Source organism: Pongo pygmaeus, chromosome 14 (genome assembly GCF_028885625.2).
Source record: "Pongo pygmaeus isolate AG05252 chromosome 14, NHGRI_mPonPyg2-v2.0_pri, whole genome shotgun sequence".
NCBI lineage: Eukaryota > Metazoa > Chordata > Mammalia > Primates > Hominidae > Pongo > Pongo pygmaeus.
In genome coordinates this window covers 21465348-21537436 of record NC_072387.2, presented here as the reverse complement: position 1 = coordinate 21537436, position 72089 = coordinate 21465348, and positions in this window count along the sequence as shown.

The window sequence follows — 72089 nt, the reverse complement described above, 5'->3', positions numbered from 1 at the left end:
GAAATGCAAGGGAAGGTAATTGAATGAAATGGAATGGAATCGAATGGAATGGAATGGAATGGAGTGGAGTGGAATAGAATGTCATGGAATGGAGTGGAATTGACTGGAGTGGAGTAGAGTGGAGTGGAATGGAACGGAATGGAGTGCAGTGGAATGGAATGAAATGTTGTGGAGTGGAAAGCAATGTCATGGAATGGAGAAGAGTGGAGTGTATTGGAGTGGAGTGGAAAGGAGTGTGGTGTACTGGAAAGTACAGGAATGGAAAGGAATGGAGTCAAATGAAATGTGTTTGAATTCAGTGGAGTGAAGTGGAACGGAGTAGAGTGGAGTGGAAAGGAATGGAGAGAAGTGGACTGGAATGGAAGGAAATCTAGTGGAGTGGAATGGAATGGAATGGAATGGAATGGAGTGGAGAGGAGTGGAATGGAGTAGAGTGTTTTGCAATGGAATAGAATGGAGTGGAGTGGAGTGCAATGGAGTGGAGTTGAGTGGAATGGAGTAGAATGGAAGGAATGGAACGGGGTGGAGTGGAATGGAGTGAAGTGGAATGTTGTAGAATGGAATGGAATGGAATGGAGTGGAATGGAATAAAATGGAATGGAATGGAGTGGTGTCGATTGGTATAGAGAGGAATGGAGTACATTGGAGTCGATTGGAGTGGATTGGAGTAGAATGGAATGGAATGGAATGGAATGGAGTGGAGTGGAATGGAGTGGATTGCAATAGACTGTAGTAGAGCGGAGTGGAATGGAAGGGAACGGAAGGGAATGGAATGGAGTGGAGAGGAGTGGAATGGAGTAGAGTGTTTTGCAATAGAATAGAATGGAGTGGAAGGGAGTGCAATGGAGTGGAGTTGACTGGAATGGAGTAGAATGGAAGGAATTGAATGGGGTGGAGTGAAATGAAGTGAAGTGGAATAGGGTAGAATGGAATGGAATGGAATGGAATGGGGTGGAAAGGAATGGAATGGAATGGAATGGAGTGGTGTCGATTGGAATAGAGTGGAGCGGAGTACAAGGGATTCGATTGGAGTGGATTGGTGAGGAATGGAAGGGAATGGAATGGAGTGGAGTGGAGTGGAATCGGGTGGAGGGCAATGGACTGTGTTAGAGCAGAGTGGAATGGAATGGAATGGAATGGGGTGGAGTGGTATGGAGTGGAGGGCAGTAGAATAGAGTGCAGTGGAGTGGGGTAGAGTGCAGTGGAATGGAATGGAATGGAGTGGAGTGGAATTTAGAGGTTTGGAATGAAATGGAAGGGAATGCAGTGGAGTGGAACGGAATGGAGTGGAGTGGACTGGAGTGTAGTGGAAAGGAGTGGAAGGGAACAGAATTTAAAGAAATTGAATGGAATGGAAGAGAACGTAATTGATTGAAATGGAATGGAATGGAAAGGAGTGTAAAGGAGTGGAATGGAATGGAATGGAGTGGAGACTGTGCAATGGAGTGGAATAGAATGGAAAGGAATCGAGTGGATTGGAATGGAATGGAATGCAGTCAAATTGACTGGAGTGGAGTGGAATGGAGTGGAGTAGAGTGGAATGGAATGGAATGGAATAGAAAGGAATGTTGCGGAATGAATTGTACTGTCATGGAATGGAGTAGAGTTGAGTGGAGTGGAGTAGAGTCGAATGGAGTGTAGTGGACTGGATTGGAATGGTATGTGATGGAATCGAGTGAAATGTAATGGATTGGAATTCAGTGGAGTGGAGTGGAATGGAGTCGAGTGAATTGGAATGGAGTGGATTGGAGCGGAGTGGAATGGAATAGAATGGACTGGAGTGGAGTGAAGAAGAATGGAATCAAATGGAGTGGAGTGGAGTGGAAAGGAATGGATTGGAGTGCAGAGGAACGGAGTGGACTGGAATGGAGTGGAATGGAGTGGAGTGGAATGGAGTGGATTGGAATGGAGTGGAATGGAATGGAATGGAATGTAGTAGAGTAGAATGGAATGGAGTGGAGTGGAATGGAATGGAATGGAATAGAGTGTAGTTAAGTGAAACGGATTGGAATGCAATAGAATGGAATGCAGTGGAGTAGAGTGGAGTGAAGTGGAGTGGAATGGATTGGAAAGGAATGGATTAGAATGGAGTGCAATGTAATAGGATGGAATGAAGCAGAGTGTAGTGCAGTGGAAAGGAATGGAATGATGCGGAGTGGAATGGAATGGAATGGAATGGAGTTGAGTGGAGTGGAGTGGAATATAATGGAGTAGAGTGGAATGGAGTGGATTGGAGTGGAATGGAGTAGAGTGGAGTGGAGTGTAATGGATTGGAATAGAATGGATTAGAGTGCAGTTCAATGTAATGGCATGTAATAAAGTAGAGTGGAGTGCAGGGGAATGGAATGGAATGGTGGGGAGTGGAATGGAATGGAATGAAATGGAGTTGAGTGGAATGAAATGGAGTATAGTGGAGTGGATTGGAATGGAGTGGAGTGGAGTAGAATGGAATGTAGGGGAGTGTAGTGGACAAAAGAGAGGAACGGAACGGAATGGAATGGAATGCAACGGAGTGGAGTGGAGGGGAATGGAGTGGAATTGATTGGAATGGAATGGAGTGGAGTGGAATGGAATTGATTGCAGTGAAATTGATTGGAATGGAATGGAGTGGAGGGCAGGGGAATGGAATGGAATGGAGTGCAGCGGACTGCAGTGGACTGGAATGTAGTGGAAAGAAGTGGAAGGTAGTGGAATGGAATAGAGTGGAATGCAATGTAATAGAATGAAATGGAATGGAGCAGAGTGAAATGGAACGGAGTGGAGTGGAGTGGAGTGGAAAGGGGTGGATTGAATTGGAGCTGTGTGGAGTGGAATGAAATGGAGTGGAGTGGAGTGGAGTGGTAGGCAATGGGGTGGAATGGAATGCAATGGAATGGAGTGGAATTTAAAGGAGTGGGGTGCAACAGAGTGAAATGGAGTGGAGAGGAATGAACTGCAGTAGAATGGAATAGAATGGATTGGAATGGGGTAGAGTGGAATGGAATGGACTGTGGTGGGGTGGAGTGGAGTGGAGTGGAGTGGTGTGGAAAATAGCGTACAGGATTGGAATGGAATGAAATGGAGTGGAGTGGAATGGAGTGCAATGAAATGGCGTGGAGTGGAGCAGAGAGGAATGCAATGGAAGGGTTTGCAGTGGAATGGAGAAGAATGTAATGGATAGGAATTGAGTGGAGTGGAATGGAGTGGAGTAGAGTGCAGTCGAATGGAAAGTAATGAAGAGTGGAATGGAATGGAGTGGAATGGAATGCAGTGGTATGGAGTGGATTGGAAAGGAATGGAATCGAATGGAGTAGAGTGGAGTGGAATGGAGTTGAATGGATTGGAATGTAGTGCAATGGAGTGGAATGGATGCAATGGAATGGAGCACAGTGGAGTGGAGGGAGTGGAGAGCTGTGGAATAAAATGGAATATACTGGAGTGGAGTGGAATGGAATGGAGGGGAATGGAGTGGAGTGGATGGAGTTGGTTGCAGTGGAATGGAACGGAATGAAATGGAGTGCAGTGGAACGGAATGGAATGAAGTGTAATGGAATGTAGTGGAGAGGAGTTAAGTGGACTGGAATAGAGTGGAGTGGAATGGAATGGAGAGAAATGGAATGGAATGGAGTGGACTGGAGTGGAATGGAGTGCAGTGGAGTAGAGTTGAATAAAGTGCAGTGGAATGGAATGGAGTGGAGTGGAATGGAATGGAGTGAAATGGAATGGAATGGGATGGAATGGAATGGAGTGAAGTGGAGTGGAATTGAGTAGAGTGAAGTTCACTGGAGTGGAGTGCAATGGAATGCAATGGAATGGAGTGGAATGGAGAGGACTGGAATGGAGCAGAATGGATTTAAATGGAGTGGAATGCAGTGGAGTGGAATGCAGTGGAAAGTAATGTAATGGTATTTAGTAGAGAGGAACGGAATAGAATGGGGTGAACTGGAGTTCAGTTGAGTGGAGTGGAATGGAATGAAGTGGAGTAGAATGGAGATTAATGGAATGCTGTGGAGTGAAGTGGAATGCAATGGAATGGAGTGGAAATGAATGGAAAGGAAGGGAGTGGAATGTAATGGAGAGGAGTGGAATGGAGTGGAATGGAACGGAATTTGTTTGAGGGGAGTGGAATGGAATAGAGTGGAGTGTAGTGGAGTGCAGTGGAATGGAATCGAGTGGAATGGAGTGGAATGGAGTGAAGTGGAATGTAGGGGAATGAAATGGAGAGGAACGGATTGGAATGGAGTGGAGTGGAATGGAATGGAGAGGAGTGGAATGGAGTGGAGTGAAGTGGAATGGAAAGGAATGGAGTTGAGTGGAATGGAGTAGACTTTAATGTATTGGTATGGAGTGGAATGGAGTGCAGTGCAGTGCAGTATATTGGAGTGGAATGGAATGGAGTGGAGTGGAGTGCAGAGGAGTGGAATGCGGTGGAATGGAATGGAGTGAAGTGGAGTGTCGTGAAGTGGAGAAGAATGGAATGGACGAAAGTGGATTGGAGTGGAATGGAATGGAGTGGAGTGGAGTGTAGTGTCATAGTATGGAGGAGAGTGAATTGGAATGGATTGGAATGGAATGGAGTGGATTGGAGGGAAATGGTGTTGAATGAAGTGGAGTGGAGTGGAATGGAGTGCAACTGCCTGGAATACAATGGAATGGAACGGAATGGAGTGGAGTGGAGTGGAATGGACTGCAATGGAAGAGAATGGAGTGGAATGCACTGGAATGAAATGGAATGGATTGGAATCGTATTGAAGGTCATAGAACGGAGTAGAATTGAGTAGAATGGAGTGAAATGAAGTGGAAAGGAGAGGAATGGAATGGAATGGAATGGAATGGAATGGAGTTTACTGGAATTGAATGGAGTGCAGTAGAATGGATTGGAATGGAATGGAGTGGAGGGCAGTGAAATGGAATGAAATGGAGAGCAGTGGAGTGGAGTGGATGGTAATGCAGTGGAAAAGAGTGGAAGGGAGCGGAATGGAGTAGAGTGGAATGCAATGGAATAGAATGAAATGGAATGGTGTAGAGTGAATTGGAACCGAGGGAAATGGAGTGGATTGGAGTGGAGTGGAATGGGGTTGAGTGAAACGGAGCTGTGTTGAGTGGAATGAAATGGAGTTTAGTGGAGTGGAGTGGAAAGCAATGGGATGGAATGGAATGCAACAGAATGGAGTGGAATTAAAAGGAGTGGAGTGGAACAGAGTGAAATGCAATGGAGAGGAAGAGACTGCAGTAGAATGGAATAGAATGGATTGGAATGGAGTAGAGTGGAATGGAATGGAGTGTGGTGGGGTGGAGTGGAGTGGAGTGGAGTGGTGTGGAAAATAGCGGAGTGGAATGGAATGGAATGGAGTAGAGTTGTATGGAATGGAGTGCGGTGGAGTGGAGTGGAGTGGAGTGGTGTGGGAAATAGCAGAGTGGATTGGAATGGAATGCAGTGAAGTGGATTGGAGTGCAATGGAATAGAGTGGAGCGGAGTGGAGAAGAATGCAATGGAAGGGAGTGCAGTGGAATGGAGAAGAATGCAATGGATAGGAATGGAGTGGACTGGAGTGAAGTAGAGTGCAGTGGAATGGAAAGTAATGAAGTAGAGTGGAGTGGAGTAGATAAGAGTACAGTCGAATGGAAAGTAATGAAGTGGAGTGGAATGGAATGGAGTGGAGTGGAATGGAATGGAATGGAGTAAAGAGGAATGGAGTGGAGAGGAATGGAGTGGAGAGGAATGGAGTAGAGTGGAATGGAATGCAATGGAATCGAATGTAGTGGAGAGAAGTGGAGTGGAGTTGAATGGATTGGAAGGTAGAGGAGTGGAGTGGAATTGAATGCAATGGAATGGAGCACAATGGAGTGGAAGGAGTGGAGGGCTGTGGAATAGAATGGAATGCAATGGAGTGGAGTGGAATGGAATGGAGAGGAATGGAGTGGAGTGGAGTGGATGGAGTGAGTTGCGGTGGAATGGAATGGAATGAAATGGAATGGAGTTGAATGGAATGGAGTGAAGTGGAGTGGAATATAGTGGAGAGGAGTGAAGTGGAATGGAATAGAGTGGAGTGGAATGGAATGGAGAGGAATGGAATGGAATTGAATGGAATGGAATAGAATGGAATGGAATGGAAAGGAGTGGAGTGGAGTGGAATGGAGGGCAGTAGAGTAGAGTGGAATTAGGTGTAGTGGAAGGGAATGGAGTGGAGTGGAATGGAATGGAGTGAAATGGAATGGAATGGAGTGGAGTGGATTGGAATTGAGGGGAGTGAAGTGGACTGGAGTGGAGTGCAATGGAATGCAATGGAATGGAGTGGAGTGGAATGGACTGGAATGGATCGGAATGGATTGAAATGCAGTGGAATGCAGTGGAATGGAATGTAGTGGAAAGTAATGGAATAGTATTTAATAGAGAGGAATGGGATGGAGTGGAGTGGAGTGGAATTGAGTGGAGTGGAATGGAATGAAGTGGAGTGGAGTTTAATGGAATGCAGTGGAGTGAAGTGGAATGGAATGGAATGGAGTGGAAAGGAATTGAAAGGAATGGAGTGGAATGGAATGGAGTGGACTGGGATGGAGTGTAATGGAATAGAATTTAGAGTAAGGGAGTGGAATAGAATGGAGTGGAGTGTAGTGGAGTGTGGTGGAGTGGAATGGAGTGGAGTGGAGTGGAGTGGACTGGAGTGGAATGAAATGAAGTGGGACGGATTGGAATGGAGTGGAATGGAGAGGAGTGGAATGGCATGGAGTGAAGTGGAATGGAATGGAACGGAGTTGAGTGGAATGGAGTGGATTTTAATGGACTGAAATGGAGTGGAGTGGAGTGGAGTGCAGTGCAGTGCAGTATAATTAAATGGAAAAAATGGAGTGGAGTGGAGAGGAGTGGAATGCGGTGGAATGGAATGGAGTGCATTGGAGTGTAGTGCAGTGGAGAGGAATGGAATGGACGAAAGTGGATTGGAGTGGAAAGGAATGGAATGGAGTGGAGTGGAGTGGAGTGTCATAGTATGGAAAGGAGTGAAGTGGAATGGATTGGAGTTGAATGGAGTGGAATGGAGGGAAATGGTGTTGAATGAAGTGGAGTGGAGTGGAATGGAGTGCAATTGACTGGAATAGAAAGGAAGGGGACGGAATGGAGTGGCGTGCAGTGGAATGGACTGGAATGGAAGGGAATGGAATGGAATGGACTGGAATGAAATGGAATGGATTGGAATGGTATGGAAGGGCATAGAATGGAGTAGAATGGAGTGGAATGGATCGAAATGGATTGGAAAGGAGTGGAATGGAACAGAATGAAATGGAATGGAATGGAGTGGAGTGGAATGGCTTGGAATTGAATGGAGTGGAGTGTAAAGGAATGGATTGCGGTAGAATGGATAGGAATGGAATGGAGTGGAGGGCAGTGGAATTGAATGGAATGGAGTGCAGTGGAGTGGAGTGGACTGGAATGCAGTGGAAAGGAGTGGAATAGAATGGAATGGAGTGGATTGGAATAGAGTGGAATGCAATGGAATAGAAAGAAATAGAACGGAGTAGATTGGAATGGAATGCAGTGGAGTGGAATGGAGTGGTGTGGGAAATAGCGGAGTGAATTGGAATGGAATGGAGTGTAGTGGAATGGAGTGCAATGGAATAGAGTGAAGTGCAGAGGAGAGGAATGCGATGGAAGGGAGTGCAGTGGAATGGAGAAGAATGCAATGGATAGGAATGGAGTGGAGTGGAGTGGAGTAGAGTGCAGTCCAATGGAAAGTAATGAGGTAGAGTGGAGTGGAGTGGAGTAGAGTGCAGTCGAATGGACAGTAATGAAGTGGAGTGGAATGGAATGGAGTGGAGTGGAATGGAATGGAATGGATTAAGGAGGAATGGAGTGGAGAGGAATGGAGTAAAGTGGAATGGAATGGTACAGAGTGGAATGGAATGGAATGGAATCCAATGTAGTGGAGAGAAGTGGAATGGAGTTGAATGGATTGGAATGTAGTGGAGTGGAGTGGAATTGAATGCAATGGAATGCAGCACAATGGAGTGGAGGGAGTGGAGGACTGTGGAATAGAATGGAATGTAATGGAGTAGAGTGGAATGGAATGGAGAGGAGTGGAGTGGAATGGAATGGAGAGGAATGGGGTGGAGTGGAGTGGATAGAGTGAGTTGCAGTGGAATGGAATGGAATGAAATGGAATGAAGTCGAATGTAATGGAGTGAAGTGGAATGGAACGTAGTGGAGAGGAGTGAAGTGGAATGGAACGTAGTGGAGAGGAGTGAAGTGGAATGGAATAGAGTGGAGTGGAGTGGAAAGGAGGGGAATGGAATGGAATGGAATGGAATGGAATAGAATGGAATGGAACAGAAAGGAGTGGAGTGGAGTGGAATGCAGGGCAGCGGAGTAGAGTGGAATTAGGTGTAGTGGAAGGGAATGGAGTGGAGTGGAAAGGAATGGAGTGAAATGGAATGGAATGGAATGGAATGGAGTGAAGTAGACTGGAATTCAGTGGAGTGAAGTGGATGGAGTGGAGTGCAATGGAATGCAATGGAATGGAGTGGAGCGGAGAGGACAGGAATGGAGCGGAATGGATTGAAATGCAGTGGAATGCAGTGGAGTAGAATGGAGTGGAAAGTAATGGAACGGTATTTAATAGAGAGGAATGGGATGGAGTGGAGTAGAGTGGAGTGGAATTGAGTGGAGTGGAATGGAATGAAGTGGAGTGGAGTTTAATGGAATGCAGTCGAGTGAAGTGGAATGGAATGGAATGGAGTGGAAAGGAATTGAAAGGAATGGAGTGGAATGGAATGGAGTGGACTGAATGGAGTGGAATGGAATGGAATTTAGAGAAAGGGAGTGGAATAGAATGGAGTGGAGTGTAGCAGACTGTAGTGGAATTGAATGGAGTGGAATGGAGTGGAGTGGAGTGGACTGGAGTGGAATGAAATGAAGTGGGACGGATTGGAATGGAGTGGAATGGAGTGGAGTGGAATGGAGTGGAGTTAAGTGGAATGGAATGGAATGGAGTTGAGTGGAATGGAGTGTATTTTAATGGACTGAAATGGAGTGGAGTGGAGTGGAAAGCAGTGCAGTGCAGTATAATGAAATGGAAAGAATGGAGTGGAGTGGAGAGGAGTGGAATGCGGTGGAATGGAATGGAGTGCAGTGGAGTGGAGTGCAGTGGAGAGGAATAGAATGGACGAAAGTGGATTGGAGTGGAATAGAATGGAATGGAGTGGAGTGGAGTGGAGTGTCATAGTATGGAAAGGAGTGAAGTGGAATTGATTGGAGTTGAATGGAGTGGAATGGAGGGAAATGGTGTTGCATGAAGTGGAGTGGAGTGGAGTGCAGTTGACTGGAAAATAATGGAATAGAACGGAATGGAGTGGAGTGGAGTGGAATGGACTGGAATGGAAGGGAATGGAATGGAATGGAATGGACTGGAATGAAATGAAATGGATTGGAATGGTATGGAAGGGTATAGAACGGAGTAGAATGGAGTGAAATTGATTGGAAAGGAGTGGAATGGAATGGAATGGAATGGAGTGGAGTGGAGTGGAATGGCTTGGAATTGAATGGAGTGGAGTGGAATGGAATGGAATGCAGTAGAATGGATAGGAATGGAATGGAGTGCAGGGCAGTGGAATGGAATGGAATGGAGTGGAGGGCAGTGGAATGGAATGGAATGGAGTGCAGCGGAGTGGAGTGGACTGGAATGCAGTGGAAAGGAGTGGAATGGAATGGAAGGGAGTGGATTGGAATAGAGTGGAATGCAATGGAATAGAATGAAATGGAATGGAGTAGAGTGGAATGGAATGGAGTGGAGTGGAATACAGTGGAGTGAAATGGAGCTGTGTGGAGTGGAATGAAATGGAGTGGAGTGGAGTTGAAAGCAATGGGTTGGAAAGGAATGCAATGGAATGGAGTGGAATTTAAAGGACTGGAGTGGAAAGGAGAGCAATGGAATGGAGAGGAATGGACTGCAACGGAATGGAATAGAATGGAATGGAATGGAGTAGAGTGGAATGGAATGCAGGGGGGTGAAGTGCAGTGGAGTGGAGTGTTGTGGTGTGGACTATAGCGGAGTGGAGTGGAATGGAATGGAGTGGAGTGGAATGGAATGTGATACAATGGAATGGAGTGGAGTGGAGTGGAGAGGAATAGAATGGAAGGGAGTGGAGTGGAATGGAGAAGAATGCAATGGTGTAGAATGGAGTGGAGTGGGTGTAGTGGAGTGGAGTGCAGTCGAATGGAAAGTAATGAAGTGGAGTGGAATGGAAGGGAATGGAGTGGAGTGGAATGGAATGGAATGGAGTAAAGTGGAATGGAATGGAGAGGAATGGAGTAGAGTGGAATAGAATGGTATGGAATGGAATGGAATTGAATGGAATCGAATGGAGTGGAGTGGAGTGCAATGAGTTGAATGGATTGGAATGTGGTTCAGTGGAGTGGAAAGGAATGCAATGGAATGGAGCACAATGGAGTGGGGGGAGTGGAGGGCTGTGGAATTGAATGGAATGTAGTGGAGTGGAGTGCAATGGAATGGAGTGAAGTGTAATGGAATGTAGTGGAGAGGAGTGAAGTGGACTGGAATTGAGTGGAGGGGAAAGGAATAAAGAGGAATGGAATGGAATGGAGTGGAGTGGAATGGAAAGCAGTGCAGTGGAGTGGAGTGTACTGGAGTGCAGTGGAATGGAATGGAGTGGATTGGAATTGAGTGCAATGGAATGGAGTGGAGTGGAGAGGAATGGAAAGGAAGGGCGTGCAGTGGAACGGAGAAGAATGGAATGGAGAGGACTGAAGTAGAGTGGAAGGCAGTGGAGTGGAGTGCAGTCGAATGGAATGTAATGAAGTGGAGTAGATTGGAATGGTGTGGAGTGGGATGGAATGGAATGGAGTAAAACGGAAAGGAGTGGAGAGGAATGGAGCAGATGGAATGGAATTTTATGGTGTGGAATGGAATGGAATGGAATCGAATGGAGTGGAGTGGAGTGGAATGGAGTTGAATGGATTATAATGTAGTGGAGTGGAGTGGAATGGAATGCAATGGAATGGAGCACAATGGAGTGGAGTCAGTGGAGGGCTGTTGAATAGAATGGAATGTAATGGAGTGTAGTGGAATGGAGTGGAGAGGAATGGAGTGGAGTGGAGTGGAAGGAATGGGTTGCAGTAGAATGGAATGGAATGAAATGGAGTGGTGTAGAATGGAATGGAGTGCAGTGTAACGCAATGTACTGGAGAGAAGTGAAGTGGACTGGAATGGAGTGGAGTGGAATGGAATTAAGTGGAGTGGAGTTTAACAGAATGCAGTGGAGTGAAGTGCAATGGAATGGAATGGAGTGGAAAGGAATTGAAAGGAATGGAGTGGAATGGAAAGGAGTGTAGCGGAATGGAATGGAATTTAGTGGAGGGGAGAGGAATGGAATGGAGTGGAGTGGAGTGGAGTGCACTGGAATGGAATGAAGTGGAGTGGAGTGGAGTGGACTGGATTGTACTGGAATGGAGTGGACTGGAAGGAATGAAGTGTAGTGGAATGGAATGAAGTGGAGTGGAAGGGAATGGAATGGAAGAGTTGAGAGAAATGGAGTGGATTGGATTACAGTGGATAGGAATAGAGTGTAATGTAATGGAATGGAGTGGAGTGGACTGGAATGGAGAAGAGTGGACTGGAAGGGAATAGAATGAAATGGAATGGGATAGAGAGGAGTGGAATCGAATGAAGTGGAGTGGAATGGAATAGAATGGAATGTTGTTCAGTGGAATGGAGTGGAGTGGAATGGAGTGGAGTGGAATTGAAGGAAGTGGAGTGGAATGGAATGCACTGGAATGGAATGGAATGTATTGGAACATAGTGGAGTGGACTGGAATAGAGTGGAGTGGAGAGGAAGGGAGTGGAATGGAATGGAATTAAATGGTTTGGGGTGGATTGTATCTGAATGAAGTGGAATTGATAGGAATGGAGTTGAGTGGAATGGAATGGAATGGAGTGGAGTGGATTGGAGTTGAGTGGACTGGAATAGAGAAGAATGGAATAGAATGGAGTGGAATGGAATGAAATGGAACGGAATGGAATGGAGTGGAATGGAATTGAGTGGTGTGGAGTGGAAAGGAGTGGAGTGTAGTGGAATGCAATGGAATGGAATGGAATGGGGTGGAGTAGAATGGAATGGAATGGGGTGGAGTAGAATGGAACGGAATGGAATGGAGTGTAATTCAGTGGAGTGGACTGTAATGGAATGAAATGGAATGCACTAGAATGGAATGGAATGGAGTGGAGTGGAACGCAATGGCATGGAATGGAGTATAGTTTAGTAGGGTTTAGTGGAGTGAACGGGAATGGAATGGAATGGAATATAATGGATTGGAGTGGAATGGACTGAAGTGGAATGGAGTGGAGTGGATTTCATTGGAGTAGAATGGAATGGATTAAACTGGATTGAAGTGGATTGGAATGAAAATGATTGCAATGGAATGGATATGAGTGGAATGGAGTGGTGTGGAGTGTAATGGAAAGGAATGGAATGGAGTGAAATTGAATGGAGTGGAGTGGCGAGGATTGGAGTGGAGAGGAACGGACTGGAGTGGAGGGGAATGAAGTTGAATGGAGTGGATTGGAGTGGACTGGTTTAATGTAATGAAAAGCACTGTAGTGGAATGAAGTGGAAAGGGAGGGATTGGAATGGAGGGGAATGGATTACAATGTAGTGGAGTGGAATTGAATGGAGTGGAAAGGATTGGAGTGGAGTGTAATGGAATGGAATGCAGTGTAAGGGAATAGAATGGAGTGTAGTGAAATTGAATTGATTAGAAGGAGGGGAGTGGAATTGAATGGAATTGAATATAGTCAATGAAATTGAATGGATTGGAATGGAATGGATTGGCTTGGATTGACTGGATTGTAGTGGAATGGAGTGGAATGCGTTACAAAGGAGTGGAGTGGAATGGAATGGAATGGAGTGCAGTGGAATGGAAAGGAGTGGAATGGACTGGATTGGAGCGGATTGGAGTGGAATGGTGTGGAGTGGAGTGGACTGGATTGGAATGGAAGGGAGGGGAACGCAGTGGAATGGAATGGAACACAGCGGAGTTGAGTGGAGTGGAGTGGATATAAATACATTGGAATGGATTGGAATGAAGTGGAGTGGAATGGAGTGGAATGGAGTGGAATGGAATATAGCAGAGAGGAATGTAATGAAATGTAGTGGAGTGGAGTGCAGTGCAGTGGAGTGGAGAGGAATAGAGTGGAGTGGAGTGGAGTTGAACTGAATGGAAAGGAGTGGAATGGATAGGAATGGAATGGAGTCGAGGGCAGTGGAATGGAATGCATTGGAGTGGAGTGGATTGGAATGGAGTGGAATGGAGGGCAAAGGATTGGAATGGAGAGGAGAGAATTGGAGTGGAAAGAATTGGAATGGAATGGAATGAAGTCGAGTGGAGTGGAATGGAGTGGAATGGATTGGAATGAAGTGGACTCGAGTGGAATGGAGTGCAATGGATTCCATTGGAGTAGAGTGGAGTGGACTGGAATGGAGTGTAATGGAGTGGAATCGAGTTGAATGAAGTGGAGTGGAATGAAGTGGAATGGAATGGAATGGAATGGAATGGAGTGGAGTATACTGGAATGGATTTGAATGCAGTGGATTCCAGTGGAATGGAATGGAAAGGAACGGAGCAGAGTAGAGTGGAATGGACTGGAGTGGAGTATATTGTAGTGGAGTGGCGTGGAACGGAGTGGAGTCGAAAGAAATGGAGTGCAGTAGAGTGGAATAGAATGGAACGGAATTTAATGGAATGGAATTGGGTGGAATGGAAAGGAGTGGCATGGAATGGAGCACAGTGAAATGTAGTAGAGTGGAGTGCGTTCGAATGGAAAGGAATGGAGTGGAGAGCAGTGGAGTGGAGTGGAGAGGAATGGAGTGGAATGGAGTGGAATGCAGTGCAGTGGAGACGAGTGGAAGGGAATGGTCTGGAGTGATATGTATTGGAATGCAATGGAGAGAAGTGCAATGGAATGGAATGGAATGGAGTGGAGTGGAGTGGACTTGAATGCAGTGGAATGAAGTGGAATGGAATGGAATTGAGTGGTTTGGAAAGGACTGGAATGGAATGTAGTGGATTGCAGTGGAAAGGAATGGAATGGAGTGGAGTGGAGTGGAGTGGACTGTAATGGAATGGAGTACAGTGGCAAGGAATGTAGTGGAGTAGAGTGGAGTGCAGTGGAGTAGAGTGGAATAGAGTGCAGCAGAGTGGAACGGAATGGAGTGGAGTGGAAGAGGTTGCAATGGAATGGAATGGAGTGCAGGGGAATAGACAGGAATGGAGTGGAGTGGAGTGGAATGGACTGGAATGGAGTGTAATAGAGTGCAATGTAGTGGAATGGAGTGGAGTGGATTGGAATGGAAAGGACTGGAATGGAATGGAGTTCAGTGGCGTGGAATGGAGTGCAATGGTTTGGAATGGGGTGGAGTCGAGTGGGATGGAATGGAATGGAATGGAGCAGAGTGGAGTGGAATGGGGTGGAGTGGAGTGCAATGTAATGGAATGGAGTGGAATTTAATGGAATGTAGTGGAGTGGAATGGAGTGAAATCTAATGGAGTGGAATGGAATGGAGAGGGGTAGAGTGGAGTGGAGAAGAGTGGAGTGCAATGGAATGGAGTGGAGTGGAAGGGAATGGAATGGAATGGAGTGTAATGGGGTGAGGTGGAATGGAATGGATTGTATTGGAGTACAGTGGAGTGGACTGGAATGGAGTGAATTAGAGTGGAATCGCGTGTAATGAAGTGTTGTGAAATGGAGTGGAATGCTATGGAATGGAATGGAATGGAGTAGATTGGACTGAAATGGAGTGATGTGGATTGGAGTGGAATGGAGTGGAGGGGATTGGAATGAAATTGAGATGATTGGAGTGGAATGGTATGGAGTGGAATGGAATGCAATGTAATGGAGTGGAATGGATATGAGTGGAGTGCAATGGAATGGAGTGGAGTGCAGTGGAATGGAATGGAATGCAGTGGAGTGGGCTGAATTGGACTGGATTGGAGAAGAAGGGAGTGAAATAGCGTCGAATAGAGTGGAGTGGAGTAGAGTAGAATAGAATGGAATGGACTAGAGTTGAGAAGAGTGGAATGCAATTGAGTGAAGTCGAGTGGAATGGAACGGAATGGATTGGGATTTAATGGAATGGAATGGAGTGGAATTGAATGGCAGATAGTGGAGTGTATTGCAATGGAATGGAATGGAGTGGAGTGCAGGGGAGTGGACTGCATTGGAGTGGAATGGAGTGGAATCGAGTTGAATATACTTGAGTGGAATGGAGTGGAATTGTATTTAATGGAATGGAATGGAGTGAAGTGGATTGGAATGGAGTGGAATGATTTGGAATGGATTTGAGTGGATTGGAATGGAATGGAATTGAATAGAATGGAATGGAATGGAGTGAATAGGAATGGAGAAGTTTGGAATTTGTTGGAGTGGAGTGGCCTGGAATTGACTTGAATGCAGTGGAATGGGGTGGAATGAAGTGGTATGCAATGGAGTGGAATTGAATCGAATGGTATGGAATGGAGGGGAGTGGAGTGGAATGCAGTAGAATGCATTGGAACAGAGTGGAGCGTAGTTGAATGGCGAGGAGTGGAATGGAATGGAATGCAATGGAATGTAGTGGAGTGTAATGCACAGGAGTGGAGTGGAATGGAATTGAATGGAATGGAATGGAGAGGAGTGGATTGGAATGTAGTGGAAGTGAATGGAGTAGAGTGGATTGGAATGTAGGGGAGTGGATTGGAAAGAAATGGAATGGAATGGAATGGAGTTGAGAGGAGTGTAATAGATTGGATTTGACTGGAAAGGATTTGAGTGGAGTGGAAAGGAATGGAATGCAATTGAATGGATTAAGTGGAATAGCTTGCAGTGGAAAGTAGTAGAGTGGCAAGCACTGAAGTGGAATGGAATGGAGTGGATTGGAGTGGAGTGGAGTGGAGTGAAATGAAATGGAATAGAACGGAATGGAGTGGAATGGAAAGGAGTGGGGAGGACTGGTATGGACAGGAATTGAATGGAGTGGAATGGAATGGACTGGAGTGGAGTGGACTTGAATGGAATGGAGTAGAGTGTAATGGAGTGGAATGAATTGAAGTGGAGTGGATTAGAGTATAATGGAATGGAATGGAGTGGAGTGGAATGGAGTGGAAAGGAATGGAGCGAATGAAGGGGAATGGAGTGGAGGAGAGTGGAATGGAATGGATTAGAATGGACTGCAATGGAGAGTAACGGAATAGAATGGAAAGGAATGGAATTCAGTGGAGTGGAATGGAATTGACGGCAATGGAGTGGATTGAAATGGAATGGATTGGAATGGAATGAAAAGGCATGGAATGAAGTGGAATGGAGTGAAATGGAGTGGAGTGAAGCAGAAAAGAGTGGAATGGAATGGAAGAGACTGGAACGGAGTGGAGTGGAGTGCAATTGAGTGGGACGTATTAGAATGGTGTGGAGTGGAGTGGAATGGTTTGGAGTGGAATGGAGCAGAGTGAAGTGGAGTGGAGTGGAGTGGAATGTAATGGAATGGAATGGATTGGAATGGAGTGGAGTGGACTGCAGTGGAGTGCAGTATAATGGAATGGAATGGAATGGAATGGAGTGAAGTGGAATGGAGTGGAGTGGAATGGAGAGGAGTGGACTGTAATAGAGTGGTATGGAATGAATGGAGTGGAATGTGTTGTAATGTATTATATTGGAGTGCAGTGGAGTGGAATAGAGTGGCGTAGGGTGGAATGGAGTGGAATGAAATGGAATGAAGTGGAATGGAGTGGAGTGGAGTGGAATGGAGTGCAGTGGAGTGCAAGGGAGATGAATGTAATGGAATGGAATGGAGTAGAGTTCAATGGAGTGGAGTGGAAAAGAGTAGAGTGGAATGGAATGGAATGGAGAGGAATGGAGTGGATTGGAGTTGAATGGAATGGAGTGGAGTAAAATGGAGCGAATTGGAGTGGAATGGAGTGCAATGGAATGCAGTGGAAGGGAGATGAATGTAATGGAATGGAATGGAGTAGAGTGCAATGGAGTGGAGTGGAATGAGTAGAGAAGAATGGAATGGAATGGAGTGGAATGGAATAGAGAGGAATGGAATGGAATGGAGTGGATTGGAGTTGAATAGAATAGAATGGAGTGGAGTAGAATGGAGTGGAGTTGAGTGGAATGGAGTGGAATGCAATGCAGTGGAATGGAATGGAGTGGAGTGGAGTGGAGTGGAATGAAATGGAATGGAAAGAAAGGGATGGGGTGGAATGGAGTGGAGCGAAAGGGATGGGGTGGAATGGAGTGGAGCGAAAAGAATGGAGTGGAATGGAATGCAGTTGAGTGGAATGGGTTGGAGTTGAGTGGCGTGGAGGGGAATGGAATTGAATGTAATGCAAGGGAATGGAGTGTAGTGGAATGGATTGGAGTGGAATGGAATTGACTGGAGTGAACTGGTGTGGAATGGAATGGAGTGGAGTGGAGTGGGGTGCAATGAAATGGAATGGAACGGAAAGGGATGGCGAGGAATGGACTGGAGTGGAGTGGAATAGAGAGGAATGTAATAAAGTGGAAAGGAATGGAGAAGAGTGGACTGGAATGGAGTTGGATGGACTGGAATGTACTGGAATACTTTGAAATGTAATGTAATGGAAAGGAATGGAATGGAATGAAATGGAATGGAATGGAATGGAATGGAATGGAATGGAATGGAATGGAGTGGAGTGGAGTGGAATGGAGAGGAATGGATTTCAAAGCAGTGGAAAGAAATGGAATGGATTGGAATGGAATAGAATGGCATGGAATGGAGTTGAGTGGAGTGGTATGTAGCAGAATGGAGAGGAAAGGAGTGGAATGGAATGGATTGGAATGGAATGGAGTAGAGTGGATTGGAAGGAAGTGGAGTGGACTGGAATGAAATGGAGTGGAATGGAGTGTAGTGGAATGGAATTGATTGGAGTGGAGTGGAAAGGAGTGGAGAGAAATGCAATGGAATGGAATGGAATGCAGTGGAGTGGAGTGGAATGGAGTGGAATGGATTTCAATGGAGTGGAATGGAATGGATTGGAATGGAATCGAATGGCATGGAATGGAGTTGAGTGGAGTGGTAGGGAATGGAGTGGAGTGGAAAACAGTGGAATGGAACGGATTGGAATATAATGGATTCGAGTGGAGTGGAATGGAGTGGAATGGATTGGAATGGATTGGAATGGAATGGAGTGGAGTGGAATAAAATGGGTACGAATGGAATGGAATTTAGTGAAGTGTAATGGAGTGGAGTGGAAAGGAGTTGACTGGAGTTGAATGGAATGGAATGAATTGGGGTGGAATTGAGTGGAACGGAGTGGAACAGAGTGGAGTAGAATGGAGGGGAACTAAACTGAATGGTGTGGAGTGGAACGGAATGGAGTGGATTGGAATTGATTGTAATGGACTGGTTTTGAATGCAGTGGAATGGAATGGAGTGGTTTGGAGTGCAATGGAATTGAATAGAATGGTGCAGAATGGAGTGGAATTGAGTGTAATGGAACGGAGTTTAGTAGAGTGGAATGGAATGGAATGGGGTGGAGTGGAATCGAGTGGAGTGGAGTGGAATGGATTGGACTGCAAGGTTATGGAATTGAATGCAGTGGTGTGAAGTGTAGGTGAGTGGAGGGGAAAGGAATGGAGTGGAGTGGAATGCATTGGAACTGAATGGAGTAGAGTGGAGTGCAGTATAATGGAATGGAATTGAGTAGAGTGGAATGGAGTGGACTATAATTAAGTGGAATGGAGTGGAAAGGAGTGGAATGGAGTGGAGATGAATAAAATGGAATGGAATGGAATGCAGTGGAGTGGAGTCGAATGGAGTGGAATGGATTGGAATATAGTGGAGTGGAGTAGAATGGAATAGAAAGGAGTGGAGTGGAGTGCAGTGTAATTGAAAGGAATGGAGTGGAGTGCTGTGTAGTGGACTGGAATGGAATGGAATTGTTGGAATGCAGTTGAGTGGAATGGAGTTGAACAGAATGGAATGGAAAGGAACGGAATGGAGTGGAGTGGGTTGGAGTGGAATGGAATTGAATCTATAGGAATGGAATAGAGTGGAAAGGAATGGAATGGAATGGAATGGAGTGCAGTGGAGTGGAATGGAGTGGAGTGTAGTGAAGTGGAATTGAATGGCGTGAAGTGAAGTGGATTGGAACAGAATGGAATGGAGTGCAGTGGAATGGAATGGAATGTACTGGAGTGGATTGAACTGGAGAGGAATCGAGAGGAATGCAGTGGAATGGAGTAGTTTGGAGTGGAGTGCAATGAAGTGGAATGGAATGGAATGGAGTGGAGTGGAGTGTAATGGAGTGGAATGGATTGGAATGCAATGGAAAGGACTGTAATGAAATGGAATGGAATGGAGTGTAGTGGAGTGGAATGGAGTGGAGTGGAATGGAGTGGAGTGGAATGGAGTGCAGTGAATTGGAATGGAATGGAATGGAATGGAGTGGAAGGAAGTGGAATGGAATGGATTGGAATGGAGTGGAGTGGAATGGAGTGGATTGCACTGCAATAGAATCGAGTGGAATGGAGTACAGTGGAAAGGAAGGGAGTTCAGTGGACTGGAATGAGGCAGAGTGGAAGAATGGAGTGGAATGGAATGGAATGGAGTGGAGTGGAGTGGAAAGGAGTGGAGTGGAATGGAATGGAGTGTAGTCGAGTGGATTGAAATGGAATGTAACAGAGCGGAGCAGAATGGAGCAGAATGGATTGAAGTGGAATGCAGTGGAACGGAATGCAATGGAGTGGAGAGGAATGGAATGGAATGGAATTGAATGCAATGGAATAGAATGGAATGGAATAGAATGGAATGCAATGGAATGGAATGGAATGCAGTGCATAGGAGTCGAGTGGTATTTAGAAGAATGCAATGGAATGGATTGGAATGGTGTGGAATGGAATGGAGTGTAGTGGAGTGGAGTGAAGTGGGATGGAGTGGAATGAAGTGTTGTGGAATGGACTGGAAAGGAATAAAATGGAATGGAATGGAGAGGAGAGGAGTGGAATGGAGTGGAATGGATTTGAATGGAGTAGAGTTGAGTGGAATGTTATGGAATGGAAAAGATTGGAGCAGAGTGGAGTGGAATAGATTGTAATGGACTGGAGTGGAGTGTAATGGAACGGAAGGGAATGGATCAGAATAGAGTGGAAGGAAGTGGAGTGGAGTGGATTGAATTGGAATGGAATGGAATGGAGTGGAGAGAAGTTGAGTGGAACAGAATGGATTGGAATGGTTTGGAGTGGAGTGGAGTGAACTTGAGTTCACTGGAATGGAATGGAATGGAACGAGTGGATTGGAATAGAATGGAGTGGAATAGAATGGACTGTAGTGGAGTTGAATAGAGTGGAATGGAGTTCAGTGGACTGGAATGGAGTGGAGTGGAAGGAATGAATTGAAATGGAATGGAATGGAATGGAGTAGAGTGGAGTGGAGTGTAATTGAGTGAAATGGTGTGGAATGGAGTGGAGTGGAATGGATTGGAATTGAACGGAGTGGTGTGGAGTTTAATGTAGTGCAGTGGATCGGAATGAGCTTGAATGGAATGGAAGGGAATGGATTGGAGTGGAATGGAGTTGAGTGAAATGGAATGAAGTGCAGTGTATTAGAATGGAGTATACTGGAAGGAATGGAGTGGAATGGAATAGAATGGAATGGAATGGAATGGAGTAGAGTAGGTTGGAGTGCAATGGATTGTAATGGAGTGGAAAGGAGTGGAGTGGAATGGAATGGAAGGGAACAGAGTGCAGTGGAGTGCAATGGAGTGCAGTGGAATAGAGTAGAGTGGACCGGAATGGAGTGGAGAGGAATGGAATGGAATAGAATGGAATGGAATGGAATAGAATGGAATGGAATGGAGTGGACTGGAATGGAATGGAGTGGACTGGATCGGAATGGAGTGGATTGGAGTGGAATGGAGTGGTTTGGAGTGGAATGGAGTGGAGTGGAATGCAATAGAATGGAATGCAATGGACTGAAGTGGAGTGGAATGGAGTGCAGTGGAATGGAATGTAGTGGAGTACAGTGGAGTGGAACGGAAAGGAGAGGAGTGGATAGGAGTGGAGTGGAATGAAATGGAATGGAATGGGATGGAGTGGAATGGAGTGGAGTGGAGTGGAATGGAAAGAAGTGGAATGGAGAGGAATGGAATGGAGTGGATATGGGTGACGTTGAGTGGAATGGAATGGTATGGAGTGGAGAGGACTGAAGTGTGGTATGGAATAGAGTGGAATTGAGTGGAGTTGAGTGGACTGGACTGCAGTGGAACGGAATGGAATGAAATGAAGTGGAGTGGAATGGTGTGGATTTGAGCGGAGTGGAGTGGAGTGGAACGGTGTGGAGTGGACTGGATTGGAGTGTATTGGAATGGAATGGAGTGGAAATAAGTGGAATGGAGTGGGGTGAAGTCAAGTGGACTGGAATGGAATGAAGTGCATTGGAATGGATTGGAAAGGAATCTAGTGGAGTAAAGTGTAATGGAGTGGAATGGAATGGAATGGAATGGACTACATTGGAATGGAGTGGAATGGAATGAAATGGAGTGGAATGGAATGAAGTGGAGTGGAATTCATTCGAATGGAATGGAATGGAATGGAGTGAAGTGGAATGGAATGGAGTGGAGTTTAATGGAGTGTAGTGGATGGGAGAGGAGTGGATTGGATGGAATGGAGTGGAGTGGACTGCAATGGAGTGGATTGGAATGCAATGGAGTGGAATATAATGGAATGGAATGGAGTGGAGTGGAATGAAGTGGAGTGGAATGGAATGGAATGGAGTGGAGTGGAGTAGAATTAGTGGAGTAGAGGGGAATGGAGTTGAATGCAATGGAATGGAATGGAGTGGAGTGGAATGGAGTGAAGTTTAATGGAGTAGATTGGATTGGAATGGAATGGAGTGGAATGGAATGGAATGGAATAGAGCTGGGTGGAATGCAGGGGAATGGAATTGATTGGAGTGGAATGCAGTGCATTGGAGTGGAAGGTAATGGAGTGGCGTGGTGTGTAGTACAGTGTGGTGGAGTGGAATAAAATGGAATGAAATGTAAAGGAGTGAGGTGGAACGGAGTGGAGTGGAGTGGAATGGAGACGACTGGAATGGAGTGGAATAGAATGGAGTGGACTGGAGGATAAAGGAGGGGAATGGACTGGAGTGGAGTACATTGCAGTGGCGTGGAGTAGAGTGGAAAGGACTGGAGTGGATTGGAATGGAATGGAGGGCAGTGGAGTGGAATGGACTGGAATGGAGTTTAACGGGTTTGAATGGAGTGAAATGAAATGGAATGGATTGGAATCGAAAGGAATGGCAGAGAATGGAGTGGAATTGAGTGGGATGGAGTGGAGTGCAGTTGAAAGGAGTGGAATGGAGTAGAATGGAATGGAAGGGAAAGGAGTGGAGTGGAGTGGAATGGAGTAGAGTGGATTGGAATGGAATGGAAATGAATGGAGCAAAGTGGAGTGGAATGGAATGGAGTGGAATAGAGTGGAGGGGAGTGGAATGGAATGCAATGGAGTGTAGTGGAATGGAGTGGAATTGAATGAAGTGGAAAGGAGTGGAGTGGAATGAAATGGAATAGAGTGGAGTGGAATGGAAAGGAATGGAATGGAATGGAATGGAAGGGAATAGAATGGAATGGAGTGGAATGGAGTGGAGTGTAGTGGGATGGAGGGCAATGGAATGGACGGGAGTGGAATGGAGTGCAATGGAATGGATTGGAGTGGAGTGGAGTGGAATGGAATGAAATGGAGCAGATTGGAATGTAGTAGTATGGAAAGGAATTGAATTGAGTGGAGTGGAGTGGAGTGCAGTGCAGAGGAATGGAATGGAATGAAATGAAGTGGACTGGAATGTAATGGAGCTGAGAGCAGTGGACTGGAGTGGAAAGGAGGGGAGTGGACTGGATTGGAGTGTAGCGAAATAGAATGGAGTGGAATTGAATGGGATGGAATTTAGTAGAGTGAAATGGAGTGGAATGGACTGGAATGGAGTGTAATGGATTGGAATGGACAGAACGGAAGTGGAATGGAATGGAGCAGAGTAGAGTGGAATGGAGTGGAGTGGAATTGAGTGGAGTGTAGTGGAATAGAATGGAATGGAGTGGAGTGGAATAGAGTGGAATGGAATGGAGTGGAAAGAACTGGAGTGCAGTGGATAGAGTGGAGTGCAGTGGAATGGAATGGAATGCAATAGAATGGAAAGGAGTGGAGTGGAATGGAGTGGAGTGGAGTGGAATTCAGTGGAGCTAAATGGAATGGGAAGGAATGGAGTGGAGTGGAGTGGAGTAAAGTGGATTGGAGTGGAATGGAGTTGAGTGGAATGTAATGGAATGGAGTGAAGTGGAATAGATTGGAGTGGAATGGAGTAGAGTGGAAGGGAATGGAATGGAGTTGAACGGATTGGAATGTAATTGAATGGAATTGAAGGGAGTGGAATGTAATTTACTGGAATGGATTAGAGTGGACTGGAATGGAGTCGAGTTCAGTAGCATGGAATAGAAAGGAATGGAGTGGAGTGGAATTGACAGTAGTAGAATGCAGTGGAGTGGAGTGCAGTGGAGTGTAATGGAATGGAGCAGAATGGAGAGCAATGTAGTGGAATCAATGGAGTGGAATGGAGAGGAATTTAGGAGAATGGAGTGGATTGGAGTGGAATGCAGTGGAGTGGATTGGAGTGGAATGGAGTGGATTGGGGTGGAATGCAGTGGAATGGAGTGGAAAGGAGTGGAATGGAGTGGAGTGGAGTACAGTGGAGTGGAATGGAATGGAGTGGAGTGGAGAGGATTTGAGTGGAACGAAATGGAACGGAAAGGAATGGAGTGTAATGGAATGGAGTTGAGTGGAATGGAGAGGAAAGGAATGGAGTGGAATGGAGTGGAGTGGCGACGAGTTGAGTGGATCTAAATGGAATGGAAAGGAATGGAGTGTAATGGAATGAAGTTGAACGGAATGGAGAGGAAAGGAATGGAGTGGAGAGGAGTGTAGTGGAGTTGAATGGAATGGAATGGAGTGGAGTGGAATGGAGTAGAGCGGAGTGGAATGGAATGGAGTTGAAACAAATGGAATGGAGTGGGTTGAAGTGGAGTGGAGTGGAATGGAATGTAGTGGATTGGAACTGTTTGGTATGGAATGAATTGGAATGCAGTGGAATGGAGTGGAATGGTGTGGATTGGAATGGAGTGGAATGGAGTGGAATGTAAAGGAGTAGAGTGGAATGGAATGGAACGCAATGAAGTGGAATGGAGTGGAGTGGAGTGGAATGCAGTGGAATGGAATAGTATGGAATGGAGTAGAGTGGTATGGAATGGATTGGAGTTTAATGGAATGGAGTAGAGCAGATTGGAGTGGAATGAAGTTTAGAGAACAGGAATGGAGTTGAGTGGATAGGAATGAAGTGGCATGGAATGGAAACGAGCGGAGTGGAGTGGAGTGGAAAGGAGAGCAGAATAGTGGAATGGAGTGGTGTGCAGTGGAATGGAATAGAATGGAATGGAAAGGAATGGAGGGGAATGGAGAGGAATGGAGTGGAGAAGAGTGGAATGGAGTTGAAAGGAATGGAAAGTAGTTGAGTGGAGTGGAATGGAGTGAAGTTGAATGGAGTAGAGTGGATTGAAATGGAAAGTAGTGGAATTGAATGAAATGGAATAGAGAGGAGTGGAATGGAGTGGAATGGAATTGAGTGCAGTGCATTGGAGTGGAAAGGAATGGAGTGGAGTGTTGTGTAGTAGAATGGAGTGGAGTGGAATGAAGTGATATGGAATGGAAGTGAGGGAGGTGGAATGGAGTGGAGTTTAGCAGAATGGAGACGAAGGGATTGGAGTGTAATGGAATGGAGTGGATTTGAGGGTAGTGGAGTGGAATATACTAGAGTGCAGTGCATTGGAGTGGAGGGGAATAGAGTGGAATGGACTGTAGTGAAATGGAATGGAATGGAATGGAATGGAGTTTAATGGAGTGGAGTGGATTGGAATGGAATGGAATTGAATGGAATGCAATGGAGTGGAATGAAATGGAATGGATTGGAATGGAAAGGAATGCTATGGAATCGAGTGGAGTTGAGTGGTATGGAGTGGAGTGGAGTTGAAAGGAGTAGTATGGAATAGAATGGAATGGAATGGAAAGCAGTGGAGTGGAATTCAGTGGAGTTGAATCGATTGGAATGGAGTGGAATGGAGAGGAATGGAGTGGAGTGTATTGGAATGGAATTGAATGCAATGGAGCAAAGTGTAGTGGAATGGAGTGGAGTTGAATGGAGTGGAGTTGAGTGGAATGGAATGGAATGAAGTATAGTGGAATGGAGTGGGCTGGAATGGAATGGAGTGGAGTGTAATGGACTGGAATGGAATGCAGTGGAGTGGAGTTGATAGGAATGGAATGGAATAGAATGGTGTGGAATGGAGTGGAATGGAATGGAGTGGAATGGAGTGGACTGCAGTGGAGTGTAGTGTAGTGTAGTGTAGTGGAATGGAATGGATTGGAATGGAGTGGAGTGGAATGGAATGGAGTGGAATGGAGTGGAATGGAATGGATTGAAATGGAATAGAAAGGAATGGAATTGAGTGGAGTGGAGTGGAGTGGAGTGGATTGGACTTTAACGGAGTGGAGTGGAATGAAATTTAATGTAATGGATTGGAGTGGAGTGGAGTGGAATGTTATGGAATGCGTTGGACTTGAGGCTATTGGAATGGTATGGAATGGAATGGAATGGAGTGCAGTGGAGTGGAATGGAGTGCAGTGGTGTGGAATGGAGTGGAATGTAAAAGAATGGAATGGAGTGGAATGGAGAGGAGGGGAGTGCAGTGCAGTGGAATAGATATTGGAATGGAGTGGACTGGAATGTAGTGGAGTGGAGTGGAAAAGAGTGGAATGGAATGGAGTGGAGTGGAAAGGATTGGAATGGAATGGAGTGGAATGGAATACAATGGAGTGGAGTGGAGTGGAGTTGAGTGGAGTGGAATGGAGTGGAATGGACTGTAATGGAATGGATTGGAATGGAATGCAGTGGAGTGGAGTAGAATGTAATGGAATGGAGTACAATGGAATGGAGTGGAGTGGAGTGTATTGGAGTAGAGTGGAGTGGAATGGAGTGGAGTTGATTGGAGTGGAGTAAAGTGGACTGGAAAGGAATGGAGTTGAGTGGAATGGAGTGGATTGGAATGGAGTTGAGTGGAATGGACTGGAATGGAGTAGAATGGTATAGAGTGGAATGGTGGGCAACGGAGGAGAGTGGGGTGGAGTCGAGTCGAGGGGAATGGAGTGGAATGGAGCAGAATGCATTGCAGTGGAGTGGAGTGCAATGGAATTGATTGGAGGGGAAGGGACTGAAATGGATTGGGATTGGATGGATTCCAGTGGCGTAGAGTGGAGTGGAGTGGAATTGAATGTAATGGAGTTGTTTGGAGTAGATTGGAGTGGAGTGGAGTGTAATGGATTGGAGTGTAGTAGACTGGAGTAGAATGGAATGGAAAGGAAGGGAAGTTCAGATTCTGCCACTGCACTCGAGGCTGGGTGACACAATGAGATACTCTCGAAAGAAAGGATTAAAATGGAATGAAGTAGAATTGAATTTAGGGAATTTACTGGCATGGAATGGAAAGCACTGGAGTGGATTTGAGTGCAGTGAAGTGGAATGGAACGGAGAGTAGTGGATTGCAGTGGAGTGGAGTGGAATGGAATGGAATGGAGTGTGGTGAAATGGAATGGAGTTGGATGGAATTGTGTGGAATGGTGTGGAGTGGAATGAAATGGATTGGAATAGAGTGTAGTAGAGTGGAATGGAGCTGAATTAACTGGAACGAAGTGGAATGGAAAGGAATGTATTGGAATGGAATGGAATGTATTGGAATGGAATGGAATGGAGTGAAGTGGAATGGAATGTAGTAGATTGGAGAAGAATGGAGTGGAATGGAGTGGAATGGAATGGAATGGAATACAACGGAGTGGAATTTAATTGAGTGGAATGGAATGGAATGGAATACAACGGAGTGGAATTTAATTGAGTGGAATGGAATGGAACAGAGTGGACTTGAATGGAATCAAGGGGAATGTAATGGAGTGGAGTGGAACGGAGTGGAGTGGACTGGATTAGGGTGAAGTGGAACGAAATGGAGTGTAGAGGATTGGAGTGGAATTCAGTGGACTGTCATGAAATGGATTGCAATAAAATGGAATGGAGTCGTTTGGAGTGGAGTGGAATTGAGTGGAGTGGAATGGAATGGTAGGGAATAGTGTAGAGTGGCATTGAATGGTCTGGAGTGGAATAGAATGGAATGCAGTGGAGTGGAATGGAGTGGAATGGAATGGAGTGTAATGCAGTGGAGTGAAGTACAGTGGAATGGAATGGAATAGAATGGAGTTGAGTGGAATGGAATGGAGTGAAGTAGAGTGGAAAGGAGTTGACTGGAGTCGAGTGGATTGGAATGGATTTGAATGGAGTGGAGTGGACTGGAATGGAGTGGAGTGGAAAGGAATGGAATGGAATGGAGTGAAGTGGCGTGGAGTGGAATGGAATTGAGTGGAATGGAGTGGAGTGGAGTGGAATCGAGTGGAGTGGAGTGGAATGGAATGGAAAGGAGTGGAGTGGAGTGGAATGGAGTGGAGTGGAGTGGAATAGAATTGAATGAAATCGAATGGAGTGGAGTGGAATGGAGAGGATTGGAATGGATCAGAGCGAAATGGAATGGATTGGAAAGAATGGAAAAGAATTGAATGAAATGGAAGGGAGTGGCGTGGGGTGGAATGGAGTGGAGAGAAATGGAGTGGAGTAGAGTTGAATGTGATGTAATGGAATGGATTGGAGTGGGTTGGAATGTACTGGAGTGGAATGTAGGTGAGTGGAGTGCAGAGTAGCGGAATGGAATGAGGTGGAGTGGAGTGGAGTTAAGTAGAATGTAATGAAATGGAATGGAGTGAAACGGACTGGAGTGGTATGGAGTGGAGTGCTGTGGAATAGAGTGGAATGGAATTGAGTGTAATGGAATGTAGTGGAGTGGACTGGACTGGAGTGGATTGGAAAACAGTAGACTGGAATGGACAGGAATCAAAAGGAATTTAGTGGAAAGTAGTGTAATGGAATGGAATGGAGTAGAGTGCAATGGAGTGGAATGGAAAGGAGTGTAATGGAGGGGAAAGGAGGAGAATGGATTAGAGTGGATTGGAATGGAGTGGATTGTTCTGCAATGGAGTGAAATGAAATGGAATGGCATGAAATGGGGTGGAATGAAGTTGAATGGAGTGGAGTGGTGTGGAATGCAGAGGAATGTACTGGAATGGAATGGAGTGGAGTGGAGTGGAATGCATTAGCGTGGAATGCAGTAGAGAGGAATGGAATGGAATGGAGTGGGTTAGAAAGGAATGGAGTGCAGAGGAACGGAATGGAGTGGAATGGAGTTGAGTGGATTGGAGTGCAGTGCAGTTGAATGTAGTGGTGTTGACTAGAATGCAGTTGAATGGAACAGAATGGATTGGAATGGAATGGAATGGAGTTTAACGGAGTGGAATGGAGTCAAGTACAGTGGAATAGAGTATAGTGGAAAGGAATGGAATGGAATGGAGTCGAGTGGAAGTGTATGGACTGGAATATAGAGGAATAGAGTTGAATAGAATGGAATGGTATGGAGTGGAGTGGATTAGATTGAAGTGGAGTGGAGTAGACAGGAATGAAATTGAATAGAGTGGAAGGAAATGGAATGGAATTAAGTACAGTGAAGTGAAATGGAGTGGAGTGGACTGGAGTAGAGTGGAGAGGAATGGAATGGAATGGAGTGGAGTGGAATTTCGTGGAATGGAATGGAGTGTATAGGGGTGGGGTGGAATGGAATGGAATGAAATGGAATGGAATGGAATGGAATGGAATGCAGTGGAATGGAATGGAGTGGAGTGGAATGGAAAGGCATGGAATGGAGTGGAGTGGAATGGAAAGGCATGGAATGGAGTGGAGTGGAGTGGAGTGGAGTTTATTGCAATGGAATGGAGTGGAATAGAATCTAATGCAGTGGAATGGAAAGGAATGGAATGGAATGGATTGGATTGGAGTGGAGTGGAGTGGAGTGAAATGGAGTGGAATGGATTGGATTGTAGTGGAATGGAAAGGAGTGTATTTTAGTGGAATGTAATGGAATGGAGTGGAATGGAATGGAATGGATTGGAATGCAATGGAATTGAATGGAGTGGAGTAGAGTGGAGTGGGTTGGAATGGAATGGAATGGAGTGGAGTGGAATGGAGTCGAATGGAATGGAGTGGCATGGATTGCAAAGGAGTTTTGTGTAGTGGAGTGGTGTGGAGTGGAGTGGAATGGAGAGGAGAGGAGTGGACTGGGATTGAATGGAATCGAATGGAAGCTGAGATTGTGCCACTGCACTCCAGGTTGAGTGATAGTGTGAGATACTCTCAAAAGAAAGGAAAGAAACTGAATGCAGTGGAATGGAATAGAATGGAATGAATTGGAGTGGACTGGAGTTTAGTGGAGGGAAGTGGATTGGAGTGGAATGGAGAGGAATGGAATGGGATGGAATGGAATGGAATGAAGTGGAATGAAGTGTGGTGGAGTGTAGTGCAGTAGAGTGGAGCAGAATGCAATAAGATGGAGTGGAAAGGAGTTGAGTGGAGTGTAGTGGATTGGAGAGGAGCGGAATGGAGGGGAATAGAATCAGATGTTATAGAATATAGTGGAGTGGAGTGGAATGGAGTGGAAAACTGTGGAATGGAATTGAATATAATGCAATGGAATTTAATGGAATGGAATGGAATGCAACGGAATGCAATGGAATAGAATGCAATGCAATGGAAAGTGACATGTAATGTTAATTGAGATTGTGCCACTGCACTACAGACTGGGTGACACAGTGATATGCTGTCGAAGGAAAGGAATGGAGAGCAATGGAGTGGAATGGAATGGAATAGAATGGAAGTGAGTGGAGTGGAGTGCAGTGGAGTGGATTGGAATGGTGTCGAATGGAATGGGATGCAATGGAATGGAATGAAGTGGAGTGCAGTGGAGTGGATTGAAATCGTATAGAATGGAATGGGATGGAATGGAATGCAATGGAACGGGGTAAAGAAATGCACTCCACTCCACTCCATTCCACTCCATTCCACTCCACTCCACTCCATTCCACTCTCCTCCATTTCCTTCCACTCCATTCCACTCCAATCCATTCCACTCCACTCCACTCCATTCCATTCCACTCTCCTCCACTTCCTTCCACTCCATTCCACTCCACTCCATTCTACTTCATTCCACTGCATTCCAGCCCACTTCACTCCACTCCACTCCATTCTATTCCATTCCACTGCACTCCATTCCTTTCCAATCCGTTCCACTGCACTCCATTCCATGCCACTCCAATCCACTCCATTCCAATCAATTCCACTCATTTCCACCCCACTCCACTCCATTCCATTCCATTCCATTCCACTCCATTCCATTCCATTCCATTCCATTCCACTCCTTTCAAACCACTCCACTCCATTCCACTCCACTCCATTCCATTCCATTCCATTCCATTTCTTTCCACTCGTTTCCATTCCATTCCACTCCTTTCAGTCCATTCCACTCCAGTCCACTCCATTCCATTCCATTACACTCCATTCCACTCCACTCCACTCCATTCAATTCCATTCCACTCCATTACACTCCATTACACTCCATTCTGTTCCACTCCATTCCAGTCCATTCCATTCTATTACACTCCACTCCACTCCGTTACATTTCACTCCAGTCCCCTCAACTCAATTCCATTCCTCTCCACTCCTCTCCAATCCACTTCACTTCATTCCATTCCACCCCATTCCATTCCTCTCCATTCAACTCCACTCCACTACATTCCCCTCCAATCCATCCCATTCCAATCCATTTCATTCCGCTCCACTCCACTACACTACACTCCAGTCCATTCCACTACAATGCACTCCACTCCAATCCATTCAACTCCACTCCATTCCACCCCATGCCATTCCATTGCCCTCCAATCCATTCCATTTCATTCCACTCCATTCCATTCTCTTCCACTCCTTCCAGTCCATTCCACTCCACTGCACTCCACTCCACTCCATTCCATGCCATTGCATTCCACTCCACACCATTCCATTACATTCTACCGCAATTCAGTCCATTCCCTTCAACTCCATTCCTCTGCATTCCATTAAATTCCACTCCACCCCATTTCATTTCATTCCATTCCATTGCATTTCATTCCACTTCACTCCACTGCATTCTACTCCAATCCACTCATTCCCACTCCACTTAATTCCATTCCATTCCATTCAACTCCATTCCAATCCGCTCAACTACATTCAACTTCTATCCACCCCATTGTCTTCCTTTCCATTCCAATCCACTACATTCCACTCCACTCCACTCCATTCCACTCCAAATCCCTCCATTCCATTCGATTCCTTTCCACTCGATTCCATTCCACTCCACTGCATTCCAGTCCACTCCACTCCATTTCACTCCACTCCACTTCACGCAACTCCATTCCATTCTATTCCATTCCACTCCAATTCATTGAATTCCACTCCTCTACATTACTTTACATTCCATTCCACTGCAATCCACTGCACTCCACTGTACTCCATTTCACTCCATTCCATTCCATTAAACTCCACTCCCCTCCACTCCACTTCATTCCACTCCGTTCCACTCCATTGCACTGCAATCCACTCCATTGCATTCCCCTGCACTCTCCTCCACTCCATTCCCCTCCAATCCACTCAACTCCATTCCACTCCACATGACTCAATTCCATTCCTCCCTAATCCATTCCATTCTATTCCATTCCACTCCATTCCACTCCAATACATTCCACACCATTCCACTCTATTCCAGTCCCCTCCACTCCAATGCATTCCATTGCATTCCATTTCATTCGACTCCAGTCCAATTCATTCCACTCCATTCCACTGCACTCCACTCCATTCCATTACACTCCATTCCATTCCTCTTCACTCCACTTCACATCACTCCATCCCATTTCATTCCATTCCACTCCAATAAACTCCACTCCAGTCCACTCCATTTGAGTCCACTGCAGTCCACTCCAATCCATTCCATTCCATTCCACTGCACTCCACTCCATTCCATTCCAATCCATTCTGCTCCACTCTATTCCATTCCACCCCACTACACTCCATTCCAATCCACTACACTCCAGTCCACTCCACTCCACTCCATTCCATTCCATTCTACTCCACTCCATTCCATTCCTTACCACTCTACTCCACTCCATTCCACTCCACTCCATTCCAATCCATTCCACTCCATTTCACTGCATTCGTGTCCACTCCACTCTGCTCCAATGTATTCCATTCCATTCCCCTGCACTCCGCTCCATTCCATTCCCAACCATCCACTCCACTCCATTCCATTCCACTTCACTCCACTCCATTCCAATCCATTCCACTGTATTCCACTCCACTCCACCCCATTCCACTCTGTTCCTTTCCACTCCTTTCCTCTCCATTCCACACCATTCCATGCCATTCCATTGAATTCCAATCCACTCCAGTTCATTTCAGTCCATTCCATTCCAGTCCCTTCCACTCCAGTACATTCCACTTCACTCCACTCCAATCCAATCCATTCAAATGCATTCCAGTCCACTACACTCCATTCCACTCCATTTCACTCCATTTACCTCCATTCCAATCCACTTCACTCCATTCCATTCCACTCCATTCCACTCCAATCCTTCCATTCCATTACAATCCACTCCAATCCACTCCACTCAATTCCACTTTACTGCCTTCCATTCCTTTCCACTTCACTCCACTCCACTGCACTCCATTCCATTAAACCGCTTTCCACTACTCTCCATTCCACTCCATTCCACTCCATTTCACTCCAATCCATTCCATTCCAATCCATTTCATTCCACTCCACTCAATTCCACTCCACTCCACTCCACTCCATTCCATTCCACTCCAATGCACTCCACTCCACTCCATTCCATTCCACTCTTTTCCATTCCAATGCTTTCTATGCCATCCCATTCCATTCCCCTCCACTCGACTACATTGCATTCCAATCCACTCCATAAACTCCACTCCACTGTATTCCATTCCAAACCATTCCGTTCCACTCCCTTCCATTCCAGTACACTCCATTACATTCCCTTCCATTCAACTCCATTCCACTCCACTCCACTACATTCCACTCCACACCATTCCATTGCATTCCATTTCATTCCATGCCATTGCATTCCACTCCACTCTAGTCCACTCCCCTCCATTCCACTCAACTCCATTCCACTTCAATCCATTCTATTCCCATACATTCCGTGCCATTCCCCTAAATTCCCTGCTACTTCACTCCATTCCACTTCACTCCATTCCAGTCAACTCCATTCCTTTCCTCTTCAATCCAGTCCATTCCACTCCACTCCAATCCATTCCACTCCACTCTACTCCACTCCACTCCAATCGGTTCCACTCGATTCCATTCCACTCCATTCCCCTCCACTCCACTCCATTCCACGTTACTCCATTCCATCCCATTCTATTCCACTCCACTCCATTCCAATTCATTCCAAACGATTCCACCCACTCCACTCCATTCCACCACTCTCCATTCCATTCTTTAAATTCCATTCCACTCCACTCCTCTCCATTCTTCTCCATTCCATTACCCTCCACTGCACTCCACTCCACTCCTGTCCTTTCTACTCCACTCCATTCCATTCCACTCCTTTCGATTCCATTCCTTTCTTTCGAGAGTATCTCACTCTGTCACCCAGCCTGGTGTGCAGAGACACAAGCTTAGCTTACATTTCATTTCATCATTCAATTCCATTCCATTCCATTCCATTCAATTACATTCCACTCTATTCCACTCCACTCCAGTCCGCCCCGTACCAATCCATTCCACTCCACTTCACTCCATTCCATTCCAATCTACTAATTTCCATTTCATATCATTCCGTTCAACTCCTTTCCACTCGACTCTACTAAGTCCATTCCACTCCACGCCATTTCATTCTACTCAATTCCATTCCATTCCAATCCAGTACACTCCACTCCATTCCATTCCACTCCATTCCACACTACTCCATTCCCTTCCAATCCATTCCATTTCATTCAATTCCACTAAATTCCATTTCATTCCATGCTACTGCTGTCCATTCCATTTCACCCCACTCCACTCCATTCCACTCCACTCCATTCCACTCAACTCCATTCCATTCCACTCCACACCCCTACATTCCACCCCACTAAATTCCGTTGAATACCATTCCAGTCCTTTCCATTCTACTCCACTCCATTCCATTCCACTCCACTGTATTCCATTCCATTCCCCTCCATTCCACTCCATTCCATTCCACTCCATTCCATTCCACTCCATTCCAATCCACTCCATTCAACTTCATTCCACTGCATTATAGTCCACTCCACTCCACTCCAATCCTTTACATTCCATTCCCCTCCATTCAACTCCACCCCTCTCCTCTCCTTTCCATTCCATTCCATTCCATTCCAAACCACTCTACTCCACTCCTCTCCATTCTATTCCATTCTGCTCCATGCCATTACATTACAGTCCATTCCACTTCACTCCAGTCCATTCAAACCCGTTCCCCTCCATTCCACTCCATTCCAGTCCAATGAATTCCACTCCACTCAATTCCATTCTGTTACACTCCACTCCACTCAACTCCGTTACATTCCACTCCAATCCACTCCAATCCACTCCATTCCACTGCATTCCAGTCCCATCCACTTTGTTGCACTTCATTCCATTCCATTCCACAGCACTCTACTCCATTCCATTCCAATGCCTTCCACTCCACCCTAACCCATACCTCTCCAATCCACTACATTCCAATGCATTCCACTCCACTCTAACCCATTCCATTCCAATCCACTCCATTCCAATCCATTCCACTCCATTCCACTCCACTCCACTCCATTCCATTTCGTTCCAATCCTTTACACTACATTCCACCCTATTCCTCTCTGTTCCATGCCATACAATTCAATTCCAGTCAATTCCATTCCTCTTCATTCCATTCCATTCCACTCCACTCCAATCCATTCCATTTCACCACACTCCACTCCATTCCACATCACTCCACTCCAGTCAACTCCATTCCATTCCACTCCACCCACTTCTGTTCCACTCCACTATATTCCATTCCTTTCCATTCCATTCCACTCCATTCCCTTCCACTCCACGCCAGAACATTCCACTTCATTGCATTCCATTCCATTCCACTCTATAACACTCCTTTCTTTTCCACTCCAATCCACTGCATTGCATTCCATTCCACTCCATTCCTTTCCTCTCCACTCCAGTACATTTCACTCCACTCCACTCCTCTCTACTCCACTCCACTCCTTTCCATTACACTGTAATCCATTGTAATGTAATGTAATTCCGTTGTAATTCCATTCCATTAAACTCCACTCCTGTCCAGTACATTCCACACCATTCCCCTCCATTCCAGCAAACTCCACCCAACTACTCTCCATTCCATTCGATTCCACTCTACTCCCCTCCACTCCATTCCATTCCACTCCATTCTACTCCTTTCCACTCCACTCCATTGCACTCCACTCCATTCCACTGCATTCCATTCCATTCCATTCCAATCGATTCCATTCCACTCTAATCCATTCCATTCCACTCTAATCCATTCCATTCCATTCCATTCCATTCTACTTCATTCCACTCCATTCCATTCCACTCCATTCCACTTAACTCCATTGCATTCTACTCCACTCGACTCCACTCCACTTCATGGCACTCTTCTCCATTACATCCCACTCCTCTCCATTCCTTTCCTTTCCATTCCATTCCGTTCCATTCCATTTCACTTCATTCCACTCCACTCCACTCCATTCCATTACTATACACTCCACTCCATTCCATTCCATTACAATCCATTCCATGCCACTCCATTCCATTGCACTCCGTTGCACTCCATTTCAGTCTACTCCACTCCCTTACATTCTGCTCCATTCCATTCCTTTCCATTCCGTATCACTCCTACGCCCTCCACTCCACTCCACGCCACTCCACTCCAATCCATTTCACTCGTCTGCACTCCAATGCATTCCTCTGGACGCAACTCCATTAAACTCCACTCCACTCCATTCCATTCCTCTCCGCTCCACCCCACTCCACTTCACTAAATTCCACTCCACCACACTGCATTACACTCCAATCTATTCCACTCCACTCCATTACATTCCATTCCACCCTGTACATTCCATTCCATTCCACTCCATTCCATTCCATTCCACTCCACGCATCTTCCTTCCGTTATATTCCATTTCAATCCACTCCACTCCACTCCAGTCCACTGCACTCCACTCTATTCCATTCTACTCCACTCCACTCCATTCCATTCCTTTACTCCACTCCACTCCACTTTTCTCCATTCCACTACATTCCATTCCTTTCCATTCCGTTACCCTCCTCTAAATTAAATTCCATTCCACGCCAATCCACTCCTTTCCATTGCGTTCCACTTCACTGCAATCCACTCCCTCCACTACACTCTTTTCTTTTTCACTGTCTTCCACTCCACTCCACTCCATTCCATTCCATTTCTTTCCACTCCACTCTTCTCCACTCCATTCCATTTCACTCCACTCCACTCCACTCCACACCATTCCACTCCAGTCTATTCCATTCCATTTTATTCCGTTCCTTTCCATTTCTCTCCATTCCACTCCATTCCACTCCAATCGTCTTCATTCCATTCTACCGCAATGCATTCCACTCCACTCCACTCCACTCCATTCCACTTCTCTCCATTCTACTCCATTCGACTCCACTCCATTCCACTCCATTCCATTTCATTCCATTCCACTCCATTCCAATCCAGTTCACTCCATAAGACCCCACTCCACTTTTCTCCTCTCCACTCATCTCTACCCACCTCCCTTCCATTCCAATCCTCTCCATTCAACCCCCTCCACTTCTCTCCAATCCACTCCACTCCACTACACTCCATTACACTCCATTCCATTCCATTACATTACAGTCCATTCCACTTTCCTCCATTCCACTCCACTCCACTCAATTCAGCACCACTCCACTCAATTCCATTCCCCTCATTCCATTCAATTTCTTTCTTTCCATTGGATCTAACTCTATCAAAAGGCTGGATAGTAGTTGCAAAATATCAGCTCACATTTCTTTTCAGCATTCCATTGCATTTCATTCCATCCCGTTCGTATCCACTCCACTTCACTCCACTCCACTCCACTCCGCTTCACTCCACTCAATTCCATTCCATTCCATTCCATTTAAATCAATTGCATTCCACTCCGTTCTTTGCGTCCCCTTCTATCACTATGTCCCCCAGGCTGGAGTTTAGTGGTACAATCTCAGCTCACATTACATCTCAACTTTCACTTGCGTTTCATTTTATTCCATTGCATTCCATTGCATTCCTTCTATTCTATTCCATTCCATTGCATTCCTTTCCATTCAATTCCATTGTATTCCATTTCACTCCGTTCCACTACACTCCATTCCTCTCCATTCCACTCCACTAAACTCCACTCCACTCAACTCCACTCCACTCCACTCCATTCCATTCCATTCCATGGCAATCCAGTACATTCTATTCCACGCCATTCCAGTCCATTCCACTCCATTCCATTCCACTCCACTCCTCTCCACTACAATCCATTCCACTCCACTCCATTCCACTACACTCCAATTCATTCCACTGCACTCATCTCCATTCCATTCCTTTGCATTCCATTGCACTCCATTCCATTACATTCCACTCTACTCCATTTCACTCCACTAAATTTCACTTCCCTCCACACTCCATTCCATTCCATTCCGTTCCATTCTACTCCAATACACTCAAGTACATTCCATTCCACTCATTTCCATTCCACTCATTCCAGTCCACTTCACTGCATTCCATTCCATTCCACTCAACTACACTCCACTCCATACCATTCCACTCCATTCCACTCCACTCCACTCTGGTTCATTACATTCCATTCAATTCCAGCGTATTCCATCCTGTTGAATTTAATTCCATTCAATTTCACACTGTTCCAATCCACTTCACTCCACTCTTTTTCATTCCATTACATTCGATTCCATTCCACTCCATTCCACTCATCTCCAAACCACTGCACTTCACACCCCTCCATTTCACTCCATCCCATTCCCTACCACTCCATTCCACTGCACTCCACTCTACCCAACTGCACTCCACTTCATTCCATTCCATTCCATCCCATTCCATTCCTCTCCATTCCACTCCATTGCACTTCACTCCACTCCACTCCACTTCATTTCATTCCATTACATCCCATTCCTTTCCTCTCCATTTCACTCCTCTCCAATACATTCAAATCCACTCCAGTCAACTCCATTCATTCCATTCCATTCCTCTGTTTTCCATTCCACTCCTTTCATTCGATAATATTTAACTCTTTCACACAGCCTGGAGACCACTGGCACAGTCTCAGCTTCCATTCCATTCCACTCCGTACCAGTCCATTCCACTCTATTCCACTCCACACCACTCCACTCTACTCCAATCCATTCCACTCCACTCCACTCTACTCCACTTCATTCCACTCCACTCCTCTCCACTCCAATCCATTCCACTCTCATCCATTCCATTCAAATCTATGCCATTCCACTCCAATCCACTTCATTTCATTCCACTCCATTCCATTCCATTCCACTCCACTCCATTCCATTCCACTCCATTCCACTCCACTCCATTCCACTTCATTCCACTCCATTCCACTCCACTCAATTCCACTTCATTCCCTCCATTCCGAACCATTCCATTCCATTCCATTCAAATCCACTGCCGTCCATTCCACTCCACTCCTTTCCAGTTCACTCCATTCCATTATATTCCGCTGCACTCCATTCCACTCCATGCCATTCAATTCCATTGCATTCCATTCCATTCCATTCCTTTCTATTTCAATCCACACCACTATACTCCACTCCATTCCACTCCATTCCCCTCCACTATACTCCACTCCATTCCACTCCATCCCCCTCCACTCCACTCCATTCCACTCCATTCGTTTCCTTTTCACTCCACTCCAATCCACTAAACGCCTCTCCATTCCACTACATTCCATTCCATTCCATGCCGTTCCACTCCACTCCATTCCATTCTACTCCATTACACTCCACTCCATTGCATTCCACTCCACTCCACTCCAGTCCACTCCATTCCACTCCACTCCATTCCTTTCCTTTCCACTCAACTCCATTTCGTTCCATTCCATTCCACTCGACTCCACTCCACTCCATGCCCCTCCACCGCACTCCATTCAATTCAATTCTATTACATTCAACTCCATTCCTCTCCTCTCCACACCATTCCACTCTACTCCAGTCAATTTCATTCCATTCCACTCATTTCCACTCTATTCCATTCCATTGTACTCCATTCCATTCTATTTCACTCCATTCCACTCCACTCAACTTCTCTTCAGTCCAATCCACTTCACTCCAATCCATTCCATTCCATTCCATTCCATTTCATTCTTTTCCTTTCAACTCCAATCCATTCCATTCCACACCACTTCATTCCATTCCACTCAATTCCACTACACTCCATTCCATTCCATTCCACTCCATTTCATGCAGTTACACTCCACACAACTCCACTCCATTCCTTCACATCCCATTGATTCCACTCTATACCACTCCACTCCACTCCACTCCTCTCCAATCCTCTCCATCCTATTCCATACCATTCCATTCCTCTGCATTCCACTACAGTCCACTACCCCGCACCACACTAATTTCCATTCAATTACATTCCATCCTATTCCATTCCATTACACTCCACTCCACTCCATTCCATTCTTCCACACTCCACTCGACTCGACTCCCATCCAATCCACTAGTCAACATTCCATTCCATTACATCCCATTCCATTATTTTACACTCCACTCCACTCCTTTCCATTCCACTCCAATCCATTCCATTCCATTCAAATACATTCCACTCCACTCCACTCCATTCCACTCCAGTGCATTCCATTCCCCTCCATACCATTCCAGTCCACTTCATTCCACTCCACTCCATTCCATTCAATTCTTTTCCATCTAATTCCATTCCACTGCATTACAGTCCATTCCACTCCATTCCACTCCACACCACTCCATTCACTTCCATTCCACTCCGCTCCTCTTCATTCCATTCGACTCCATTCCTTTTCACTCCATTCCTCTCTACACCACCCAATTCCACACCACTCTGTTCTAATACATTCCACTCCTCTCCAATCCACTCCATTCCACTGCACTCTTCTCCGTCCACTAAACTACACTAAATTCCACCCCATTCTACTCTGCTCCATTCAACTCAACTCCATTCCACTCCATTCCACTCCGTAGTTCTCCACTCCATTACACTCCAATCCGCTCTGTTCCATTCCATCCCATTCCACTCCACTCCACTCCATTACATTATATTCCACCCCATTGACTCCACTCCACTCCATTAAATTCCAATACATTCTATTCCACTCCATTCCACTCTACTACATTTCACTACACTCCATTACACTCCACTGCATTCCATTCTATTACATTCCACTCTGCTCCATTCCAGTCCACTACACTGCATTCCACTCCACTCCACTCCACTCAATGCCAGTCCATTGCACTCCACTCCATTCCACTCTACTCCATTCCTTTTCACTCATTTTCAATCAACTACACTCCACTGCACTGCATTCCACTCCATTCCATTCCATCACACTGTACTCATTTCCACTTCACTATATTCCACTCCACTCCATTCCATTCTATTTCATTCATCTCCGTCCCACACCACTCCATTTCATTCTTCTCAACTCCTCTCCTTTCCATGCCATTACATTCCACTCCTCTTTAATCCACTCCGCTCCACTCCATGCCACGCCACTCCACTGAATTCCATTACATTGCATTCCATTCCACTCCATTACATTCCACTCAAATCCCTTTCAATCCACTCCACTCCTTTCAAATCCACTACACTTCTCTTCACTCCAATCCATTCCATTCCACTCCACTCCATTCTATTCCACTCCACTCGTTTCCATTCCATTCCTTTGCACTGCACTCCACTTCTCTCAACTACACTCTACTCCACTCTACTCCATTCAACTTCACTCCAGTCCATTCCAATCCATTCCACTCCAGTCCTCTCCACTGCATTCCATTTCACACCATTCCACTCCCTTCCATTCCATTTATTTCCATTCCTTTCCATTCCATTCCACTCCATTCCATTCCATTAAACTCCACTCCACTCCATTCCAATCCATTCCATTCCACTCTCCTAAATTCCATTCCATTCCTTTGCACTCCATTCCACTCCACTCCATTCCATTCCATTCCACTCCATTCCAGTCCACTCCACTCCACCCCATTCCCTTCCATTCCATTCCACTGCAGTCCACTCCATTCCACTCCATTCCATTCCATGGCACTCCACTCTAGTCCACTCCACTCCACTACATTCCATTTAATTCCACTCCATTCCATTCCACTCCATTCCTCTTGACTCCATTTCATTCCATTTCTGTACTTTCCACGCCACTCCACTTCACTCCATTCCATTGTATTCCATTCCACTCCAATCCATTCCACTCCACTCCAGTCCATTCCATTCCACTCCATTCCATTCCTCTCCATTTCACAACACACTATTCCATTCGACACCATCCAATTCCATTCCAATCCTTTCATTCCACTCCATTCTACTCCACTGCACTCCATTCCACTGCACACTACTGCACTCCACTGCACTCCGTCCCACTCCACCATATTCTACTGCACTCCTTTCCTCTGCATTCCATTCCATTTAATTCCATTCCAATCCTTTCCATTCCATTCAACTCCATTCCAATCTATTCCAATCCATTCCATTCCATTCCATTCCATTCCATTCCATTCCATTCCCCTCCATTCCTTTCACTCCACTCCATTCCAGTCCACTCCATTTCATTCCAATCCAGGCCACTCCACTTTACTACAATCCATTCCTCCCCACTGCATTTCATTACCGTCCACTCCTTTACATTCAATTCCCTTCCACTGCAATCCACTCCGCTCCACTCAACTCCATTACAATCTATTCCATTTCACTCCATTCCTCTCCCCTCCATTCCATTAGATTCCAATTCACTCCACTCCATTCCACTCGACCCCATTCCACTCCACACGGCTCCATTAAATTCTGCTCCACTCCACTGCATTAAAATCCACTCCACCACACTCCACTCCACTCCATTACATTCGATTTCTTTCCTTTCCATTCCATTCCACTCCACTCCATTCCACTGCATTCCACTCCATTCCAGTCCACTCCACTCGACTCCACTACATAACATTCCATTCCACTGCACACCATCCATTCGATTCCAATCCATTCTAATCCACTCCTTTCCATTCCCCTCCACTGCAGTCCATTCCAATCCATTCCACTTCATTGTCTCCACTCAACTCCATTTCATTCCATTGCATTGCACTCTATTCCAGTCCATTTCACTCTATCCCAAGCGACTCCACTCCATTCCACTCCATTCTTCTCTATTCCACTCCATTCCATTCCCCTCCATTCCACACCATTTCACTCTATTCCACTCCACTCCCCTCCATTCCACTATATTCCGCTCCACTCCACTCCATTCCATTCCACTGCAATCCATTCCACTCTACTACATTCCATTCTTCTCCACTCCACTCCACTCCACTGTATTCCATGTCATTTCACTCCATTCTATTTTTCTGCATTCCAATTGACACCACTCCTTTCCAGTGCAATTGATTCTATTCCATTCCATTTCATTACACTCCACTCAACTACAATCCCCTAAACTCCACTCCATTCATTTCCAATCCAATGCACTCCACTCTTCTCCATTCCTCTCCACTGCATTCCACTCCACTACATTCCACTCTACTCCATTCCATTTCATTGCATTGCATTCCATTCCATTCCATTCCATTCCATTTCACTCCACTCCACTCCATTCCACTCCACTCCAATCCTCTGCATTCCACAATACTCCAATCCATTACATTCCATTCCTTTCCACTCCAATCCATTCTATTCTGGTCCAATCAATTCCACTCCACTGCCCTCGATTCCATTCCATTATATTCCATTATACTCCATTCCATTCCACTTCACTCCATTCCAGTCCATTCCACAGTAATCCACTCCACTCCACTACACTTCAATGTACTCCAATCCATTCCATATCCCTCCACTCCATTCCAATCAAGTCCACTCCATTTCAATCCATTCCATTCCAAAGCACTCCACTGCAATCCACTCTACTCCACTCCATTCCATTCTGCTCCACTCCACTGCACTCCAATAAATTCCATTCCTTTCCACTCCAGTCCATTCCACTCCACTCCTTTCTATTCCACTCCACTACACTCCATTTCATTACATTCCATTAAATTCAACTCCATTCCATTCCATTACACTCCATTCTAGCCCTCTCAACTCCTTTCCTCTCCACTCCACTTCTCTCCTCTCCATTCCACTTTTCTCCATTCCTCTCCATTCTGTTCCATGCCAATCCATTTCATTCCTTTACACTCCAATCCATTCCATTCCATTCCAATGCACTGCACTCCATTCCAAACCACTCCATTCCATTCCACTCCATTCCAGTACACTGCAGTCCTTTCCATTCCACTCCACTCCTTTCCATTCATTCCTTTCTATTCCATTCCACTCCATTCCATTGCAATACACTCCTCTCCACTCCATTCCATTCCACTCCACTCCATTCCACTATAGTCCAATCCAGTACACTGCACTCCATTACAATCCATTCCAATCTACTCCATTCCATTCCATTCCACTCCTCTCCACTCCATTCGATTCTACTCCACTCCACTCCATTCCACTAAAGTCCATTCCAGTATTCTCCACTCCATTATAATCCATTCCAATCTACTCCATTCCATTCCATTCCAGTCCATTCTACTATATTCCATTCTACTCCATTTCACTGCATTCCGGTCCATTCCACTCCTCTCCACTCCACAGCATTCCTTTCCTTTCCACTGCACTCCACTCCATTCCATTCCATTCCTTTCCACTCCACTGGGTTCCACCCCAATCCACTCCACTACACTCCATTCCAATCAATTTATTTCCCCTTCGTTCCATTCTATACCATTCCACCCCACTCCACTCCATTTCACTCACCCGATTCCAATCCATTCCACTCTCCTCCACTCCACTCCATTCCATTCAAGTCTTCTCCATTCCAGTCCATTTCATTCCACTCCATCCCACTCAATTCCATTCCATTTCTTTCCTCTGCACTCCACTAAACTCCACTCCATTCCATTCAAATGCCCTGCACTCCACTCCAATCCATTCCGCTCCCTTCCATTCTACTCCAATCCATTCCATTCCATTCCATTCCTCTCTACTCCGTTCCACTCCACTCCATTACACTCCATTCCATTCCATTCCATTCCATTTCACTCAAATTCATTGCACTCTAATCCACTCCATTCCACTACACTCCACTCAGTTCCATTCCATTTCATTGCACTCCACTCCATTCCAATACACTCCACTCCACTATATTCCATTAAACTGCACTCTACTCCGTTCCGCTCCACTTAATTCCATTCCTTTCCATTCTACTGCACTCAACTACAGTCCACACCACTCCACTTCTTACCATTGCATTCCATTCCTCGTCATTCCACTCCACTCCATTCCATTGCATTCAACTGCACTCCACTCCTTTCCACTCCATTCCATTCCATTCCTCTCCATTCCATTCTCTTCCACTTCACTCCACTCCAATCCACTCCACTCCATTCCACTGTATTCCATTCCAATTCACTCCATTCCACTCCACTCTTTTCCATTCCATTCAAATCAGTTACAATCCACTCCACTCCATTCCACTCCATTCCTATCCGTTCAATTTCATCCCATTCCACTCCACTGCACTCCATTCCATTCTACTCCACTCCATTACCCTCCATTCCACTCCGTTTCATTCCATTCCGTTACATTCCACTCCTTTCCTTCCACTCCATGCCATTTCACTCCACTCCATTCCACTCCACTCAACTCCTTTCCGTTGCACTCCATTCTGCTCTACTCTATTCAATTCCACTCCACTCGATTCCACTCCACTAAATTCCATTCCATTCCATTCCACGCTGTTCCATTCCACTCCACTACACAACAACATTCAATTCCACTCCTTTCCTTTCTATTCCATTCCACTCTACTCTACTTCATTCCATTCCTCTCCACAACACTCCATTCCACTCCTGTCCACTCCAATGAAGTCCACTCCAGTCCATTTCACTCTATTCCATTCCATTCAATTCGATTCCACAACGTTCCACTAAACTCGTTTCCACTACATTCCATTCCATGCCAGTGCATTCAATTCCACTCCACGCTGCTCCACTCCAATCCATTCCATTCCACTGCACTCCACTCCATTCCATTTCAATACATTCCACTCCACACCATTCCATTCCACTCCACTCCACTGCACTCCATTCTGTTGATTTCCATTCCGTTGAATTCCTTTCCCTTCCATTCCACTCCTTTCCTATTCACTCCACTCCAATCCATTCCATTCTATTCCAGTCCACTCCAAACCACTCCATTCCATTCCACTCTTCTCCATTCCACACCACTTCACTCCATTCCACTCGATCCTATTCCTTTCCATTCCATTTCATTCTATTCCATTCCACTCCACTCCTCCATACTCCATTCCATTTCACTCCCCTGCACTCCACTCCACTCTTTTTTACCCCACTCTTTACCTGCAATCTATTCCATTCCATTCCAGTCCATTCCATTCCTTTACATTCCTTTCGATTCCATTCCATTCCACTCTCCTCCATTCCACTCCACTCCACTGCATTCCACTCCACTCAACTGCATTCATTTCCCTTCAAATCCATTCCATTAAATTGAACCCCATTCCATTCCACTCTACTCCGTCCCAATCCACTCCATTCCATTCCACTCCATTCCATTTCATTCAATTCCATTCCACTCCACTACACTCCGTTCCATTCCATTCCATTCCACACCCCTTCATTCCACTCCTGTCCACTCCATTCCACTCTATTTCACTCCCTTCCATTAAATTCCTTTCCATTTAACTCCACTCCTTCCACTCCATTTCATTTCAGTCCGCTCCACTCCATTCCAATCCACTCTACTCCACTACATTCCTTTTCACTCCAGTTCATTCCATTCCGATCCATTCCATTCCACTCCACTCCATTCCATTCAACTACACTCCATTCCACTCCACTCCACTCCATTCCATTCCATTCCACTCCTCGGCAATGCATAACAATCCATCCCACTCCATTCCACTCCCATCCAATCCATTCCATTCCACTCCATTCCACTCCATTGCACTCCACTCAATTCCATTCCATTTAACTCGATTCCACTCAATTCCAGTCCACTCCTCTCCACTCCTTGCCATTCCATTCCACTGCATTCCACTGCATTCAATTCCAATCCTTTCAACTCCACTCCATTCCCTTCCAATCCACTCCACTCCACACCACAACATTCCTTTTAATTCCACTCCATTCCATTGCATTCCATTCAATTCCAGTACGCTCCATTCCACTCCACTCCATTGCATTCCATTCCACTCCACTAAACCTCATTCCATTCCACTCCATGCCATTCCATTACAGTCCACTCCACTCCACTCCATTCCACATCACTCCTTTTAAGTCCACTCCAATCCATTATATTCCAATCCATTCCACTCCGCTCCATTCCATTCCATTCCATTCCACTCCATTCTACTGCATTCCAATCCATTCCAATGCATTCCACTCCACTCCATTCCATTCCACTCCACTCTATTCCACTCCACTCTGATCCATTCCGTTTCACTCCATTCCATTCCACTACATTCCTCTCCATTTCACTCCGTTCCATTCCATTCCATTTCACACCCCTTCATTCCACTCCTATCCACTCCATTCCACTCTATTCCACTCCCTTCCATTACATTCTTTCCATTTAACTCCATTCCTTCCTCTCCACGTCATTTCAGTCCACTCTACTCCATTCCACTCCACTCCGCTACACTACATTCCATTTCACCCCAGTCCATTCCATTCCATTCCACTCCACTCCTCTCCACTCCGTTCCACTACACTCCATTCCACTCCACTCTACTCCATTCCATTCCATTCCACTCCTCGGCAATCCATTCCAATCCATTCCACTCCATTCAACTCCCTTCCTTTCCATTCCTTTTCATTCCATTCCACTTCATTGCACTCCAATCAATTCCACTCCATTTAACTCAATTCCACTCTCTTTCAGTCCACTCATCTCCACTCCACTCCATGCCATTCCATTCCACTGCATTCGATTCCAATCCTTTCAATTCCACTCCATTCCCTTCCACTCCATTCCACTCCACCACACTATATTCCATTTAATTCCACCCCATTCCATTCCATTCCATTCAACTCCACTACGATCCATTCCACTGCACTCCATTGTATTCCATTCCACTCCACTACACTCCATTCCATTCCACTCCATGCCATTCAATTACAGTCCACTAAACTCCACACCATTCCACTTTACTCCATTTCACTCCACTCTAATCAATTCCATTCCATTCCATTCCATTTCATTCCATTCCATTCCACTGCTTTCCACTCCACTCCACTCCGTTCTATTAACTAACATTCAATTCCATTCCATTCCTTTGCATTCCATTCCATTTTATTCGTCTACATCCCACTCCTCTCCATTCCACTCTACTCCATTCTATTCCATTCAACTCCATTCCACTCCACTCCACTCCATTCCACTCGACTCCATTCCATTCCTTTCAACTCCATTCCACTCCAATCCACTCCATTCCACTCCAATACATTCCATTCCATTCCACTCCACTCCATTCCATTCCACTACAGTCCGTTTCATTACACTTCACTCCACTCCATTCCATTCCAATCCACTGCACTCCACACCAGTCCATTCCGTTCCATTCCACTCCATTCCACTCCAATCCATTCCATTCCATTCCAATCCGTTCCATTCCACTTCACTCCACTCCAATCCACTCCACTCCACTCCTCTCCATTCCACTCCACTCCACTGCACCCCGATTAATTCCACTAAATTCGATTCCATTGCATTCCTCTCCATTCCATTCCATTACACTCTACTGCATCCCACTCCACTCCATTCCATTTGACTCCATTCCATTCCATTGAACTCGATTCCACGCGTCTCCCCTCCATTCTACTCCACTCCACTCCATTCCATTCCATTCTGTTACATTCCACTCTATTCCACTCCACTCCACTCCATTCCCCTCCACTCTACTTCATTCCATTACATTCCAATCCTTTCCACTCAATCCTTCCACTCCGCTTCATTCCAATCCACTCCACTCCATTCCACTCCACCCCATTCAACTCCGCTGCATTCCATTGCACTCCACTCCATTCCATACCACTCCACTCCATTCAATTCTATTTCATTCCGTTCTGTTTCATTCCATTCCACTATACAGCAATCCTCTCCACTCCACTACATTCCATTCCACTCCACGCCACTCCATTCCAATCCACTGCATTCCACTGCATAAAAATCCACTCCACTCCTCTCCATTCCAATCCATTCAACTCCATTCCACTCTTATCCACTCAGTTCAATTCCTTTCCACTCCATTCCACTACTTTCCACTCCCCTTACTCCATTCCACTCAACTCCACTACATTCCTGCCATTGTATTCCATTCCAATCCATTTCATTTCTTTCCACTCCTGTCCATTCCATTGCACTCCATTCCAGTCCATTCCACTCCACTCCATTCCATTCCATTCCATTATAATACATTACATTGCATTCCACTCCATTCCTGTCCATTGTGCTAAATTCCACTCCACTCCACTCCATTCCACTCCATGACCCTAATTTCTACTCCGTTCCATTCCACCCCATTCCATTCCACTCCATTCCATTCAATTATACTCCACTCCACTCCACCCCATTCCATTCCACTCCATTCCACTTTACTCAATTCCATTCCACTAGACTCCACTCCATTCCATCCCACCCCATTGAATTCTTCCACATTCCACTCCACTCCACTCCATTTCAGTACACTCCATTCCATTCCATTTCATTTCTTTCCACTCCACTCCACTCCAATCGACTCCTCCACATTCCATTCCACTCCAATGCTCTCCACTCCACTCTATTATACTCCACTCCATTCCATTCCACTGCATTCCATTCCCTTCCACTCCACGCAACTCCATTCCACTCCATTTCACACCATTCCACTCCATTCCACTCCTTTCTTTTCCATTCCATTCCATTCTATTTCATTCCATTCTGTTAAATTCCTTTATTATCCATTCCCTTCCAATACACTTTACTCCATTCAGCTCCACTCCATTCCACACAACTCCATTCCATTCCATTCCATTCAACTCCATTCAAATCCACTCCACTACATTCCACGCTTATCCTCTCCATTCCATTCAATGCCAATGCAATCCATTCCACTCCACTCCACCTCACTCCATTTAATTCCATTCCATTCCATTACACTCCATTACACTCCACTCAACTCCATTCTACTACTCACCACTCCATTCCACTCCAATCCACTACCTTCCATCCCATTCCTTTCCATTATACTCCAGTCCATTCCATTCCACTCCTCTCCAATCCATTCCATTCCATTGCACTCCATTCCATTCCACTGCATTCCTTTCCATTCCATTCCACATCATTCCATTCCACTCCATTCTTTTCCATTCCATTCCACTCCACTCCTTTCGACTCCAGCCCACTCCACCCCACTCTAATCCATTCCACTCTTCTTCATTTCGTTCCAATCCACTCCATTCCACTCCACTCCATTCCGTTTATTTCTACTCCATTCCATTCCCCTCCACTTCAGTCCACTCCACTCTACTCCAATCCATTCCATTCTACTCCATTCCATTCCATTCCACTCCAATCCATTCCAGTCTACTCCATTCCGTTCCATTCCACTCATTCCAATCCACTCCTTTCCATTTATTTCCACTGAATTCCATTCCAATCCACTCCACTCCTCACCACTACTCTCCAATCCATTCCACTCTATTCCATTCCATTCCATTCCACTCCATTCCCCTCCACTACATTCCAATCCACTCCTTTCCATTTATTTCCACTGAATTCCATTCCAATCCAATCCACTCCTCACCACTACTCTCCAATCCATTCCACTCTATTCCATTCCATTCCATTCCACTCCATTCCCCTCCACTCCATTCCAATCAATTCCACTGCATTCCACTGCATTCCAGTCCACTAAAGTTGACTCAAATCCCTTCCATTCCATTGAACTGCACTCCACTCCATTACATACCAATACATTCCACTCCACTTCATTCAATTCCGCTCCACTCCACTCAACTCCATTCCATTTATTTCCACTGCATTCCATTGCACTTCATTAATATTCTCTCCATTCCATTCCTCTCAACTCCATGCCATTCCATTCCAATCCAATCCTATCAACTTCAATCCATTCCATTCTATTCCACCCCATTGCATTCCTCTCCATTCCACTCCACTCCACTTTATTCCACTCCATCTGATTCCAATCCATTCCATTTCATTCAACTCCAATCCACTCCACTCCACTCCACTCCATTCTACTCCCATGCACACCACTCGACTGCATTCCACTCTAATCCATTTCACTCCTATCAATTCCATTCCATTTCATTCCGTTCCAATCCATTCCTTTCCATGCGATGCCATTCCACTCCACTTCATTCCTCTTCACTGCACACCATTCCCTTCCATTGCATTCCTTTCCAGTGCATTCCTCTTCATCCCATTCTATTGCAGTCTACTCCATTCCACTCCATTCCATTCCAATCGACTCCATTCCATGCTACTCCATTAAATTCCGTTCAACATCATTCCACTCCACTAAACTCCATTTATCCCCACACCACTGCATTACATTCCACTGCACTCAATTGCACTCCACTGCACTACATTCCACTCCACTCCACTCCAATCCTTTACATTCCATTCCATTCCACTCAATCATTCCACACCACTACATTCCAGTCCACTCCACCCCATTCCATTCCACTCCACTCCATTCCATTCCACTCCACTCCATTCCATTCCACTACACTCCACTCCATTCCACTCCACTCTGCTCCATACCGTTCCATTCCTTTCCACTCCACTCAACTTCATTTCAATCCAGTCCACTCCATTCCACTCTACTCCACTGCACTCCATTCCTTGCCATTCCATTCCATTCCACTTCATTGTACTCCACTAAATTCCACTGAATTCCACTCCATTCCACTCCATTCCACTGCATTCCTGTTTACTCCACTCCACTCCACTCAGCTTTCCATTCCATTCCACTCCATTCCATTCCACTCCACTCCATTCCATTCCACTCCACTCCACTCCATTCCATTCCCTTCCATTCCATTCTCTCCATTCCATTCCATTCCCATCCATTCAGTCCACTACACTCCATTCCGCTCCACTCCACTCCACTCCATTCGATGCCCTTCCACTCCACTCACCTCCAATCCATTTCATTACACTACATTCCACTTCATCCCATTCCATTGCATTCCATTCCATTCCATTCCATTCCATTCCATTCTAATCCATTCCATTCCAGTCCACTCCCCTCCACTCCACTCCATTCCATTCCACTCCATTCCATTCCTCACCATTCCACTCCTCTCCACTACATTCCACTCCACTCCATTCCATTCTATTCCATTTCATTTGCAATCCACTCCACTACTCTCAACACCATCACATTTCATTTCCCTCCACTGCACTCCACTCCACTCCATTACAGTCAAATGCATTCGAACCCAATCCATTCCATTCCATTCCATTCCATTCCTTTAAACTCCACTCCCCTCCACTCAATTCCACTCCACTCTACTTTAATTCCACACCACACCACTCTATGGCACTCCATTTCATCCCATTCCACTGCACTACACTCCGTGAAATTCCACTCCATTCCACTCTATTCCTGTCCACTCCTCTCCATTCCACTCCACTCCACACCATACCATTCCATTCCATTCCATTCCGTTCCACTCCACTCCATTCCATTAGTTTCCACTCCATTACAGTCCATTCCACTCAATTCCACTATACTCCACTCCTCTCCATTCCACTCCATTACATTCCACTCCATTCCATTCCACACCTTTTCCACCCCACTGCACTCCATTCCAACACACGCCAATCCATACCACTCCATTCCATTTCTTTCCACTCCACTACTCTCCTTTCCACTCCAATCCCCTGTACTCCACTACGCTCCATTACTTTACCTATCCACTACTTTCTATTCCACTCCATTCCATTCAATTCCACTCCATTACAGTACATTCCACTCCATTCCACTCCACTCTACTAAACTACATTCCAGTCATTCCACTCCATTTCCCTCCATTCCATTCCACTGCATTCCATTACACACCATTCCACCACACTCCACTCCATTTTGCCACACCCCAGTCCTTTCTATTCCGTTTCATTCCACTCCACTCCACTCCGGTACACTCCAAACCACTGCTCTGCACTCCAATCCTTTCTACTCCACTCCATTCCATTCCTTTCCACTCCACTCCACTGCATTCCCTTCAATTCCACTCCATTCCATTCCATTCCATTTGATTCCTGTCCATTTCACTCCATTCCACTTCACTCCACTCCATTCCATTCCCCTCCATTCCACTCTATTCCATTCTGCTCCATTCAACTCCTCTTCATTCCATTCCACTCCACTTCACTCGAATAGAGTCCATTCTGCTCCATTCCATTCCACTCCATTCTGCTCCACTCCAGTCCATTCCACTCCACTCCAGTCCATTAAATTCCATTAAATTCCGTGCCATTCCACTGCACTCGTCTCCACTCCATAACACTCTTCTCCTATCCAGTCCACTCCACTCCATACCACTCCACTCCACTTTATTCCATTCAAATCCCTTCCATTCCATTGCATTCCACTCCAGTCCTTTTCATTCCACTCCACTCCATTGCATTCCATTCCATTTCACTGCACTGCACTGCACTAGACTCCAATCCATTCCATACCACTCCATTGCACTCCAATCTATTCATTCCATTCCACTCCTATTCACTCCTATCCATTCCACTCCACTCCACTCCAATGCCTTCCATTCCACTCCACTCCACTCCCTTCCACTCCACTCCACTCCACTCCCTTCCACTCCACTCCACTCCAAACCACTCCATTCCACTGCATCCCACTCCATTCCATTGCAATCCATTCTACTCCACTCCATTCCATTTCATTCCACTCCAATCGTCTGTAGACCACTCCATTCCGTTCCATCTATTTCCATTTCATTCTACTCCATTCCTTTCCATTCCACTCCACTACACTCCTTTCCATTCCACTCAATTCCACTCCATTCCTCTCCACTCCACTCCATTCCAATCCAGTCCACTCCCTTCCATTCCATTCCATTCTGTATCATTCCACTCCATTCCATTTCATTCCACTCTATTACATTCCATTCCACTCCACACCACCCCACCCCACTCCATTCCACTCCACTCCATTCCACTCCACTCTATTCCGCTGCACTCCATTCCGTTTCATTCCATTCCTTTCCACTCCACTCCATTCCATTCCACTTCTCTCCACTCCATACATCTCCACTCCACTCTATTCCATACCGTTGCGCTACATTCCATGCCAATCCATTCCACTCCACTCCACTCCACTCCACTGTTCTCTGTTCCACTCCACTCTGCTCCATTCCATTCCATTCTGTTTCACTACGTTTCATTCCCTTCCAGTGTACTCCATTCCACTCATCTCCAATCCACTCCACTCTGTGCAATTCCATTCCTTCCAACTCCATTAATTTCCAGTCCGCTCGATCCAACTCCTCTCCCCTCCATTCAATTTCATTCCATTCCCCTCCACTCCGTTCCATTCCATTCCATTCCTCTCCACTCCACTACTTTCCGTTCCTATAAAATACAGTCTATTCCAGTGCAGTCCACACCATTCCACTCCACTACACTCCATTCCATTGCACTCCACTCCACTCAATTATACTCTGCTCCACTCCATTCCATTCCACTCTATTCCTTTCCATTCCACAGCATTCCAAACTAATTCATTCCACTACTTTCCACTTCTTTCCCTTCCATTCCAGTCTTCTCCGCTCCACTCCATTAAATTCCATTGCACTCCACTCCTTTCCAATCCATTCTATACCGCTCTGCCCCACTCCATTCCACTCCACTCCATTACAGTCCACTCCACTCCATTCCCCTGTCCTCCACTTCACTCCATTCCATTCCATTCCATTCCACTACACACTATTCCATTCCGTTCCACTGCACTCCACACTACTCCGTTTCATTTCATTCATCTGCGCTACACTCTACTCCATTACATTCCAATCCATTCCACTTCACTACATTCCATTTCACTCCACTTCACTCCACTCCACCCCATTTCATTCCAAACCATTCCATTCCAGTCCATTCCACTCCATTTCACTCCTTTCCACTCCACTCCACTCCAGTCCACTCCATTCCATTACACTCTACTCCATTACATTCCATTCCTCACCATTCCACTCAACTGCATTCCACTCTTTTCCAGTCCAATCATCTCCACTCCATTCCGTGTCATTCCATTGCAGTCCACTCCATTCCATTCCACTCCTTTACACTCCACTCCACTTCATTCCATTCCACACTACTCCACTCCATTCGTCCCTACTCCACTCCACTCCAATCCACTCTGCTCATTTCCATTCCATTCAATGCCTTTCCATTCCACTTCCTTCATTTCCATTCCATTCCACTGTTTTCCATGTCACTATATTCCACTCCATTGCTCTCCATTCCATTCAACACCATTCCACTCCATTCCATTCCGTTCCACTCCATTCCACTCCACTACATTCCTTTCCATGCCTCTCCACTCCACTTCCTTCCACTCCACTCCATTCCATTCCTTTCCATTCCATTGCACTGGATTAATCTCCACTCCCATCCATTCCACTCCAATCCACTCCATTACATTCAATTCCATTCCACTCTATTCTATTCCACTCCACTCCACTCCATTCCACTCCATTCCATTCCTTTCCATTCCACTGCGCTCCGTTCCAATCCACTCCAGTCCTCTCCATTCCACTCTACACCTGTCCATTGCATTCCATTTCATTCCACTCCTTACATTCCATTCCAATCCATAACATTTCACTACACTCCATTCCACTACACTCCCTTTCATGCCATTGTATTCCACTCCACAACTTTCCCTTCCCTTCCATTCCACTCCAATCCATTCCAGTCCACTCCATTCCACTCCACTCCAGTCCACTCTCTTCCATTTCACCCCATTCCATTCCAATCCATTCCAGTCCATTCCACTCCATTCCTCTCCTCTCAACCCCATTCCATTCCATTCCTCTCCATTCCATTCCACTCTATTCCATTGCATTCCACTCCACACCATTCCTTTCCACTCGACTCCACTCTATTCCTCTTCACTCCACTCCAATTCACTCCAATCATTTTCATTCCATTCCTTTTCACACCACTCCACTCTATTCCATTTCACTCCATTACATGCCTCTGCCTTCCACTCCATTACACTTCATTCCACTCCCCTACATTCCATTCTCTTCCACTACTCTCCACTCCACTCTATTCCATTCCAATCCACTCCACTCCATTCTAATGCGATCCAATTCAATGCATTCCATTCCATTCCATTCCATTCCCTTCCTTTCCATTCAATTCCATTCAACTCTTTTCCACCACAATCCAATACATTCCATTCCACTTCCTTCTATTCCATTCCACTCCACTCAACTCCATTCCACTCCACTCCACTCCATTGCCTTCCACTCCACTCCACTCCATTCCATTTCACTCCACTACAGGCAATTCCTTTCCACTCCACTCCAATCCACTGCACTCCATTCCATTCCTTCCCATTCCACTCCATTCCGCTTCACTCCACTCCATTCCACTCCACTCCATTGCATTGCATTCCATTCTACACGATTGCACTCCAAGGCACTCCATTCTATTCCACTCCACTCCATTACACTACATTACATTACATTCCACTCCATTCCATTCCCTTCCATTCCACCTCACTCCACTCCATTCCACTCCACTTCATTCCACTCCATTCCCCTCCATTCCACCCCATTCCTTTCCACTCCATTCCACTTCATTCCACCCCATTCCACTCCATTCCATTCTATTCCATTCCACTCTATTTCACTCCACTCCATTCCACACCATTCCACTCCATTCCACTCCATTCCAGTCTACTCCACTTCACTCCACTCCATTACAATTCCACTGTATTCCAATCAATTCGATTCCAATCCCTTCCCCTCCACTCCGTTAAATTCCACTACTCTCTACTCCATTCCATGTAATTCCACTCCACTCCGTTCTACTACATTCCACTCCACTCCATTCTAATCCATTCCACTCCACTCCACCACATTCCACTGCACTTCACTCCATTCTCTTCCATTCCATTTCATTACACTCCACTCCATTCCACTCCATTCCACTCCACTTCACTCCATTTCATTTCATTGCATTCCATACCATTCCACTCAATTCTAGTCCATTACTCTATATGCCACTGTACTCCCCTCCATTCCAATCTATTCCCCTCCATTTCATTACACTCCAGTCGACTCTACTCCATTCTATTCCACTCCACTCCACTCCACGCCACTCCATTCCATTATGCTCCATTAAATTCCTCTCCTTTCCACTCAATGTCACTCCATTCCTTTAAACACCATTCAACTCCACTCCAGTCCCCTCGATTCCATTCCATTCCATTCCACTCCATTCCATTCCATTCCATTCAACTCCATTCCACTCCACTGCACTGCATTCCACTCCATTCCACTCCACTGCACTGCATTCCAATCAGTTCCACTCCATTCCATTCTATTCCACTCCACACCACTCCACTCCATTCCACTCTATACTATTCCATAACAATCAATTACATTTCGTCCATTCCAATGCATTCCATTCCACTCCACTACACTCCATTCCATACAATTCCGTTCCACTCCACTCCACTCCATTCCAATTCCTTCCACTCCTTTCCACTCAGCTGCACTCCTTTCCATTCCATTCCATTCTATTCCAATAAACTCCACTCCATTCCACTCTATTTCACTACCTTGAAATCCTCTCCACTCCACTCCATTCCATTGAAATCCATCTCCCTCCACCCCATTCCAATCTTCTCAACTCCACTCTGTTCCTCTCCGCTACACTCCACTCCAGTCCATTCCTTTCCACTCGACTCCATTGCATTACATTCCAATTCATTCCACTGCACTCCATTGCACTCCATTCCTTACCATATCTCTGCATTTCAGTGCAATCCACTCCTCTACACTGCATTCCATTCCATTCCACGGCATTCTACTCCATTCCATTCCACTGCACTCTAATGTATTCCATTCCATTCGATTCCACTCCATTCCACTCTTATCCACTCCATTCCATTTCAAAACATTCCATTCTTTTCAACATCTTTCCACTCCATTCCACTCCATTCCAATGCATTCCACTCCTTTCCATGCCATTCCATTCCATTCCAATCCATTCCATTTCATTCCTTTCCATTCCATTCCATTCCCCTCAATTTCTGTCCATTCCACTCCACTCCATTCCACTCTATTCCATTCCATTCCTTTCCAGTCCTTTACACTGCATTCCATTCCACTCCACACCATTCAACACCATTCGCCTCCATTCCACTCCATTCCATTCCACTCCATTCTAATTCACTCCCTTACAATCTAGTACACTCAGCTTCACTCCATTCTATTACATTCCATTCCATTCCACTCCATTCCTGTCCACTCTACTCCATTCCTGTCCACTGCACTCCATTCCACTCCACTCCTATCCACTCCATTCCACTCCACTCCACTCCATTCCATTCTATTCCATTCCATTCCATTGCACTCCACTCCACTCCATTCTATTCCATTCCATTCCGTTCCGCTCCACTCCACTCCATTTCAGTCTACTCCACTCCATTCCAGTCCACTCCACCACACTGAACTACGTTCCACTCCATTCCACTCCATTACATTCCACTCCACTCCATTACATTCCAATCCATTCCACTCAATTCCACTCCACTCCACTCCATTCTGTTCCATTCCATTCCATTCCATTCAACTCCATTCCTTTCCGTTCCATTCCAATCCAATCCATTCCACTCTACTCCATTCCTCTCCACTCCATTCCACTAAACTCCATTCAATTACAATCCGCTACATTCCAATCTATTCCAATCCATTCTGCTCCACTCCACTCCATTCCATTCTATGCAATTCCATTACACTCAATTCCATTCCATTCCACTCTACTGCATTCCTCTCAGCTCCATTCCACTCCATTCTAGTCCATTCCTTTCCATTCCACTGCATTCCATTCCACTCCACTCCATTTCATTCCATTTGATTCCGCAGCACTCCATTCCACTGCACTACAGTCTACTCCATTCCACTACATTCCATTTCACTCCATTGCATTCCCCTCCATTCCATTCCATTCTGCTCAACTCCACTCCACTTCATTCCATTGCACACCATCACACTCCACTCCATTCCATTTCATTCCTTTCGTTTCTATTCCATTCCATTCACCTCAATTCCATTCCTTTCCACTCCACTCTACTCCATTCCTTTCCACTCTACTCCACTCCATTCCATTCCACTACACAGCACTCATTCTCACACCACTCCACTCCACTCTATTCCACCCCACTCCACTCCATTCCATTCCACTCGATTCAGTTCTATTCCAATCCACTGCACAACACTCCACTCCATTCATTTGCCTTCTGTTCCATTCCACTACTTTAAATCCTACTGCATTCCATTCCATTCCATTCCATTCAACTCCAATGCATTCCTCTCCACTTCACTACAAATCATTTCACTCCATTCCACTCCATTCCACTCTACTTCTTTCCCTGCCAATCCACTCCATTCCGGTGCACTCTACTCCATTCCATTCCACTCCATAGAATTCCATTCCATTCCATTCCACTCCATTCCAGTCCACTCCATTCCAGTCCACTCTATTCCACTCTCTTCCATTCCATTCAACTGCACTCCAGTACACTCTATTCCATTGCGATCCATTCCACTTAACTCCATTCCATTCCATCCACTCCAATTCACTGCATTCCACTCCACACCATTTCATTCCAATTCAATACACTTCACTCCATTCCACTCCAATCCATTCCGCTCCACTCTCCTTCATTAAATTCCATTCCATTGCAATCCACTCCACTCTATTCCACTCCACTCCCCTCTATTCCACTCCACTCCACTCCATTCTACTCCACTCCATTATACTCCACTCCATTCCAGTCCACTCTGATCCATTCCATTCCATTCCAATCCATTCCTCTCCACTCCACTCCATTCCAATCCATTCCACTCCATTAAACTCCACTCCACTCCATTTTGTTCCGTTCCAGTGCATTCCATTCCAAGCTGTTGCACTCCACTCCATTCCTATCCAGTCCATTCCATTCCATTCCGTTCCATTGCATTCCATTACTCGCCATTCCACTCCACTGCACTCCATTCCATTCCACTCTACTCTATTCCTTTCCACTCCACTCCATTAGATTCAAATCCACTTCATTCCACTGCATTCCAGTCCACTGCACTCCACATCACTCCACTCCATTCCACTCTGCTCCACTCCATTCCATTCCATTCCATTCCACTCCATTCCATTCCTTTCCATTCCATTAAAGTCCACTCCACTCCATTACACTCCACTCCACTCCATTCAACTGCACTGCACTTCACTACACTACAATCCATTCCATTGCACTCCATTCCATTTCACTGCACTCCATTCCATTCCATTCCATTCCACTGGAATTCACTCCATGCACTCCACTTCAATCCATTCCTCTCAATTGTATTCCACTGCACTCCATTCCATTCCATTCCATTCCACTGCACTTCACTCCATCCACTCAACTCCGCTGCATTCCATTTCATTCCATTGCACTCCGCTCCACTCAAATCCAATCCATTCCACTACACTCCATTCCACTCCAATCCACCCAATTCTATTCCATCCCATTCCATTCCATTCCGCTCCATTCCATTCCATTTCACTCTACTCAATTCTCCTCTGCTCCATTACACTCCACTCCATTACATTTCACTCCACTCCATTCCATTCCATTCTATACATTCCACTCCATTCCATTCCACTCCAAACCAATCCATTCCACTGCATTCAGTCCACTCCACTCCACTCCACTCCATTCCATTCATTTCCACTGCACTGTACTCTATTCAACTCCAGTCAATTCTACTCCTCTCCATTACATGCCACTCCATTCCACTCCATTCCAATCGATACCACTCCATTCCACTCCACTCCATTCCTTTCCATTCCATTTCATTCCATTCCACTCCATTCCACTCCACTCTATTCCATTCCATTCCATTGCAATCCATTGTATTCCATTCCTCTCCATTCCATTCCATTCGATTACACAGCACTCCACTCCACGGTACTACACTCCACTCAATTGCAATCAATTCCAATCCACTCCATTCCACTCCACTCCATTCCAATCCATTCAGCTGCACTCCACTGCACTCCATTCCATTACATTCCATTACACTCAACTGCGTTCCATTCCAATCCATTTCTTTCCATTCCTTTCACCTCAATTCCATTTCTTTCCACTCGACTCTACTCCATTCCATTCCACTACACTGCACTCACTTCCATGTCACTCCACTCCATTCCACCCCAATCCACTTCGTTCCACTCTACTCCATTTCATTCAATTCTATTCCATTCCACTGCAGTTTAGTCCACTAAATTGCTTTGCACTCCATTCCCCTTCACTCCTTTAAATTCCATTCCATTCCATTCCTTTCCAATCCATTCCATTTCATACCATTCCATTACAATGCATTCCATTTCACTCTACTCCATTTCATTCCACTCCATTCCACTCCATTCCCCTCCACTCCATTCCACTCCACATCATTCCATTCTGGTCCTCTCTAATTCATTCCATCCGATTCCATTCCATTCCACTCCATTCCAGTCCACTCCACTCATCTCTCTTCCATTCCATTCCATTGCACTCCACTCCACTCTATTCCCTTGAAATCCATTCCACTCAACTCCATTCCATTTCACTCCACTCCACTCCAATCCACACCATTCTGCTCCACACCATTCCATTCCAATCCAACCCACTTCGTTCCATTCCACTCCACTACATTATACTCTACACCGCTCCTTTGCATTCAATTTCATTGCACTCCACTGCCCTCCATTCCACTCCACCACACTAAACTCCAGTCCACTCTTCTTCACTCCATTCCATTCGTCTCTAATCAATTCCATTCCGTTCCATTCAACTACACTCCACTCCACGATATTCCACTCCATTCCACTTGATTCCAGTCCCCTCCACTACACTCCATTCCATTACATTCCATTGGTCTCCACTCCAGTCCACTTCACTCCACTGCATTCCACTCAACTCCACTCGAATCCATTACATTCAATTGTATTCCACTCCATTCCATTCCACTCAACTCCATTCCTGTCCACTTTACTCCATTCCACTCCACTCCACTCAATTCCACTCCACTCCACTCCATTCCACTGTAATGCACTCCATTCCACTACATTCCACTTCACTCCACACCATTCCATTCTATTCCACTCCATTCCACTCCATTCTACTTCACTCCATTCCAATCCACTCCGATTCTTTCCATTCCATTCCATTCCATTCCGTTCCAATTCACTTCACTCCATTCGAATCCATTCCATTCCATTCCACTCCACTCGAATCCAGTGTATTCTCTTCCAATGCATTGCATTCCATGCCATTTCTCTCCACTCTATCCACTACAATCCGTTCCATTCTGTTCCATTGCATTCCTTTCCACGCCATTCCACTCCACTCCATTCCACTCTGCTCCAATCCATTCCATTCCACTCAACTCCATTCCATTACACTCCTCTCCATTCAATTCCAATCCTCTTCATTCCACTGCATTCCAGTCCACTGCATTCCACATCACTCCATTCCATTCCAATCCACTCCATTCCATTCAATTCCATTCCATTCCACTCCATTCCATTCAACTAAATTCCATTACAGTTCATTCCACTCCATTCCACTCCAGTCCAATCCACTGCATTCCTTTCCATTCCACTCCACTCTGTTCCATTTCATTGTTCTCCATTCCATTCCATTCCACTGCAATCCCCTCCATCCACTCGACTTCACTCCATTCCTCTCCATTCCATTCCACTGCACTCCATTCCATTCCATTTCTTTCCACTCCATTCCACTCCAATGCATTCCATTCCTCTCCATTCCACTGCACTACATTCAGTTGAATTCCACCCTATTTCATTCCATTTCACTCCGTTCCATTCCATTGTACTCTACTCCATTCCGCTCCACTCCATTCAAATTCAATCCATTCCGTTCCATTCCACTCCACTCCATTCCCTTCCACACCTCTCCATTCCATTTTACTCTACTCCATTCCATTCCACTACATTCCACTCCATTCTCTTCAACTCAAATCCACTTCATTCCACTGCATTACAGTCCACTCCATTCCACTGCACTCCATTCCATTCATTTCCACTGCACTCTACTCCATTCCATTCCAATCAATTCCACTCCACTCCATTCCATGCCACTCCACTCCATTCCATTCCAATCCATTCCACTCCATCCCACTCCATCCCACTCCACTACACTCTATTCCTTGCCATTCCATTCCATTCAAATCCATTACATTTCATTCCACTACTTTACATTCCACTACTTCCAGTCCTTTCTACTCCCCTCCACTCTATTCCATTACGTTCCACTCCATTCCATTCCTTTACACTCCATTCCACTCCACTCCACTCCATTCAACTCCATTTCCCTCCATTCCAATCTATGCCTTTTCACACCATTCCACTCCACTCCATTCCATTCTATTAAACTCCACTTCTCTCCAATCCTTTACATTCCAACTCCATTCCACTCTACTCCATTACATCCCTCTCCAGTCCTCTACACTCCACGGCAGTCCTTTCCATTCCAACATATTCCATTCCTCTCCATTACACTCCACTCCACTCTATTCCACTCAAATCCATCCCATTCCTATCCGTTTGATTGCACTCCACTATACTCCACTGCATTCTATTCCATTTCACTATAATGCACTCCACTCCACTCCATTCTACTCCACTCCATTCCACTCCTATCCATTCCTTTTCATTCCCTTCCATTCCCCTCCACTCCACTCTGCTCCATTCCATACATGTGTATTCCACTCCACTCCATTAAATTCCATTCCGCTACAATACCTTCCATTCCTTTCCATTCCACTGCACTCAATTCCTCTCCATTCCATTCCATTCCACTCCATCCCTTTGAATTCCATTCCATTCAATTCCATTCCTTTCTGCTCCATTCAATTCCAATGCACTACGATCCCTTCAACTCCACTCCACTTCACTCCATCCCATTCCGTTTCATTCCCGTACAGTCCACTACATTCCATTCCAGTTTTTTCTCCTCCAATCCACTCCACTACAATCCACTCCACTCCAATCCATTCCATTCCATTCAACTCCATTACACTCCATTCCACTCCACTCCAATCCATTCAATTCCATTTCATTCCATTCAATTCAATTCCAATCAATTCCATTCCAGTCCACTCCATTCCATTCTGATCCACTCCATTCCAGTCCACTCCACTCCATTTCACTCCACTCCACTCAACTCCATTCCATTCCCCTCTACTTGGTTCATTTCCACTCTACTCCATTATATTACATTCCATTCCACTGCAATCCAATTCGTTCAACTCCACTCCACTCCAATCCCTTCAACTCCACTCCACTTCACTCCATCCCATTCCGTTTCATTCTCTTACAGTCCACTACATTCCATACCAGTTTTTTCTCCTCCAATCCACTGCACTCCAATCCACTCCACTCCAATCCATTCCATTCCATTCAACTCCATTCCTTTCCACTCCCCTCCATTCATCTGCAATCCACCCCATTCCATTCCATTCCATTCCACTCCATTCCACTCCATTCCACTCCACTCCAATGCATTCCATTCCATTCCATTCCATTCAATTCCACTCCATTCCATTCCAGTCCACTCCATTCCATTCTGATCCACTCCATTCCAGTCCACTCCACTCCATTTCACTCCACTCCACTCAACTCCATTCCATTCCCCTCTACTTCGTTCATTTCCACTCTACTCCATTATATTACATTCCATTCCACTGCAATCCAATTCGTTCAACTCCACTCCACTCCACTCCATTCCACTCCATTCCAATCCACTCCATTCCAGGCCATTCAAGTCCACTCTAGTACACTCAACTCTACTCCATTCCACTCCACTCCACTCTATTCCGTTACATTCCATTCCAATCCATTTCATTCCACTCTACTCCATTGCAGTCCACTCCACTCCATTTCACTCCACTCCACTCAACTCCATTCCATTCCACTCCATTCCACTCCATTCCACTCAATTCCACTCCACTCCACCACAATCCATTCCATTCCAATAAATTCTATTCCATTCCCCTGCACTCCACTCCATTCCTTTCCACTCAACTCCACTGCACTTTATTCCACTCCACTAAACTCCACTCCACTCCTCTCCACTAAATTCCATTCCTCTATAATCCATTAAATTCCATTCCCTTTCACTCCATTCCTCTCCACCACATTCCACTCCTTTCTAATTCATTCCAGTCCCCTCCACTCCACTCCATTCCATGGCATTCCATTGCACTCCACTCCAGTCTAATTTACTCTACTCCATTCCACTCCACTCCATTCCCTTCCATTCTAATCAATTCCGTTCCATTCCATTCCGTTCCTTTCCATTCCATTCTATTCCATTCCACTCCACTCCATTCCTGTCCACTGCACTCCATTCCACCACACTGCATTATATTCCACTTCACTCCATTCCATTCCCTTACATTCCATTCCATTATACTCCATTCCAGGCCACTCCACTCCACTCTATTCCATTCCATTCCACTGCACCCCACTCCACTCTATACCATTCCAATCCATCCCACTCCACTTCACTGCATTCTACTCCACATCATTCCATTCCAATCTAATCCACTTCAGTCCATTCCACTCCACTGCACTGAATTCTATTCCATTCCTTTGCACTCCACTCCATTCCACTCAATTCAACTCCACTCCACTCCATTCCATTCAATTCCTCCTCTTTCAACTACATGCCCCCTCACTCCATTCCATTCCATTCCATTCCATTCCTCTCCACTACACTACACTTCACTACACTCCATTCCACTCCACTGAACTCTATTCCATGGCATTCCAATCCATTCAACTCCATGTGGTTCCATTCCTCTGCCATCCATTCCATTCCGCTCCACTCTACCCAATTCCTCTCAATGCCTTTCCACTCCACAAGATTCTATTCCATTATGTTCCGTTCCATTCCATTCCACTTTACTCCACTCCATTCCACTCAACTCCACTACATTGCACTCCATTTCATTCCATTATATTCCATTCCATTCCATTCCACTCTAATCCACTCCATTTTTCTCTACTCCAATCCAATCCACTCCAATCCGCTCCACTTCATTCCATTCCATTCCTTTGAACTCCATCCTATCCACTCCATGCCATTCAATTGCAATAAAACCCATTCCCTTCTTATCCATTCCACTCCACTCTACTTCGTTCCACTCCATTCCATTCCATTCCATTCCATTCCACTCCACTCCATTCCGGTACACTCCACTCCATTTCATTCCACTCCACTCCATTCAACTCCATTCAATTCAATTCCATTCCACTCAACATCATGCAATTCCACTCCACTCCATTCCATTCCATTCCACTCCACCTGAATCCACTCCACTCCACACAACTCCATTCTACTCCATTCCACTCCATTCCACTCCATTCCATTCCAATCCATTCCACTACAGTCCATTCCATTCCATTCCACTCCGCTTGACTCTTTCCATTTCATTCCATTCCATTCCACTCCACTACAATCCATTCCACTACAGTCCATTCCATTCCATTCCACTTCGTTTGACTCTTTCCATTTCATTCCAGTCCATTGCACTCTACTACAATCCATTCCACTACAGTCCATTCCATTCCATTCCACTCCGTTTGACTCTTTCCATTTCATTCCAGTCCATTCCACTCCACTACAATCCATTCCACTGCATTAATTTCCATTCCATTCCACTCCATTCCTTTCCATTCCACTCTACCACACTCCATTGCATTCCATTCCACTCCATTCCATTCCTTTCCCTTCCATTTCATTCTAATCCATTCCACTCCACTCCATTCCTGTCTACTGCACTCCATTCCACCACACTGCATTGTATTCCACTTCACTCCATTCCATTCCTTTACATTCCATTCCCTTCTACTCCGTTCCAGGCCACTGTACTCCATTCTATTCCATCCCATTCCACTGCACTCCACTCCACTCTATACCATTCCAATCGATTCCACTCCACTCCACTCCATTGTACTCCACACCATTCCATTCCAATCCAATCCACTTCAGTCCATTCCACTCCACTACATTCCACTCCACTCCATTCCATTACATTCCATTGCACTCCGCTTCATTCCACTCAATTTAACTTTATTCCACTCTCCTCCCCTCCATTCCATTCCATTCCTCCTCTTTCAACTCCACTCTACCGCACTCCATTCCATTCCACTCCATTCCATTCATCTCCTCTACACTACACTTCACTGCACTCCATTCCACTCCACTAAACTCTATTCCATGCCATTCCATTGAACTCCACTCCATGCCATTCCATTCCTATGCCATCCATTCCATTCCATTCCACTCCACTCTACTAAATTCCTCTCAATTCCATTCCATTCCTCTCCACAATATTCCATTCCATTCCATTCCATTCCCTTCCATTCCACTTCAAACCTCTCCATTCCACTGCACTCCACTATATTGCACTCCATTTCATTCCATTCTGTTCCACGCCAATCTATTCCATTCTAATCCATTCCATTTTTCTCTACTCCAATCCACTCGACTCCAATCCACTCCAATCCACTCCACTTCATTCCATTCCCTTCCATTCAACTCCATCCTATCCACTCCACTCCGTTTAGTTGCAATATACCCCGTTCCCTTCAAATCCATTCCACTCCATTCCATTCCATTCCACTCTACTCCACTCCGATTCACTCCATTCCATTCCATTCCATTCCATTCCACTCCACTCCACTCCATTTCACTCTACTCCACTCCAGTTCACTCCACTCCACTCCATTTCATTCGTCTCCACTCCAATCACCTCCATTCCATTCAATTCCATTTCACTCCACATCATGCAATTCCACTCCACTCCATTACATTACATTCCATTCCACTGCAATCCACTCTACTCCACACCACTCCACTCCTCCATTCCACTTCATTCCATTCCACTACATTCCATTCCATCCTTTCCACTCCGCTTAACTCCTTTGCATTTCATTCCAGTCCATTCCACTCCACTACCATCCATTCCACTCCATTAATTTCCATTCCATTCCACTCCATTCCTTTCCATTCCACTCTACCACAGTCCATTCCATTCCATTCCATTCCATTCCATTCCTTTCCGTTGCATTCCATTCTATTCCATTCCACTCCACTCCATTCCTGTCCACTGCACCTGATTCTATCCCAATCTATTATATTCCACTTGACTCCATTCCATTCCCGTACATTCCATTACATTCTACTCCATTCCAGGCCACTCCACTTCACTCCATTCCAGTCCTTTGTATTCCACTGCACTCCACTTCCTTCCATTCCAGTCCATTCCACTACATTCTATTCCATTACACTCCACTCCATTCCTTTCCACTCCACTTTACTCCACTCCATTCCACTCCATTCCATCCCAGTCCATTCCACTGCACTGCCCTCGACTCCATTCCATTCCATTCGAATCCATTCCATTCCATTCAAATCCATTCCATTCCACACAACTCTATTTCATTCCATTCTATTCCATTGCACTGTCCTGCACTACACTCCACTCCATTGCACTCGACTCAATTCTACTCCACATCATTCCATTACATTGATTACCATTCTATTCCTCTCCATTGCACTGCACTCCACTCCATTTCACTGCACTCCCCTCCTTTATATTGCATTCCATTCCACTCCACAACATTCAAGTCCACTCCACTGAATTCCACTCCAATTCACTCCATTAAATTCCATTCCATTACACTCCGTTCCATTCCACTTATCTCCACTCCATTTCACTGCACTCCTCTCAATCCACTCCAATCTATGCTATTACTCTACATTTCATTCCACAGCATTCCACTCCACTCCTTGTATTCCATTCCAATTCACTCCACTCCATTCCGCTCCCCTCTTCTCCATTCCATTCCATTCCATTCCATTCCATTCCATTCCATTCCTCTCCATTTCATGGCACTCCAATCCATTTCACTCTTCTGCACTCCATTACACTTCACTCCACTCCAGCCCATTACATTCAATTACATTCCACTCCATTCTATTCCACTCTACTCTTTTCCACTCCACTCCACTAAATTCCACTGCACTCCACTATACTACATTTCATTCGAATACACGCCATTCCATTCCACTTACTCCATTCCATTCCATTCCAGTCCAGTCCACTGCATTCTTCTACATCCACTGTACTCTGTCATTCCACTACATTTCATTCCACTCCACTCCATTCCATTCTATTCCACTGCACTCCACTCCACTGCACTCTAATCCACTGCACTCAGTTCCACTCCATTCCACTCCACTCCATTCCATTTCATTTCTCTCCACTCCACTTCTTACCACTGCACTCCCGTCCATTCCCCTCCATTCCATTCCACTCCACTCCACTCTATTCCACTCCACTCCACTCTATTCCACTCCACCCCATACCATTCCATTCCAAACCTGTCCACTCCAATCCACTCCATTCCATTCCATTCGAATCCTTTCCTCTCCTCTACAATCCTTTCTAGTCCACTCCATTCCACTCCATTCTGGTCCACTCCACTCCCCTCCATTATATTGCTTTCCATTCAACTCCCCATCATTCCAGTCCACTCCACTCCATTCCACTAAACTCCAATACACTAAATTCCATTCCACTCCACTCCATTCCATTCCTCTTTGCTCCATTCCATTCCTCTGCTCTCCACTCAATCCACTCCACTCCACTGCAGTCTACTTAATTCCATTCCACTTCATTCCACTCCACTCATTTCCATTCTATGCCACTCCACTCTTCTGCATTACACTCCAATCCATTCCACTGCAGTCTGCTCCATTGAATTCCATTCTATTCCTCTGTACTCCATTCGATTCCATTCCACTCCAGTATACTCCATTCTACTCCACTCTGCTCCGTTCCATTCCATTCCACTTCAGTCCATTCAATTCCAATTGATTCCACTCAATCTACTCTAATCCATTTTACTCCATTGCATTTCACTCCATTCTATTCCATTCCACTGTACTCCATTCCACTCCCCTCCATTCCACTCCTCTCCATTCCATTCGTTTCCATTCCACTCCATTCTATTTGACTCCACTCCATTCAAGTCCACTCTACTAGTTTCTACTCCACTCTACTCCTCTCCACTCAACTTATTTCCGTTCCACTCCACTCCATTCCATTCAATTGTATTCCACTGCACTCCAACCACTCCACTCCAATCCCATCCACTCCAGTCCATTCCACTCCATTCCTCTCCATTCCATTCCATTCCTCTCCAATCCACTCTACTCCATTCCATTGCGCTCGAGTCAACTCCACTCCATTCCATTCCACTCCACTCCACTCCATTCCACTCCACTCCATCCCATTACATTCCACACCACTCCACTCCAATCCACCTCATTCCCTTTCATTCCATTTCACTGCACTCCATTCCATTCCATTCTATTCAACTGCACTCCACTGCCCTTCACTCCACTCCACTCCATTCCACTCCATCCCAATTAATTCAATTCCTTTTCATTCTTCTCCACTCCACTCCACTCCATTCTATTGCATTCCACTGCCTGCACTCACATCCACTCCATTCCACTCCACTCAATTCCAATCCAATGCAATCCATTCCATTCCATTCCGTTCAACTCCACTCCATTCCACTCCAATCCAATCCTCTCCATTCCATTCCATTCAACTGTATTCCACTCAAATTCACTGCATTCCACTACACTCCACAGCGCTCCATTCCGTTCCATTTCACTCCACTCCAATCCACTACACTCCACTCCATTCCAATCCACTACAATCCATTCCATTGCATTCCACTCCTTTCCATACCATTCCACTGCATTCCATTCCATACCATTCCATTCTACTGCATTCCATTCCATTCCACTCTACTCCATGCCACTCCAGTCTACTTAATTCCATTCCACTTCATACCACTCCACTCAATTCCATTCTATGCCACTCCGCTCCTCTGCATTCCACTCCAATCCATTCCGCTGCACTCTGCTCCATTGAATTCCAGTGAGTTCAGTGCTACTGAACTACTTTCCACTCCATCATGTTCAACTGTATTCCACTCCACTCCACTCCCTTCCACAGCACTCCACTCTGTTACATTCCATTCCATTTCACTCCACTCCGTTCAACTCCACTCCAATCCATTCAACTCCACTCCACTCCATTCCACTCCACTCCACTCCATTCCATTTCATTCCGTCCACTCTACTCCATTCCAGTGCACTCCACTCTATTCCACTCCACTCCAACATACTACATTCCATTCCACTCCAAGCCATTACATTCCACTCCACGCCATTCCATTCCATTGCACTGCATTCCACTAAATTCCATTCCACTGCTATCAACTCCACTCTACTCCACACCATTCCAAACCGTTCCACTCCATTCAACTCCACCCCAATCCATTCCATTCCATTCCAATCCACTCCATTCCATTCCACTTCATTCCAATCAATTCCAATCCATTCTATTCCTTTCCACTCCAGTTCATTCCACTCCAGTCCATTCCGTTCCTTTCCATTCCACCCCATTCCATGCCACCCCACTCCATTCCAGTCCAATCCACTCCACTCCTCTCAAACCCATTCCCTTCCACTACACTCCATTCCATTCCATTCCACTACAATCCATTGCATTCCATTCCACTGCACTCCTTTACACTACACTCCATTTCATTTAATTCCACTCCATTCCCATCCACTCCAATCCATTCCACTCCACTTCATTCCATTCCATTCCACTCCTCTCCAATCCACTCCATTCCATTCCTTCCACTCCGGTCATCTCCAATACACTCCACTCCACTCCACTTCATTCCATTGCATTCCATTCCACTCCACTCCATTCTTCTCCACCGTAGTCCACTCCATTCCACTCCATTCGTCTCCAGTCTGGTCCCCTACACTCCACTCCTCTCCATTCCATTTCATTTCAAGGCACTCCACTCCATTCCATGCCAATCCATTCCACTCCACTCTATTCCATTCCACTCCACTCAACTCCACTCCACTCCTTTCCATTTAATGCCACTCTTTTACACTACACTCCACTGCACTCTATTCTACACCACTTCATTCCACTCCACTCCGTTCCATTGCATTCCATTCCAGTCCACTTCAATCCACCCCAATCCAGTCCATGTCATTCCATTCCACTCCACTCCATTTCACTCCATTCCACACCTTTCCATTCCATTCCACTCCATTCCTCACCATTTGTTTCCAATCTCCATGGAGTGTTTCCAATGCACTTCATTCCACTACATCCCATTCCATTTAATTCCGTTTCATTCCAGTTCACTCCACTCCATTCAATGCCATTACATTTCACTCCCCTGCACTGCACTCCACACCATTCCACTCCACTCTAATCCAATCCTCTCCATTCCATTCCAATTCAT